Source organism: Onychostoma macrolepis, chromosome 07 (assembly GCF_012432095.1).
Source record: "Onychostoma macrolepis isolate SWU-2019 chromosome 07, ASM1243209v1, whole genome shotgun sequence".
NCBI classification, from domain to species: Eukaryota; Metazoa; Chordata; class Actinopteri; order Cypriniformes; family Cyprinidae; genus Onychostoma; species Onychostoma macrolepis.
The window spans coordinates 47,088,254-47,160,342 of NC_081161.1; the positions used below are offsets into that span (position 1 = coordinate 47,088,254).

General features: G+C 39.5%; 3 protein-coding genes and 1 long non-coding RNA gene across 6 annotated transcripts; 1 reads left to right on the forward strand and 3 right to left on the reverse strand.

Annotated features, from left to right (window-relative positions):
• Window positions 1–11,107: 11,107 nt before the first annotated feature.
• On the reverse strand, window positions 11,108–28,681 carry LOC131543999 (macrophage mannose receptor 1-like). Its single transcript, XM_058781864.1, has 4 exons — window positions 26,692–28,681; window positions 26,244–26,615; window positions 22,654–23,102; window positions 11,108–12,684 (listed from the first exon to the last, which is right to left on the reverse strand). Exons 1-4 carry the CDS (start codon window positions 26,726–26,728, stop codon window positions 12,529–12,531), a joined length of 1,014 nt encoding a protein of 337 aa, XP_058637847.1. The 5' UTR covers window positions 26,729–28,681; the 3' UTR covers window positions 11,108–12,528.
• Window positions 28,682–28,848: 167 nt separating this feature from the next.
• LOC131544000 (macrophage mannose receptor 1-like) lies at window positions 28,849–40,277 on the reverse strand. 3 transcript variants are annotated; one of them, XM_058781867.1, is made up of 5 exons: window positions 40,036–40,277; window positions 37,379–37,759; window positions 33,526–33,771; window positions 32,277–32,365; window positions 28,849–29,177 (listed from the first exon to the last, which is right to left on the reverse strand). In XM_058781867.1, the coding sequence occupies exons 1-5, from the start codon at window positions 40,070–40,072 to the stop codon at window positions 29,055–29,057; spliced, it is 876 nt and encodes a 291-aa protein (XP_058637850.1). In that variant the 5' UTR covers window positions 40,073–40,277; the 3' UTR covers window positions 28,849–29,054. The 3 variants fall into 3 exon arrangements, with proteins under 3 accessions (XP_058637850.1, XP_058637849.1, XP_058637851.1); XM_058781866.1 differs by having other exon boundaries at window positions 28,852–29,177; window positions 33,526–33,876; window positions 40,036–40,275; XM_058781868.1 differs by lacking the exon at window positions 40,036–40,277 and adding an exon at window positions 39,302–39,457 and having other exon boundaries at window positions 28,856–29,177; window positions 33,526–33,876.
• A 10,380-nt stretch (window positions 40,278–50,657) lies between these two features.
• LOC131544004 (uncharacterized) lies at window positions 50,658–52,308 on the reverse strand. Its single transcript, XR_009272013.1, has 4 exons — window positions 52,139–52,308; window positions 51,772–51,856; window positions 51,445–51,507; window positions 50,658–50,941 (listed from the first exon to the last, which is right to left on the reverse strand). It is a non-coding gene; the product is annotated as an uncharacterized LOC131544004 (long non-coding RNA).
• Window positions 52,309–53,339: 1,031 nt separating this feature from the next.
• LOC131544002 (hepatic lectin-like) lies at window positions 53,340–57,161 on the forward strand. The gene is made up of 3 exons (XM_058781870.1): window positions 53,340–53,850; window positions 56,638–56,726; window positions 56,970–57,161. The coding sequence occupies exons 1-3, from the start codon at window positions 53,571–53,573 to the stop codon at window positions 57,087–57,089; spliced, it is 489 nt and encodes a 162-aa protein (XP_058637853.1). The 5' UTR covers window positions 53,340–53,570; the 3' UTR covers window positions 57,090–57,161.
• The last annotated feature ends 14,928 nt before the right edge of the window (window positions 57,162–72,089 follow it).

Genomic DNA, 72,089 nt, shown 5'->3' on the forward strand with positions numbered 1-72,089 from the left:
CATCATGCAAAAATCCCTGCTGACTCATTCAGTGATGGAGGCTAGATAAACACTGTGTTCAGGAATGTTACTTAAAGTAGAATGTTACATTTTTCTGTTGCTCATTCTAAAATCATAAACAAATGATGTTACATTGTTAGTTTTTATGGAATGTTGCTTCCTGAAACTTTTCTCCAGATTGGAAGCTCTTCTGAGTGTTTGGATTGGAGGTGTTTTTGGAAGGGTTGGATATCTGTATCTGCAAAATCCATTATTGATCAACCTCTAGTAAAAAATAAAAATAAAAAAATAAAAAAATTCCTGTTTCCACTAACTGGAGAAAAAACGGAAAAAAAACAAAAACTGTTTGACATCTAGGCTACTGACTTTTTGCTAAAATCTACTGTAACAATAACAGCAGAAGAGTTAATCAGCTGCAGATATTTATTCTTGAAATTTGGTGAATATTTCTCATTTAGGGTCATGTATGTGCATGCAAAGTGTTTTGGAAAGGCTGTAGAAAATTGTGTTGTGTTGGGATCCTACAGACTCCCCCACATTGGTTTTCATGCAATTTGGCAAAAATCAACACTTTGAAAAACACTAAAGAGACAGGTTAAAAGCGGAAAACCTTTATTGTAGCTTGTCAAACACTAAAATATGAAATCCATGAGAACTTTTAAAATGGAAGACTCAAAGGATACTCAATTTAGATTTGTCTTCTGAATCAATGAAAATTCACTAGCTAGATGAATTTCAGAGTCACAATATTTTTGGTTTCATAGATCTCAGTTAATTGATTGTAATTGTTTGGTGTCTGAATTAACAATTCTAAAATATAATTGATCCATGGACTTACTCATTAGTTAAGCAAATCATTGTTCTTTTAATTGCAGTATATGCCATTATGTAACTGAACCTGTTGTGAAATTTCTCCTTTTTTGTAGAGTGATCACATAAGGGGATTTATATATGTAATTTGGGGTTCTTTAAAAGTTAGAATGCTTTATTTTCCTTGTATGCTTTTATTTCTCCCCTATGTATTTCTGTGTTGGAGCCTTAATCTGTGATGGGGAGAGGTGATGACGGGAGATGACGTGAGGCAGTCCGGAAGTAAGGGCGGTTACACGGGAATAGAGGGAGGGAGGAGGATATAATAAGGAAAAAAGCACGTGTGGAAAAAAGTTCGGTGGTGGCGCATTTGATGATTGAAAATTCCTTCCGACTCTTCTGGAATGGCGAGGGGTTCTGCTGTCTCGGTGTGGAATATATATTTCGCTTGGATTTCTCGCCGTGGAGGACTTTGAACAGTTGGACAAAAATATATTTTATGCACGCCACGCTCTGGATTGTTGACACATACACAAACAACTAAAATACACAACTACGATTTTCAAAGGATATTGTTTGTATTTGAAGGGGGTTAATGTTGTTTGGCTGTGTTATTGAAATGTTACCTTGTAAATACACTGTGTGCTTAATGATGTTGCTTGGTTGGTGTTGGTTATTTATACAGGTGCTGGTCATATAATTAGAATATCATCAAAAAGTTGATTTATTTCACTTAATCCATTCAAAAAGTGAAACTTGTATATTATATTCATTCATTACACACAGACTGATATATTTCAAATGTTTATTTCTTTTAATTTTGATGATTAGAGCTTACAGCTCATGAAAGTCAAAAATCAGTATCTCAAAATATTAGAATATTACTTAAGACCAATACAAAGAAAGGATTTTTAGAAATCTTGGCCAACTGAAAAGTATGAAAATGAAAAGTATGAGCATGTACAGCACTCAATACTTAGTTGGGGCTCCTTTTGCCTGAATTACTGCAGCAATGCGGCGTGGCATGGAGTCGATCAGTCTGTGGCACTGCTCAGGTGTTATGAGAGCCCAGGTTGCTCTGATAGTGGCCTTCAGCTCTTCTGCATTGTTGGGTCTGGTGTCTCTCATCTTCATCTTGACAATACCCCACAGATTCTCTATGGGGTTCAGGTCAGGCGAGTTTGCTGGCCAATCAAGCACAGTAACACTATGGTCATTGAACCAGCTTTTGGTACCTTTGGCAGTGTGGGCAGGTGCCAAGTCCTGCTGGAAAATGAAATCAGCATCTCCATAAAGCTTGTCAACAGAAGGAAGCATGAAGTGCTCTAAAATTTCCTGGTAGATGGCTGCGTTGACTGTGGACTTCAGAAAACACAGTGGACCAACACCAGCAGATGACATGGCAGCCAAAATCATCACAGACTGTGGAAACTTCACACTGGACTTCAAGCAACATGGATTCTGTGCCTCTCCACTCTTCCTTCAGACTCTGGGACCTTGATTTCCAAATGAAATGTAAAATTTACTTTCATCTGAAAAGAGGACTTTGGACCACTGAGCAACAGTCAGTTCTTTTTCTCCACAGCCCAGTTAAGACGCTTCTGACGTTGTCTCTGGTTCAGAAGTGGCTTGGTAGCCCTTTTCCTGAAGACGTCTGAGCGTGGTGACTCTTGATGCACTGACTCCAGCTTCAGTTCTCTCCTTGTGAAGCTCTCCCAAGTGTTTGAATAGGCTTTGCTTGAATGTATTCTCAAGCTTGCGGTCATCCCTGTTGCTTGTGCACCTTTTCCTACCCAAATTCTTCCTTCCAGTCAACTTTGCATTTAATATGCTTTGATATAGCACTCTGTAAATAGCTACACCTTTCAGTAATGACCTTCTGTGACTTACACTCTTTGTGGAGGGCGTCAATGTTCGTCTTCTGGATCATTGCCAAGTCAGCAGTCTTCCCCATTATTGTGGTTTCAAAGAACAAGAGATACCCTGAATTTATACTGTAGGGATGGTCATTTATTCAAACTCAAATGTAAATATTCTAATATTTTGAGATACTGATTTTTGACTTTCATGAGCTGTAAGCTCTAATCATCAAAATTAAAAGAAATAAACATTTGAAATATATCAGTCTGTGTGTAATGAATAAATATAATGAATGGAATTAGTGAAATAAATCAACTTTTTGATGATATTCTAATTATATGACCAACACCTGTAGGTATGGCTTGAGTGAGACTGATGTTCCCTTTTGTTTAGTGTACCTCAGCTATAATATTTAGTCGAGTGTTACAACATGTTTGTACTCATGTTACACTTTTACATCCAGTTCTGCATTATTTTTAACAGAATGCACTGAAAAAAAAGTGTTCTATTCAAAATGAATAGAAATCTAATGCATTGCCAAATAATGTAGAGGTCATGTGTGCTTTGTGCTTTTGAGCACCAGATGGCAGCACTATAATTTACTTGCTGAATTATTGGTCATTTTTATATAAACTAAAGAGATCTAAATGAGATAATTCAGGCTATTATTATTAGACAGTATGCTGGTGTTTTTAATTGTTTGACTGCAAAAGAATCAAGATTAAAGTTTTTTTTAGTTTTTGTATATATATATATATATATATATATATATATAAGTTTATAGCGTTTTATTTGTCGTTTACAGGATGCAAAGAGCAGTGAACTGTAAGAATCATGATAAGCATCTTAGATATGAATAAATAAAATAAATAGTAGGTTAAAAATGTCCAATAAAATGCAGTAAAATAATTGGAAATGAAAACAGTAAGGCAGCCAGTATTCAAACATACAGAGAAAAATAAACTGACCTATTTGTCAGTGTTTTTATTTTTATTTAAGTACATTTAGAAAAAAAATATTATAGCAACTTTAGCAACTTTCACTCAAAAAAGCATTTGTAATTTATTAGAGCAATATTTTCTGTACTTCAGTTCAAGTACACTTTACAATGATTTTTCTAAGTTAAAACAGAATTATTAGAGTACATAATTAGAAAAAAATGATTATTAGAGTACATTATTAGAAAATGTCTTGCCATTTGTTTGAAATTATTTATGAAACTTACTGGACATTTTTACTGGAGTGAAATTGGTTCTACCATTGGTTCTGTTTTTTATTTTTATTTATTTATGTGTGTACACTGTTAAAAGTGATTTTTTTCAAAGATATGAGTAAAACAAAGATTATTGGAGTATGTTTTACAGGAAACGTATGTAATCCTGATTCCCTAAAGGAGGGAACGGAGACATTACATTGACACTGACATATTGGGTCTCACTTGGGAGCCCCAGTCACCTCAGAGTAGGGCTGGGCAGCATGAAGTAAAAAGTGTCTATCATTAGTGATTTTGCAGTATGCAAATATATCTGTGTAGCACAGTAGAAGTTATATACATCTAAGAGTGATAAAGAAACATAGGCTATATGTATGGAAAAAAATAAAGAGTGCTTGATGTTAAATAGAGTTATTGAGCCAATATGCAGTGAATAACACAGACAAAGTGCAATCTCACAGCATGTGATCATGAATTTGGGACGTGCATGATGTTTAACAAAGTTATTTGATGCAATCAGCTGTTAAAAAGAACTCAATGCGGGGGTCATGCACTGACACACACTAGAAGCTTGCGCACAGAAAGTGCCTCTCTCAAACAGCATGCTATCAATAATTCTGATCTCTTTTGCGTCTTATTGCACTTGAATGGTCAAATACACACAATTATGTCATCATATGGAATATTCACGTAAACATACTCAGTTACAGTATGTGTTCAATAAACTTAAACAGTTGGGTGAAAACGTCTCAGGTTACCCATGTAACCATGGTTCCCTGAGAAGGGGAACGAGACACTGCGTCCCCTAAACGACACTTTGGGGAACGCCCTCTGCGGGACCTGTGTCTGAAGTGAATGTGGAACACGACAATGAACTTGACATTGGCCTGTGATGTGTTACTGGTGCGACCATGAGGACAAAAGGGCACCTGTAGAACACGTCATCAGCTTCTTGTCTGAAGGAGACGTGCACAGGAATGTGTGAGACGTGTGTCTCGTTCCCCTTCTCAGGGAACCATGGTTACATGGGTAACCTGAGACGTTCCCTATCGAATGGAAACTCGCACTGCGTCCCCTAGAGGACACTTTGGGGAACGAATACCCATGCTGCCATGCTGAAGGAACGAGGAACGATTCAGCAGGCACAAGCCAGGAACTCTAAGAAGTTCTCATCCCCAGAAATACACCAGCAACAACCAACACACTGTAAGGGTCAGAGTTGAAGCGGGCCAGCTTTTCTATCCACGACCTTAAGTGCAATGAGAGGGCCTTATTGCACAACAGTGCTAGGAGTTGGGAACGCGAGAGGCGATGCTACCCCTCCTCCCAACCGTAGTATCTCGAGGGTTACAGCAGGAGCAGGACGCGAGTCGTGGAATAGCCCACTATCTCTGCATACCTCTCATCTCTGAGTGCAAACGGAGGGAAACCTTTCCCCGCCACGATATCATACGGTACATTAAAAGAAGTGGGAATGCAAAAGCGATACTGCCCATCTACTTTAAACCATATAATATTGTGAGGATCAAAGCCGCGGAAGTGGGACACGAGCCGCGGAATAGCCCACCATCTCTGCATACCTCTCACATCAGTGCATATCGCACGGTAAAATACAAGAAGTGGGGACGCGAGAAGCGATACTGCCCATCTACTTTAAACCATATAATATTGTGAGGATCAAAGCCGAGGAAGTGGGACGCGAACCACGGAATAGCCCCCTGCAACACTGCCCATCTTTTCAACACATCTTACAATCTTGTCCAGTAAGAAGGCAACCTGCCTCATCCTGTTCATGACGTAAGAAGTGGGACACAACAAGGATTCTGCCCAACTTTCTAAACCCATAACGCAATTCGTATAACAGAGAGAAAAATAACTGAGGAAGTGGGACGCGATTCGCGGAATAGCCCACGTTCCTCAGCACATCTCATAACCTAACACCGATACAACGGGAAGCTGCCGTTGTACTGTGAAAACTACAAATTGAAATTAGTGACTGATTCCTACTACAGGATGAAAAATAGAGTAAAATAAGAAAATAAGTATTCAACTAAGGCTAGGACTAAGGGGCTTTATTAACAAAAGGTTTTTCTTTTTTTAACAGTAAATAAACACAGCCCTGGACTCAGGGCTTTGTCTTACCTTTCTTGGCATCAATAACGTCCCTGAGGTCCTGTCTCTGCCTTACGTGAGGTTACTGCCTAGTGCCCCGACCCCTCGGGGGTGGGGCTCTTGCAGCTACACTCGCCTTCTGATTCTGCCGCCAGCTGGGCCCGGCGGCTGGCTCAGCTTCAGGTGGTTGCCCGGAAGGACGCCGCCTACGGTGAGGGATGTATTGCTCAAACGCCGCTGACTTAACCTTCGCCTCCCTGAACTTACAGACCACTGTCTCGACAGCAGCTCCGAAAAGCCCGGCAGGCGAAACTGGGGCATCAAGGAGAAAAGACCTGTCCTTCTCCTTTAGCCCCGACAGGTTAAGCCATAAATGCCTCTCCGTGACAACGAGTGCCGCAAGGGAGCGGCTGATGGCGCGAGCCACTTGCTTGGTCACACGGAGGGCAAGGTCACATGAGCGGCGGAGCTCCTCGATTTCAACAGGAGCCACACCCCCTGCCGCATTAGCGTCCCTTAGCAGATCCGCCTGGTAAGCCTGCAATACCGAGATAGTATGCAGGGTACCGCCCGCCTGCCCAGCCGCCACTTATGCCTTGCCGACGAGCCTAGATGTAAACTGGCAAGGCTTTGAAGGCAAAGTAAGGGACTCCTCCATCCGAGGCATCTTCGTTTACCCGCTGTCTTCCAACCCCTTCACATTAGCGTAGTTGGACTTGCTAAGGGGAAAGACGCGGGCATAAAAGGGATTCCTCCATGACCTCAACAGCTTGCTGTGAAGCTCAGGGAGGAATGGAAGGCTCGGGGGGGCAGAGCGTTTATGACCCGCTAGGAAGCGCTCATCCAGATGGCTAGTAGACGCACGTTCCTGCACCTCCGCTGACCAGTCCAGGGTTAGCCTGGCAGTTGCGCGGGCCATGACGTCCAGGAGTTGCCCATACGTGGTGACGAGGATTGGCTGGTTTGTGATGTAGCGTCTGCCTCGACTCCTGTCACATCTATCTCCTCGGAGCTAGACCAGCCGAGTAACATGCTCTCTGCCGGATCGGAAGAAACAGGGGACCGGGCTTCCAGATTCAGTTCGAGAGCAACAGAGCTGGCGACCGTAGATTGGGATAGGGAGAGACCTGTCCCAAGCTCATCGGCCAAATCTAACTGTGAGCCCCATGAGTGCAGACGGCGCTCTGCCTCGGCAGCAGCGGGTCCAGCACCACGAGGCGCAGACGCTTGGTTTCCGTCCTCTGTAAACAGAACCAAGTGGGAGCGCAGCTGTTTCACTGTGAAACGATCACAGCGAGCACAGCCGGCCCCCTCGAGAGCTGACCGTGCATGCTGTGCCCCCAGGCACACTACACAAAGCTCATGTGAGTCGCTAGGTGTGATGTAGCTTTCACACGGTGGGACACATCTTTTAAAACTGCGCTCACTCATCACTTTTTTTTTGTTGTTTTTTTTAAAGTTCTTTTTCACACAAGCACACACAAACAAACAGCTCCTGAAGACAAGAAGCTGATGACGTGTTCTACAGGTGCACTTTTATACTCATGGTCGCACCAGTAACACGTCATAGGCCAATGTCAAGTTCATTGTTGTGTTCCACATGCACTTCAGACACCGGTCCCGCTGAGGGCGTTCCCCAAAGTGTCCTCTAGGGGGCGTAGTGCGAGTTCCCATTCTATAGGGAACTGGATGTGTTTCAGTATATTGGATCCAGACTGTGTGATTCCAGCAATCTTATTAGATCATTATAAATCATACTACGCGGCATGGCTCTAATAAACTTGGGAACGACAAGCATGTAGACTGTACGATGATGACACCTAGTGACTCGTAGGCTACGATGCAAGTTAATAATGAAGAATAAAACGTCATCAACATGCGCTAGTGATAAACAAAGAAGCATGATGAATCACAGTTTGGCAGTTGTACTATTTATGTGCGCTGAAAAAAAGAGGAAGCTGCAAAAGAGGAAGTTTAAAGAGTTTGAGGTAAGCAGTTTTAAGTTTTAGTGCCATGTCGTGTTGATCAACACGCCTTTTCAAACGTTCCACCACCATCATCCCCATCCCAAAGAAATCCAAAATGATAGGGCTAAATGTCTACAGACCTGTGCCTGTAACGTCTGTGGTCATGAAGTCTTTTGAAAAACTGCTGCTGGCCCACCTGAAGGACATTACTGGACCCTTGCTGGATCCTCTTCAGTTTGCCTACAAAGCAAACAGGTCTGTGGACGATGCAGTCAACATTATGTTCTGCTACATCTAGACAGTCCAGGGACTTATGTGAGGATCCTGTTTGTGGACTTCAGCTCGGCCTTTAACACGATCATTCCAAACCTCTTCCTGCCCAAACTAACACAGCTCTCCGTGCCCACCTCCGTCTGTCAGTGGATCACCAACTTCCTGACAGACAGGCAGCAGCAAATGAGGCTGGGCAAATACACATCCAACACCTAATCAACACTGGTGCCCCTCAGGGCTGTGTCCTCTCACCACTGCTCTTCTCCCTCTACACCAATGACTGCACATCTAAAGACCCCTCTGTCAAGCTCCTGAAGTTTGCAGACGACACCACACTGATCGGCCTCATTCAGGACGGTGACGAGTCTGCTTACAGACAGGAGTTTAAGGAGCTGACTTTCTGGTGCTGTCTTAACAACCTGGAGCTCAACATGCTCAAAACAGTGGAGATGATAGTGGACTATAGGAGAAACCCCCCTGCTCTCCCCCCACTCACGATCATGGACAGCACTGTAATGACAGTGGAGTCAGTCAGGTTCCTGGGCACCACAATTTCTCAGGACCTGAAGTGGGTCACTCACATAGATTCCATTGTTAAAAAGGCTCAGCAGAGGTTGTACTTCCTTCTCCAGCTGAGGAAGTTCAACCTGCCACAGGAGCTGCTGAAACAGTTCTACTCCAGTTCTACTCCGCCATCACTGAATCTGTCCTCTGCACTTCAATAACTGTCTGGTTTAGCTCAGCTATCAAATCTGACCTCAGAAGACTACAGAGGGTAGTCCGGACTGCTGAGCGAATCATTGGTACAACCCTCCCTACTCTCGAAGAACTGTACTTATCCAGAGTGAGCAAAAGGGCTGACAAAATCACTTTGGACCCTCACATCCAGCACACTCCCTCTTTGAACTGTTGCTGTCTGGTCGACGCTACAGAGCTCTGAGCACCAGAACGGCCAGGCACAGGAACAGTTTCTTCCCTCAGGCAATCCATCTCATGAACATTTGACAATAATTATGGAACACACACTATTTATACACTTATACACTTATTTATCTAACACACATACTTAGTCTACATTTCAATCTGCACATAATATACCTGCACAAACAGTCTATTGTAATATATCTGTACATACAATTGTCAATTTGTATTTTGTTATTCCTTATTTACTTGTTCTATGTTTTATTCTTTTATTATCTGTGTTTTTGTTCTGTCACTGTCATTATGTTGCACTGTGGAAGCTTCTATCACGAAAACAAATTCCTTGTATGTGCAAACATACCTGGCAATAAAACTCATTCTGATTCTGATTTCAGTATAATATACAGTGGTGGTCAAGATTATTAGAACACTAGTATTTATAACAGCTAAAAATGGTTTCAAGTCAGCTATTTCTATCTTTTGCTGTAGTGTGTCAGTAGGAAATATCAGTTTACATTTCCAAACATTCATTTTGCCATTAATTGTAATAATCGCATAGGATGCTCACAGATCTCTGTGTTGAGCACAAAAATCTCACTGGGTTATTACAATTAATGGCAAAATTAATTTTTGGAAATGTAAACTGATATTTCCTACTGACACAATCCAGCAAAAGATAGAAATAACTGACTTAAAACCATTTTTTTAGCTGTTGAAAATACTAGTGTTCTAATAATTTTGGCCACCATAGATTGACCTCATCAAATATTGATTTAAGAGATTAAATGAAGTAACTGCCAGTTGTCATTCATTCTTGGGTTTAAATCACATAAATCCTTCTGTAATAATCCAGGCTTCATGCAAAGCCTTTCTTTAGCTAATGACATTGATGGATCTCCTTGATCTGAGGCCCATTAGGCAAAAGCTAAAGACATGGAAATCGTCTCTGATCAGATTCATAGATGGATGAGTGTGACAAGCCAAGTAAACTTATTTGATTGATAAACCCACAAATGAATCACCATTAGCACACAAGCAAGACGTGTTAAAAACCATGCAGTTTAGCAGCTTTATGGAGACTAAATGCTCTAAATGAACCGGATAAACTCATCTGTTATGCAGCTGAACTAGCGGCTCTTGTGCCAGATGTGGTTCAGTTTAGGCTTCACTTTCACAATAATACTTGATGTAAATAAGAAGAACTGTGAGAGATTTTTCAGATGAAAAACTGTAATTCAGGTGTCAGAACTTTATTAGCAGTCTCCTGTCAGACAAGAAGTTGACTGAGAAAGCCAGAGAAGATCAGAAGCTGGAAACAAAGTGATGACAAAATGAGCAGAGTTTATTGAATAATCTTAGTTGCATGTTTCAGTGCTCAGACTTCATCTGACCAGCACAAATCCAACAAGTGTTATTATACCACAAACCACAGTAATGGAAAATTACTGTTTCACAACAACATCCTTTAAATGGATCCATTCTCTGATCTCTTACTCGTGAAGACAAATATCCATTGAAACCATACAGTCACAGGACTAAACAAGAATGGAAAAATAATATAAATGATTATTGATGAAATATAAATATATTATTGATGATCAATAAAAGATTGTTTTACTTAATAGATGTAAGCAGTGTTTGAGTGTGACAGGACAAAAAATAAAATAAAATCCCTGATATCTCAAAACATTTAGATATGAACAAATGCCAAACTGAAATAAATCATGTGTTATCCATAATTATTAATATTATTTTCCATTTCTAAAACACCCTAACGTTTATCATTCTCTAAATATTATACACAAAATCTCTAAACATAGGAGCAGTTGCAGGATGAAAATAATAATAATAATAATTATATATATATATATATATATATATATATATATATATATATCCTATTCATTATTGTCTAAATCATTGTCTCTGTTTATCTACCTATTATTTTTAAATGTTAATATTTCAAAATAAATAACACTAAACTACTATTATTATTAATTTACTAAATAAATTATACATTTATAGATTTAAACCAATGTATATATGAGCACTAAATATATCTCAGTTTTCAGTGGAAAAAAATGAGAAGGTAACATTTTAAATGCATTTGACCGTGTACTTTTATACAGGATGATCTTATTCATGTTCATAAGTGTCTGTACAGTATTTAAAGCATTAAATCATTAACAGTGGCAGTGCATTAAAGGGGTGGTTGATTGCGATTTCACTTTTTTAACATTAGTTAATGTGTAATGTTGCTGTTTGGGCATAAACAATATCTGCAAAGTTGTGGCACTGGAAGTTCAATGCAAACGGAGATATCGTCTTTTAAAATTCTGGCATTTTAATGCCTACAAAAACGACTGGTAAGGGACTACAACGAGTTACTTCCCGGGTCCGTTATGTCACGAACCCAGATAAACCCCACCTCCGGTAACACGCAACAAAGGGGGCGGGGCCATGTTGTGCTGCTTTAGAGAAGAGGAAGAGAAAACTAGGGGTGTACGTAAAAATCTATTCATATATGAATCGCGATTCTGTCTTCTAACGATTCTAATGGATTCACAAGTTTCAAAATCATGTTCTAAAGCAGCGGTTCTCAATCCTGTTCCTCGCGTCCCCTGCTCTGCATCTCTCTCTCTCTCTCTCCCCAACAATGAAATGTTCCATTTATACACTTATTTTCAAACAGCTATGACAAGCGTTAAACATGGACGTGCATGCGGTTGCCGTACTGTATTAAAGCTTTAATCAGGATAAAACTGTATATTAAAAGCTAACAGAAGCAGTATCACTTACAAATAACAGCATACCTAAAGTATGAGACAACAACAAACAAAAAACATACCATTAAACGCCGTGCTTGCACAGGTTCTGCGCGATCCTCTTCACTAATATCCTCTGCGTCTCAATTGGGCTCAAACTGATAAGCAATATTGACGACGCCATTGTTTACAATACAACCGGAGCACATGTCGTTGAGCTGAGGGGCGGGACATTTAGATGCGCACTAGAGGCGGTTTAGCTAATCACAACACACTGGACCAGCTAACCAATCTGAGCCCATTGCGTATTTCTGAGGGAGTGGCTTCATAAAACCAGGAAATGATCACCGCGTTTAGAGAAGGGACAGAGAGGTGTGGAATAAATGTAAATTACGTGAAAAATAATGCGTTTTTTAAAAATTAAGCATTAACACATGTTAGACTGCACCCCCTAAAACACAATCAAGCCTAGAAAAAAAACAGTCAACCACCCCTTTAACTGTCTTACATATGTGATGGTGTTAAATATATAAAATCTCATTTATTATAAATTGCTGTACCTTAAAGATTCACAAATGTTTGGACAAGTAATCGTACGTATCAGAGACTAACGTGACACTGGACCAAAATCCTCACAAGCTGTTGCTGTCTCTTGTGTGTTGTCTTTGTTTTCTTGTGTTTTCTGCTGCTGGAAGATCGTCCCGCCAGGTTGGACGCTCCATGTCGTGCTGTATATGTTATGCTCCAAGGTGATCTGCTTCATCTAGAGACCAGATTATATCAGTGATTACTAAACGACCATTCAGACCTCAGTTAACTAAAACTATTAAAGATATTTTTGTTCATCAGTATTATCATCTTGTTTTCCAATGCCAAAATCTGAACATTGTTAAAATCAAGATACATTTAAATCACACAAGAACGGAAGCAAATGTACCTAAATTAAGTGAGATTTTGCTTAATACAAGGACAAAAAAATCTGCTACGGGGTCAGAAAAACAAATCCTAACTCATAGGGAAACCACGTTTATTTTTCAGAGCCCATTGGCAGATTTTTTTCTTCTTCTAGTTTTAAGCAAAAACTCACTTAATTTTGGTACATTTTTCAGAAAACAAGCCTTCTGTCACAATACGCTGCCAGAAGGAACGATGGAGACATGGAATAAACAAAACAGTCTTTAACAGATCCAAAACACAGCGTAAATCCGCACTAGGAACAGGAGATGACACACGTACACAACATGTAGACCCGACAGAGACAGAATGCACAGACCAAGGAAGACCTCCAGTGCGGACCAGACGGAGACAGGAGGGACTTGGAGCATGTGGCGCCAGGTGAAAGGTCTTTACAGGCTGGGGCGGTGAACTTAGCCATGAGGGGATCCATGGGAACACAACGTAATAAAAAAAAAAAAAACACTGTATGATAAACGGAAACAAAACGGAGGGGTGACACGTAATAAAACTGTTTTAGGTCGAGTCGTCTGTCACAATATGCTGCCGGAAGGAACGATGGAGATGTGTAATAAATGAAACAATCTTTAATAGATCCAAAACACAGGGTAAATCCACACTAGGAATGGGAGATGCAGGGCCGTTTCTAGCCATTTTGACGCCCTAGGCAAAATCCCTATTAGCCCCCCTATTATTATATTTGTATATAGGTTATATATTATTTATTTTTCAGACATCAGTTTCTTGTCACATTCAAACTGGTTGTCATAGTAACGACACTAATTCGTGGAAATTCAGCGCATTATGAGTTACACAAATCTGAACGCATTAGGCCTATTTATAAATTGACTGTTAAGATAAAACATTTTGCACAGTTTATTATCTGTGATACCATTATAAGCACTGGATGCCTGTACGGTTCTATGTAACAATCCCTAGTTGCTAAGAAATTGTCATCACACAGAAATGAATTTTATTACATTTGGATTAGGATACATGTTTAGATATTATCATTGGCATATCATCATCTTTGTCTTTATCTGTTTTTTGTTAAATTGTTTTGTTGTTGTTGTGTCAGTTATTGCATTATTATTTCAGTCAAACCTATTAAAACCCTTTGTTACCCCAAACTACATAGGCCTATAATTAAGAATATTATTAAAATATTTTAATTTTTAAATTAAAAAATAATATCTGTAAAATGATGGAGGCGGCAAGAGTGGTGCTGTGATACGTCGACACGCAGCAGCAGTTTGGTAGCGTGTAGCTCAGTGCAGTTTAAAAAAATAAATAAATAAAAAAAATAATCGCTCTCAGTTACTAACGTTCCCCGAAATGAGGGAACGAGACATTGCTATGGGGAAATACATTTTCCTCGAATACTACTGAAGCCTTATTGACAGGGGGGCGTGGTGAGCACACACAGCGGAGCGAGCGGACTTCTTCAGTGGCTCGTCTTCGGCGCTGAGTGCAGCTTTCCTCCTCCGAGAGACAGCATCATGAACAGCTTTGATTCCGGTGCCGGTGGCCTGCCGTTTCTGTCTCTGTCTCTGGCCCTTCGGGCCCTGATGGCGCTTCAGCCACGGCTGTCTTGATCTCACTGTCGGCTCATGTTCGTGCCGAACAGCAGCAGAGGAGGCTTGTGGTCTTCCCGCGCGCTGCGCTGAAAAGGAGCGGGAACGCGCGGGAGATTTCCCACCGGCGCGCTTTGGCAGGAAGTGACTAATGGCCTTCGACTGCTTCTTTTTTGCGACTTCCGTGAACCTATACGGTATAGCCGCGAGTTTCTCCTACTTCTATGTAACTCTGAAGGTGGCACGGTGGATCCTCTGACGGCGTTTCCAACAGAAGTTATTCAACCAGACTCTACTGAGGTGAATCGAGAATGGATATCCAAGCCGAAAAAGGTGAGGAAGAGGGGGAGTCGTGGTGGCGTGCGCCAGAGGTTGAAGAGACAAAGCCATCGTCGCATGCCTCTCCCAACGGTTATGTTGGCTAACGTTCAGTCGTTCCGCAATAAATTGGATGAGTTTCGGGCAAATGTTAAGTTCCTTAAGGAGTATAGCAGTGCATGCCTTCTTGCTTTTACGGAAACATGGCTTAAAGAACAAGATTCTCATTCCGATTTGGAAATTGATGGTTTTGGGGAACCCTTTCACTTGGACAGAGATTCAGCTGTGACGGGTAAATCACTTGGTGGAGGATTATGTCTTTATGTGAACAAAAACTGGTGTAATACGGTGGCCGTTAGGGAGACCTTGTGTACACCTGACATCGAACTTTTATCTGTTTCCCTACGAAACTATTATTGACCAAGAGAATTCCCGCAGCTGTTTGTTACGCTTGTTTATATTCACCCGAAGGCTAATGTTGATACAGCAACTCGAATTGTCGCAAAAACTGTGCAAATACTTTAAAGGATGATGCCGCATGCACCAAATTTCAATATGGGTGATTTTAATCATTGTAAAATGGGGAAGTCCTTGAGTGTTTTTTTATCAGTATGTAACCTGTTTTACACGTTATAAGAAATATCTTTAATTTATGTTATGGATCTGTGAAGGAAGCGTATAAATGGTTTTTGTAGAGCTCCCTTGGGTATATCAGATCACAATATTGTGTACTTGGTTCCGTTATACAAATCGGTCCTAATTAAGAAAACTAAGCCGGAACGCCGTTTAGTTCCAGTGTGGACGGAGGAATCTATTAACTCTCTCCAGGACTGTTTTAGCCGTAGGATGCGTTTATAAATGCTTGTGTTGATTTAGTTGAACTTACAGAGACTGTGTCAGCCTATGTTACTTTCTGTGAGGACCTTATCCCCAAGAAAGGAATTTGCATCCATCCAAACAATAAACCGTGGGTCACCAAATCTGTAAAAAACACAATTATCCAGAGGAACATTTGTTTTAATCAAGGTGACGTTACTCAGTATAAGGTATTACAAAAACAGGTTAAGAAGGAACTTAAATTGGCAAGGCTTAATCACAAGGATAATATGGAGTATATGTTCAGCACTGGAAATTCTCGTTCTGCATGGGAGGGGGTGAAGTCCATGATGAGGATGCATTCTAAGAAATGTAATATTTATTTTGACAGGAAGCTTGATTTTGATCTTGCCAATGATGTGAATGTTTTTTATAATCGTTTTAATGTTCATAATTTTAGTCAGGAATTGACAGCTTTTAAAAATGTTTCCTTTGAGCAAAATAGTGTAAACGTTGATAAGGAAACAGTCTTAAAATTATGGGTTGTTAAAGAGGAAAAGTCTAGGCCCTGATGGTATTGTAGGCCATATTATCAAAAATTGTGCAGAACAATTGGCAGATTTATTTTTATTTTTTTTCATTTTTAGTATGTCACTGCACCTTCATAAGGTCCCTTGTCTCTGGAAAGAATCTATTATTGTACCTGTGCCTAAAAATAATGTACCACAATGTTTAAATGAGTACAGGCCAGTAGTACTTACCTCTCTGATTATGAAAATATTTGAGAGGGTTGTGAAGGATAAGCTTTTGACCATGGTACAGGAACATTTAGATCCATTTCAGTGTGCCTACAGGCCCGGTAGGGGTGTTGATGATGCGATAAGTACTCTATTAAACATGATTTTAGCACATCCTGAGGGTGCAAAAACTTTTGTGCTATTAGTTTTTATTGATTTTTCATCTGCCTTTAATTTTCTCCAGCCTCATATCTTAGCAGAAAGGTTAAATAGGGTTTATAATATTGATTCTGGGCTATGTTGGCTGATGGATTTTTTAACTGATAGGTCTCTGTTGGGTGCTGCCCCTTTAAGAACGTGGTTTCAGTGGGCTCATGGGATGGCGAGATAGGAAAAAAAAAAAAAAAACACTGATAGAGAAAAGTTGTTCATCCATGCTGTTTTCATGTTGAAGCTTGCTGAACTTTTATAACAATTCCAGATTTAAGCTATAACTTAAACTATATATTCCCAGCGTGGTGAGTAATTCTTATGTTGTTTAAGTGTATTGCTATGTAGATCGTTTTTTGCGATAAGCGCCATATCGCCTAAACGGTTAATATTATATGCTGTGTTTGCAGTTTGTGTAGACATATGTTGTTTATTATGTTACTAGTTTAAATATTCGTGCAATATGTTGCATTTAGTTGGTAAACAAAGTTTAAGCAAGTCTGTGACACGAGAGACTGTTCTAGAAATCCGTATATCACATGTGATAATGCTTAATGCAAATGTAATATGTGAAACAAGGACAAAATCAAGTTCCAAGTTAATGTTATCATTTCATGGGTAACAGTCTCAACGTGTGAAAGTAAACGGGGTTCTATCTGATGTACTTTTTTCTTTGACTGGGTCACCACAAGGATTTTATTTGCGCTTTATACTAATGAGTGTCAAACGCAACTAGAGAGGCATCATATCATTAAGTTTGCAGATGATTCAGAGATTGTTTCCCTTTTAAACAGTGAGGATCTTGATCATGGTCCTGTACTGACAGATTGTATTGATTGGTGTAAATTGTTCTTTCTGGATATTAATGTAATTAAAACTAAAGAGATGATTATAGATTTTAGAAATAATCCTACAGTCATCTCTCCTGTGGTTATTAATGATCATGTTGTTGAGGTGTTTGTTTGTTTGTTGCATATGGTTTACTGCTGGCTGTGAAACAAATTGCCCTTCGGGATAATAAATTAAACTTGACTTGACTATAAAAGCCTGATCAGTGACAAAAGTAATCAGAATGCAGCTACTTGTTCTTTTATTACTCATTGACGTGTGAACTTCCCCTTTAAATAACGTGACGCTCTGCCCTATATATATATATATATATATATATATATATATATATATATGGCGCTGCTCCCTTTAAGCGCTGTTGGAAGCAAATTATTATTATTATTATTTTTTTTTTGGAAGCAAATGAATTGATTCAGCATTTCGACACTTCCGTAAAGATGCATTAAATTTGACAAACCGGATTCATAAAGTATGTATTGATCTTGTGAATTAGCGAATATTACTACACCAGTATTTTTTTAATTGGCTGTAAAATTTTTATATGGGAATATTACACGACACACTGAACCTTTAACAATGCAATGGCGCAAAAACGCACACCTTTTAGACCAGTTTCACATGAAACATGATTTCTCGACTGCCACAAATACTGCCTAAACAAAATAGTGATTTTGTGCACTTTATGTACCAATATTTTAAATTGGCCTTTGAACTTGCATGGCAAAAAAAAAGAAAAAAAAAAGCCTTACCTTGCCAAAACACTGACCGAACCCATTGATCTAATGGCATTGTTGAGCGCTCTAAATCCAAATTCAAACTTTGCATGCAACAATCAGAGGCAGCAATTGACAGCGCTCTGATCCAATGGCATACAGGTATCATCAGAATGACAGTACTTTAGTCCAATGATGTTAGGGGATCCAATGGGGGCAGCAATCGTATTTCAGGGTGTCAGTGCCACTCTTGATCACAAGCCTGTTAAAATGTAGTGGTAGTACGTGCGCTCATTGGCGCCCACTACAGGTGATGGCACTCTAGGCGACGGCCTAGCTTGCCTATGCCTAGAAACGGTACTGTTGAGATGACACGCGTACACAACATGCAGACCTGACAGAGACAGAATGCACAGACCAGGACTTAAATACATGACATAATGAGGAAATAAACGAGGGAATCACGAGACACAACTGAGATCAATGAACAGTCAACGAGAGGGAGAAACTGGGTCACACATGGGGAAGGAAAACACACACAAAACAGTCATATTTTAAGTCATGTTTTCCAGATAAATGGATCTTGGTTTAAGGAAGTTTAGATATTTTTAATAGGAAACCAGACATTTTATTTATTTATTTATTACATTTACTGAAATAAATTATATTAAAAAAACTAAAAAAAAAAAAAAACTTATTTCAGTTAGTTGCTAGGGCAGCAATTATATTTTTGTTTACTTTAAGGTGAAGACTTAAACTGAAATTGTTCAGTGCTCATCACCCGCCTAGAGCAGCCTCATCGTTTCCAGATCTTCTGGAATTTAGTGCTGGTTTGAATCAATTTTAATAAAATGAAAACTAAAAGACTTTCAAATCACATGAGCCAATATTTTATTCACAATAGAACACAGATAACATAACATGTTTAAACTGAGAAATGAGCTCATTTCAAATTTGATTCCTGCTACAGGTCTCAAAATAGTTGGGACGGGGGAATGTATTGAGAAAATCACCTTTAAAGTTGTCCACATGAAGTTCTTAGCAATGCATATTACTAATCAAAAATTAAGTTTTGATACATTCACGATAAGAAATTTACAAAATATCTTCGTGGATCATGATCTTTACTTGATATCCTAATGATTTTTTGCATAAAAGAAAAATCGACAATTTTGACCCATACAATGTATTTTTGGCTATTGCTACAAATATACCCCAGCGACTTAAGACTGGTTTTGTGCTCCAGGGTCACATATTGTGAATAAAATATTGGCTTATGTGATTTGAAAGTCTTTTAGTTTTCATTTTATTCAAATTTAAAAAACGTCCCAACATTTCAGGAATTCGGGTGGTAATTCGTTTTTGGTAAATCTTACGGGCAGTCTTTGGTGTCATTAATCTATTATTTGTTCCAGAGCAAATAGTTTTGGCATAATCTCATCATATTTATGTAACTTCAATGCTGTAAATCAGAGCGTTGCCTTTGTACTTTTGACCAAATTGCCTAGCAACATTTATGATGGCTGTTGATGTTTGTTACATATTATTATTATTATTATTATTATTCAACAAAATAATATTTTAAATAAATAATAGCAGTATTTAGCATTAGGAAACGGTGTGTGTTTGTGATGGTGATTTTAGATACATTGTTCCGCCATTAGATGGTGACAAGTGAGTGTTTTCTGAGTCAGCAGTAAAGACATTTAAATTGAAAAAATACTAAAGCACAGTCTTAAACAAGGACGTTATTTTTTTCTGTCAATACCAGCTTGAGCTTGTACGCAGCCAACAAATGCACAGATCACCCTTAAGAGATGAACGGATAGTTTGAGCTGTAAGGGAAACTATGGTTTTTCTTCTCATTGTGGTTAAGTAGCAATGGGTGTGCAGGCAGAAGCACACTGGAACGGCGCTTGAAGAACGCAAAAAGTGATGGCAAAAAGCATAATTTGATGGTGTCCTGAGTTTTTAAACTGGGCTGTTGGACACATCCCAAATGGTGTCTTGACCAGTTAGACATTGTCTTAGAATGGCACATTGTCTTAGCTCGGGGTGTTGCTACGTTTCTCCTCCCAATACATAAATAAATTTGCCACATTTAAGTGCATATATACATGTAAAGGCAGTTTCTGTGCCATTCTGTGAATGTGACGACATGTGAAGACCAAAGATCAAAAGGGTTTAGAAGGAACCTCAGTCTGATTTTTGTCTGCTAGTTGGGGGAAGTGAATCTGAGGAAGTCTTTAGCTCATAATTTCATGGATTTACATGTGATGGTCATGCTGTGCATCTCTTTGACCATTAATCTTGGTTACCTGCCCCAAATTTTACAATCTCCTTCCTGAGTTGGGATTATCAATAAGTGTTCTTTTGTGTTAATGTTGCAAGCTGTTCTGTGAAAGAGTTTGTTGTTTAGACTTGCTTCAGACTGGCTGGCACTAGGATCTGATTTACCAACATCCTGTTGTCTTGGGCCTCTTTGTGGAATTCGGCTCCTCGTGTTTCAACCATGTTCTTGATCGAATCTTAAATTGTCTGATTCGCTCTGATATCCTACAGAGCCTATCGGACATTCAAACTAATGTTTTATTGTGAATATGAGACTGAGCCGAAGAATGAATACTAGATCAGATGCAGGTAATCACGATCGCTCAGTCAATCTCACTCTCATGCATATAATACACTTCTTTTACTACAGTAATACAATTAGCTTTTAATGAAGCAACTCAACGTTCCTTCGTTACTAGTTCTAAAGTGACGTTTTGGAATTAGTAACAGAGGCTTGGGCTCACCTGTTGAACTGTCAACTTTAGATTTGAATCCGTGGCGGAAGGAAGTAGTTCTGCCCAAAAGAGGGGCCACAGCCGTGCCAATATACAGCCATATCTCACATCTATATCTATGTTTATTTATATATGTGTGACGATATACCGGTATTGGCGATAACTGCAATATTTAAAATGAACGGGACTCTTATGATAACACCACATGTAAATACTCCAGCGCCAGTACTTGGTTGACCTCCAGGTGGCAGTATTGCACATTAACCCTGACACCTGTCAAACAAGAAGACGCAGCGCACGCAGCTACTCCGAGGAAAGCCATGTTCAGTTATACAGAGTAAGTTGTGATTATTTTAGTAGTCATAGAATGGGAAATCTTACATTAACCTGTTAACAGAGGTTTTCTGTGTTCATATATATAAGTAAAGGGTGATTATTTTAACAAGTAGCGCATTTTCTTTACTCGTCTTATTTTTGTAGGTTAAAGAGCTTAAAATACGGGTATACAAGTTAACAGGTTAAAGTATCAGTTTAGATGTTAATATGGCAACACTTTACAATAAGGTTCATTAATTAACATTAGTTAATTACATTAGTTAACATGAAATAAGAATGAACAATACTTCTGCAGCATTTATTAATCTTAGTTCATGTTAATTTCAGCATTTACTAATGCATTATTAAAATCACAAGTTGTGTTTGTAAACATTAATGCACTGTGAAGTAACATGAACGACTGTATTTTTATTAACTAACATTAATAAATTGTGTAATGTATTGTTCATTATTCGTTTATGTTAGTTAATATATTAACTAATGTTAACAAATGACATCTTAATGTAAAGTGTTACCATTAATATTTATTCATCATACTGTTGAACTTGACAATATTTTCTCTCTTATTTCATAGGAGCTCCAAAGAAGAAAGAGAAAGAGTCTTGTGCCCTGTGTTTATCAGTATCTTTGTTCGTTGGGTGAAAAAGAAAAACTCAAACAAAGTAAAAAATAATTTGACTGATATCTTCCCCCCACCCCCAAGGTTTCTATAGATGTCGCGATATATCGATATTGTGAATTCTTATGGCCACAATAACCGTGATATGAAAAATCGAATATTGTGACAGCCCTAATATATACGAACAAATGCATTTTTTGCTCACCGGCCACTGTGGCTAGTGTTTTTCCAAATTCACTAGCATTTTCACTGGCCACAATTTTGTTGTTGGGAAATTTCTGTACATTTTATATGACTAAAGTTACTGCATACTAAATTTGCATGCCATTTCCAGGTCGTTTTTTGCGTCTTGTTTTTTTTTTTTTTTTCAGAAGCAGCTGAAGTGGCATTCGTGCATTCACACAGACAGTTTAATGTAGCTGAAATGTATGAAATGCATTTACACTGCAACATTATAATAAATATTAAAAATGCAAAGATAAGCTACTTTTAAATATGAAAGTAAACCACCAGTAGGTGGCAGCAAGTGACTGTCTTAACGAGTGAGTCATTGAGGCATTCATTCAAAAGATTCATTCAGACGGCTGATTCATTCAAGAATGAAGCAAGTGCCTGTCTTTATGAATGGACCACTGAATCATTGATTCAAATGAGTAATTCAAAAACTGTTTCCAATATTGATGATAAATCAGCATATAACATAAAAAGCAAACACTCAACAAAATGAAAAAAAGTAAAATTAAATTAAAACTTAATCTATAAACATAAGAAAACATAAAAATTATAATAGTATATCAATGATCCAGTGTCATCATCTCACCTTCTTCTCTATGGCCTCCATCACTGCGGATTCATCCAGATGTCCGTCTGATTTCAGCGTGAATCTCACACGCTGTGTTTTTGTGTCTTCACGGCAGTAGAAAGGCAGTGGAGTCAAGCAGGTGTTGCCAACCATCAGTCCGTCAGTATCAGCTATCGCACAGCCTTCGTTAGCATCTGTGTTACTGGGCTGACTGTGCTTCCATTTCATCGAGGACCATGACATGTTGGTCTGGTCTGACCAGCGCCACTGCGACAGGTTCTTGCACAGGCCGATCCAGGCCTCCCAGTCGTTCTTTTCAGAAAGCACGTATGCGAGGTGCGCATTCTCTGCGTCATTTTTTATGGTGGCCAGGTCTATTTCGTGTGATCTGCAGTACATTTGAGCATCACTCCAGTTCATGGTCTTTTCAATGTACTTAAACTTGTCCTGAAGTTTGTCCTGTTTTTCTGTAAGGAGTAGATTTGTGGTCAGGACAGAGAAACATGCTTGAAAATTTGAAGTGCCATACAAAATAACTTTAATAGTGTATATGATTCACTACAAGTGTGTTTGTTCATATAAAACAAACTCATTAACTCCAAAAAATAAATAAATAAATAAAAAAGGCCCAGACAAGGTTTTGTTCAGTGTTATTTTAGTTATTTTAGTGTCATTGAAAATATTCTAGTTTTTGTAAATATTTTGAATTGTGTTGGATTTTATTTTCGTATTTTCTGTTTTGCAATTTAAGCAACATTTTATTCATTTTAGACTATTAATTTCACACTAAATTCATTTTAGGTAAAACAAATAATTAATTTTGAGTTTTTATTAAATGCTTATGTAATTGTTGTTCATTTTTATTAATTTGTTCTAGTTACCTTTATTTGACCCTCTAACTCTAGCACTCTCTATTCTAATTCTATTTTCCCTTTTTGTTTTCTTTCTTTATTTTAAAATAAATAATAAATAAAAACACTTGACCCTCTAACACTTGAACTCTATTTGTTTTCTAACTGCTTGTTTTTATTAAAAAAGACCTCTAATATTAGCTTTCTCTACTTCTTTTTCTATTATATATATTTGTTTTATTTTTATTCATACATATATATACAGTGGGTATGGAAAGTATTCAGACCCCCTTAAATTTTTCACTCTTTGTTATATTGCAGCCATTTGCTAAAATCATTTAAGTTCATTTTTTTTCCTCAATGTACACACAGCACCCCATATTGACGGAAAACACAGAATTGTTGACATTTTTGCAGATTTATTAAAGAAAAACTGAAATATCACATGGTCCCAAGTATTCAGACCCTTTGCTGTGACACTCATATATTTAACTCAGGTGCTGTCCATTTCTTCTGATCATCCTTGAGATGGTTCTACACCTTCATTTGAGTCCAGCTGTGTTTGATTATACTGATTGGACTTGATTAGGAAAGCCACACACCTGTCTATATAAGACCTTACAGCTCACAGTGCATGTCAGAGCAAATGAGAATCATGAGGTCAAAGGAACTGCCTGAAGAGCTCAGAGACAGAATTGTGGCAAGGCACAGATCTGGCCAAGGTTACAAAAACATTTCTGCTGCACTTAAGGTTCCTAAGAGCACAGTGGCCTCCATAATCCTTAAATGGAAGACGTTTGGGACGACCAGAACCCTTCCTAGAGCTGGCCGTCCGCCAAACTGAGCTATCGGGGAGAAGAGCCTTGGTGAGAGAGGTAAAGAAGAACCCAAAGATCACTGTGGCTGAGCTCCAGAGATGCAGTCGGGAGATGGGAGAAAGTTGTAGAAAGTCAACCATCACTGCAGCCCTCCACCAGTCGGGGCTTTATGGCAGAGTGGCCCGACAGAAGCCTCTCCTCAGTGCAAGACGCATGAAAGCCCGCATGGAGTTTGCTAAAAAACACCTGAATAAGATTCTCTGGTCTGATGAGACCAAGATAGAACTTTTTGGCCTTAATTCTAAGCGGTATGTGTGGAGAAAACCAGGCACTGCTCATCACCTGTCCAATACAGTCCCAACAGTGAAGCATGGTGGTGGCAGCATCATGCTGTGGGGGTGTTTTTCAGCTGCAGGGACAGGACGACTGGTTGCAATCGAGGGAAAGATGAATGCGGCCAAGTACAGGGATATCCTGGACGAAAACCTTCTATAGAGTGCTCAGGACCTCAGACTGGGCCGAAGGTTTACCTTCCAACAAGACACTGACCCTAAGCACACAGCTAAAATAACGAAGGAGTGGCTTCACAACAACTCCGTGACTGTTCTTGAATGGCCCAGCCAGAGCCCTGACTTAAACCCAATCGAGCATCTCTGGAGAGACCTAAAAATGGCTGTCCACCAACGTTTACCATCCAACCTGACAGAACTGGAGAGGATCTGCAAGGAGGAATGGCAGAGGATCCCCAAATCCAGGTGTGAAAAACTTGTTGCATCTTTCCCAAAAAGACTCATGGCTGTATTAGATGAAAAGGGTGCTTCTACTAAATACTGAGCAAAGGGTCTGAATACTTACGACCGTGTGATATTTCAGTTTTTCTTTTTTAATAAATCTGCAAAAATGTCAACAATTCTATGTTTTTCTGTCAATATGGGGTGCTGTGTGTACATTAATGAGGAAAAAAAATGAACTTAAATGATTTTAGCAAATGGCTGCAATATAACAAAGAGTGAAAAATTTAAGGGGGTCTGAATACTTTCCGTACCCACTGTATATATAAACATTCCTACGTAGCTAACGGAAACATCATAGCACTGCTCTTTTGTTGATTTTGATCACTTCTATTGTCCTCATTTGTAAGTTGCTTTGGATAAAAGCTTCTACTAAATGAAAATAAGAACTAATTTGAAGTTTTTTTTTATTTCAGTTAACATTTATTCATAAATAGTTTTTTTTTATTTTATAATTTTTTTTTAATGTTTTTTTGTTGAGTATAATGACTGTTGGAATGGCCTGATTTAATGCATCCCTCAAATCTTAATTGCAAAAAAAACAAAATCAAAATAAATTGGGGAAAAAAAACTGTTAGAGATGGAAGAAAATCAGTAAGATTTCATTTATAATAATAATAATAATAATAATAATTTCTGAAGTCAAAATTTTGCAAAAGTAGAACTGAAAAAAAAAACTAAAAAAAAAAAAAAGTATTAATTGAAGTACCTAAAAAAATAATTTGTTTTTATTATTATTATTTATTTATCTTGCACTTGCATTTGCATATGGTCTAAAAACTAAATTGTCAAGCATTACATGGATCCTCATATGATAAATTGCTTGCAATGTTCCTCAACTCTAAGTCATTTTGGATAAAAGCTTCTGCTAAAAAACATACAAAAGTCACTAATTCACATTGCTCTTGGTTTACACAACCCTTTTCTCCCTGACATCACAATTCTGAGTGAATTTTGAAGATTTTTTGTGTAGTGAAAAATAAGATGCACAATCATAGATATCACTTTCCATGTCAGGCATTGCTTGGATTTTATTTTTTTTCTCTGATTGTCAGTATTACAATGATAATAGAAAACCAAAGAGATCTATAATCATTAAACCCCTTCCAGATTAAAGTGAAAATAAAAACTGTTGTATAATTTCTTACCAGTTTGGCAAATGAAGTATTTTAGTTCAGTACAGGATGTGTTATGCCAGAGTCCGTCTTTCGTCACAGTCGCACAGGCCTTTTGTGTGCGGTATGTGTCCGGCTCCCCGGATTCCCACTTTGTGTAGTTGATCTTTGTGTTTCGATATGACCAATGCCAAGTGAAGACACTGTAGTAGAAGCCGATCCAGGCAACAGATTGAAAGTTCACAGCGTTTGCCGCCTCCTTTAGTTTGGCTCTGTCTGCATCGCTCTGAACCGTCGCCAGATCCTTATATGTCTCCCTGCAGTACGATTGTGCTTCTTTCCAGGTCTTCGGCTCATTGATCAGGACAAATCGATACTGGTCACCTGAAACCTTCGACAGGATTCCTGCTGCAGGAAAATCAATAGTGAGAAGTTGCTCTAAACCTCTGATCTGACATCAGTTTCTTTCACTGACACTCACCAAGCAGAACAACAAGTTGAATCTTGATCTGCATCATCTTGTCTTCACAGGTTTGTTCACTGAAATAAATGAATGTCAAGAAAATGACACATTGGTTAGTTTTCTGCAGTAATTTTTTTCTATAGTAAAGGTTTTTAAGACACTTTCAGGTATTGTTCATACCTTTCATATGCTGACAGCTTTGCAAAGATTGTTTAATAAGACAAAATTCACAAGTTTTACCAACAAAAATATTTTTTAATGGCCAGGTACTCTGTAAAAAATTATGTCAACGTGTTTTCCGTTACTTTAACTAATCAAATTAATTTAACCAATTTCAGCTTTAAGTTATATGAGCTGACTTGATTTTTTAAGTCTGTTCAATACGAGCTGAAAACACTTGTACAACCAATTTGATTATTTGAAAAATTAAGTATGGTATGTTTTTATGTTGAAGGTGATTTATTTATTTTTTTACAGCCATAGAAATCTCAACAAATCCCAATTTACCTGCTCTGGAGCGAATGAAGCTTGATCTTTTCACCAGTATATCAAGTTTCTTCTCTCAACATACTTAATCTACCCAACTCTTTATACATTATGTTATGCAAAATAATTTGTCTAGTACTGTGCGTAAGATGCTGAAACTGATTTACATTGAAAGGCTCTTCATTCAAATAGCATCACATAGCATGAAAATGTAATTGTTTTTTCACAATTATAAAACACAAATGAATGTCTTCATTAACCTCTATTTAACCAGGAAATCAAAAACTCTTTTGAGATTAAAAATGTATTTTACAAGAGTGTCCTGCATAGGCACACAAAATAAGACACAATAAATGAAAATAACAATTTAAAGGAATAGTTCACACACAAATGATTATTGTGCAAAACGGTCCAAAATAGCTCTAAACAAATATGTGGCTGGATTTTAATGCGAAGAAACAGGAGATGGACTTTTTCAATGGTTTGAAGTTAAAAACATCTTGGATGTTGAGATGTGGGCGTGGCTCTCAACAACGGAGGCGGATCTGAATGATAGCTCGCAGTCGATTGTGGGTGGGGTTTAAAAAACACTAAAAGATTGAAAACACTTTTACCTGAAGCGAAATGACTGAAAAAAACCCTAAACCAATCAAACCTAACCTCCAGGTTACAAGAGCGTTGAACCACTCTATGCTCGTTTAAGATGTTTTTACCAACCCTGTTGAAAAAAAACTAGCATATGCTGGTTAGGTGTGTTTTGAAGCATGGCAGATGGTTTAAGCAGGCCATAAGCTCCTGCTCAGGACCAGTCATAACCATCTTAAACCAGCTCATGAATCATGACCAGCTTAAACCAGCTCAAACCAGCTGCCATGCTTCAAAACTAACCAGCATATGCTGTTTTTTTTTCAACAGGGAAGTGATCAGGGTTGATTTGACTGGTTAATATGGTCAGTCAGATGCTGTAACTACACCATCTGTCAGCTGAAGTCATTTAGAAATTGCTATTCTGATGGAAATTTGTCTTGCAAGTAACCCTAAATGACTTGACTGTGGTTGAAGTGTAATCTCATCCTCTTTAGTCGAATGGTAGATGTGAAAAGACTGTTGCAGTGGACTGAATTAGACTGTGATTCATTGACCTCCAAATACCAGGTTTCATATTAGTTCAATGATTTTTACTGGAAAAAGTGGATTCATATTGGTCATTTTAAATGATCCAGATTATTATTTTTCCCCCCTTATCTTTTCTGATCCTTTGGTGAGCAAGTGATGCTATGCAGTATTTCTCCAAATCTGATGAAGAAACAAACTCGTCTATGTCTTGGATGGCCTGACAGGGAGCACATTTCCAGAAAATGTTTTGGGTGAACTATTGCTTTACTGATGGTAGCACTGGAGATACACAAAGCCTGATGATCATGATTGTGATCTGCGATGATCCATTGTGTACATTAAGGGATTTCATTAAGGTTGTAGAATTTAAGTATTATCAGTGTAAATGGAAAATGTTCCACTAACATGTGACTCAAATAAGTAATGAGTCATTTCAGTCTTTTAATTGAATACACTTTTGTTTAATGCATTGTTATAAAACACACACTGAAAAAAAATGCATTTCCTATTCATTACTGTCTAAATCATGATTTTTTTTAATTTATTTTTTTTATTATTGATGATTATTTATTATTAATGATTTAGTACCTAGAGGAACCCAATATGCTAGACTATTTTTTTTTTTTAATGAATTATACATTATAAGAGTATGTAAAGTATTGAATTAACAATATCAATGCATAAACTGTTAAATATGTCATCATGTCAAAAACAAATTTATCATAAAAACCTCCAGAGATTCATAAACATTTCCTTATTTTTATGAGTTATTATCGATGTCAGTGTTCTTCACATGCTGTTGACGTCTTTTCTGTGTTGTTTGTCTGGTGGAAGATCTTGCCATCGGGTTGAACTCGCCATATTATGTTGTTCATTCCCTGATCTGAGAGGATCTGATTCATCTGGAGACAAGATTTCATTGGTGATTAGAGAATAAGATCAATCTACTGACATTCAGATGTCAGTTAATGAAAGCTAAAACAAGTTAAAATAAATGTTAACTGAATATAAATATATATAAAAAAAATGTTGGCACCCTTGGTAAATATGATCAAAGAAGGCTGTGAAAATTAATCTGCATTGTTAATCCTTTTGATCTTTTATTTAAAAAATTCACAAAAATCTAACCTTTCATTGGATAATAAGAATTTAAAATGGGGGGAAATATCATTATGAAATAAATGTTTTTCTCTAATACACATTGGCCACAATTTACGGCACCCTTTTATTCAATACTTTTTGAAACATCCATTTGCCAATTTAACAGCTCTAAATGTTCTCCTATAATGCCTGATGAGGTTAGAGACACCTGACAAGAGATCAGAGACCATTCCTTCATCCAGAATCACTCCAGACCCTTTAGATTCACAGCTTCTTCTCTTCAGTTCACTCATGTTCTGCAGGGTTCAGGTCAGAGGACTGGAATGGCCAGCAGAAGCTTGGTTTTGTGCTCAGTGACCCATTTTTGTGTTGTTTTTGAGGTTTGTGTTTGGATTATTGTACGGTTGGAAGATAAATAAAGAATAAAGAAAACAAAAGATAACCCCCCCGTTGCAGGTCTAAACAGTGATTGGGAGCGTTGTGGCGGGAAAAAAAAGAAGCCCCTTCACTCTATTGAGCAAATATGAACAAAGTACTCACGAACCGTAACCTTTAAGGTTACTTGGCCTGGGTGATCCGCAAGGAGCCGAAGGAAGCGGAGCCAATGAAAGGATGGATGAAAACGCTTCTCCAACATTGTCAGCAGAATTCAGCGAGCTTCTCGGAAACTGGCATTGACTAGATGACGAAATCCAGTGCTGTCCAAAAGCCCCAACCTCTGATTAATCATCCATTTCTCCGCGATGACCGTGCTCCGTACACAGCAAAGAAGAGTAACTTGACTCACTAAACGCATACATGGTGTGCAATCTCGACAGCTCTCCATACTTCAACTCTTAAAAAGTTAAATTTTAAAAGCAAAATGGGATAAATGGCAAGCTACACTCGACGTGCACATCTCGGCGGATTTTCCCTTCCTTTCTCACTGTCCCCCGATCGTTCAATAAACCAACCCTCTTTCGCCCCAAGTTCAACCCTCCCACCAATCACATTTTCCTCTCAAAAGACAGGCATGTTACAAACAAATCAGGCTTCAAGCAGAGCACAAGTTTATATATCAAGTTAGAGAGACATGCATTGAAGCCATGTTTTCAGCGTGTCCATTTCACACAAACTATGCAAAATCTCTGAACTGTAATTAAAGAAACAAAACCAAAAAAAAATTAATTAACATTTTGAGCCACAATACTGTTCATTTTACCAGAGCTACATGTATATGTATGTGTGTGTGTGTGCGTGTGTAACGGAGGCCAGCTAGTAGGTGCTGTGCAGGTAAACCTCACTCCCCTGATCTCAAGAGACGCACTAGCAACTGTCGCTAGTGGCTGCAGCCTTTAGCCTCTTTGTTGGTGCATCCGCCTCGGAGACGTGCAGCAGGCGAGTGGGACCCGTTACACACACATTATATACATAGCGTTTGAATGCAATCAAGATGTTCGATCAGTTTTTAGGCATCGTAAACTTTCCCTCCTCCCTTGTTGTGACGAAATTACAGATGCATGTCTAACGACCACCTCTGGTTCAAAGGGCGTTATCACCTCTGCTATCCTTTCCAACGCCAGCAGGGACAGTCGTCAACTTTCTCGTTGAACTTCAAAGAGATTCCGGGAGGGAAGGAACGATTCCCCCATCCCCACGAGGAGCCACTATCCATGACCCAGACACACTCAAAAGCCACAATACACATAGGAAAGGACATGGGCTCCATTTATCCACAATCAAACTGTTCCAAAATGTGTCACTGCCTTAATGTTTTCCAAACCCTTGCATGTTAGGTATCAAAATGACTGTCTTCTGATTCTCAGATTAATGGTGTATATTATGTCACCATATCTTGCACCATACTCTTTTTACCATACTTTGACTTAATATTGGACAAATCCTCCAGACCACCATAAACCATGCAAATAAGGTGTTGCGTGAGACAAAGGAACCTCTCCCGCTCAAAATTCTACATTGGTCAATCTGCCAAAGATGGGTGTGACCACGGACCGTTTAAAGACCCTAACCCAAACCCATCACTGCTCAATCCCATTGAGACACACTCTCCAAGACTCATCACCCTTGAATCGGACCTTCTGCCAGTTTTTATCAAGTAACTTTGTCGATTCACTGTGGACTCTCCAATCTTCAGAAGAACCTGACGAAAGCCTCCAGCTCACTCCTACTGAACTCGTCAAGAACCTCTGTTGTCTACCGCATCCGGACTCTTGTTCAGCAGCAAAGCCAAAGCAAGTAACCGTTTCTAACTAGTTAGATGCGTGTCTAAGTTTGGGCCCCTTTGTTAAGGTGATTTTTGATTCTCTGATGATTCTCACTAAGTTGTGGTTAATTGATGTTAAATACTGCCATTCTTTGTTCTTCTTTCCTTACTTTTCTTCATGCTGTATATATGGGTTTTGCTTAGTCTAGTTGTATGTTAGCTGTAGTTTCATTCAGTAAGTTAATGCTAGTACTGTATGAAGTAGGAAAGTTGTTCTTTCTTGGCCAGGAAAATAATCTTTCCTAGAATTGATAAATGATTATACTGTCAGTGGACAAACAGATTAAATCATTGTGATATTTATTCTGCTACAGTTAATTCTAACATCTGATCTAAATATTTATAATTAATTATAACCAGTTATTAATTATAAATATTTCCCTTTTCAGCTAATTTGCCACACACACACACATATATATATATATACATACATACATACATATAAAACCTGAGACTCGCGCTTATGACATCACATCCACATTGGCTGGTCTAGCCTGAATATATGGCAAATATGGCCGTCAAGTGAACAGACTTTTCTTAGAAAGGGACTTATTATACACACACAGATTATTCATTAAAAATATTCATAAAAACTATAATACTGTATTAATGATATTAAAATAACACACAGCGTCACCTTCTTTTCGATGGCCTTCATCACTGCAGATTCGTCCAGATATCCAGATGATTTCACTGCCACTCTCACAAGCTGTTTTTTCACTTCAGCTTTGAGAAACAAACACATGTTAAATTGGAATGAATAAATCACATAAAATGCAGATTCTTGACTGTGCTGCTGAATGAATTTGATCTGCTCACACTTCACTCTCACAAATAAAGCTTCGTTATTCCTGGTGATGGTTAAATGAAGAACCTTTAACATCCACAGAACCACAAAAGGTTATTTTTTAAATGTTCTTCTCGCTAAGAAAACAATGGTCCTGTTCACTTAACCCTTTGGTGCTGTTCGGTCATTTTAGACCGAAAAAAAAAAAAGTTTCGAATTAAAAAAAATAAAAAATAAAAATCGCTGCATCATCGGAATGCTATGAAACTTGGTGGCTTTTATGGCAGTCGCTATGTGACCACAAAAAAAAAAAAAAAAATTGTGGACTTGATTTGGAAAAGCTAAATGGCCGTAAAAAAAAAAAAAAATGTTTTTCATGGTCAAAAATGACTACCATTGGAAATGAATGGGAAATATGCAAAAACATGAAAATACAGAATTTTACAATCTACAAATCATTCAGAATGCAGAAAAAGAGTGCACAGCAATAAAGGGGTGACGCTCTAAAATATCAAATAGACACACTCCGCCAACCCAAATCCAGATCCACAACTTAATAAAAATAAGTCTTTATGCCTAAAAACCACTAGAGAGTTTATATGCCTTTTATATAGTGCTACCTAGGAATCTAGTGGCTAAACCATGTAATTGCAGATGTTTTTCTTTTTTTACTCCGACCAGATGGCACTAATCTGACTTCAAAAATTGGATTTTAAAGATTTTGTCTCTATTTTAACATTAAATACTGCCATAATATCAAAATCTTAGGGGGAAAAAAAGTATTATTTTCAATGAGAAAATATTGATCATAATTATTGCATAAATATTAATTAGTACCATGAAATTCTCTAAAAAAAAGACAAAATTAAAAAGAAAAAAATATTATGGAACAAAAATATATAACATTAATTCAACCAACAAAAAAAAAATACATTTTGGGTGTTCGGTCTGTTTTGAGTGTGACCTACAAATGAACAATACCAGAGGGTTAAAGGTTCTTTGGGGAACCCAAAATGGTTCTTCTGTGGCTTTGGTACATAACCCCCCTCTTGAAGCTTTATCTTTAAGAGTGCATTGGAGGAGAAACACCAGAGCTCACGGGTTTTGCAGTAGAATGCCCGTAGAGTCGAGCAGGCATCGTCGGCCATCTGTCCTTCAGTCCCGGCACATGCACACTCTTCGTTTCCGTTCACATTATTAGGCTGTCCGGACTCCCATGTCAAAGAGGACCACGACACATTGGTCTGGTCTGACCACAGCCACAGGTTCTTGGACAGGCCGATCCAGGCGTCCAAGCCGTTATTTGCAGAAATTATATTTGTGAGGGCCGTGTTCTCAGTGTCATCTGTAACGGAGGCCAGATCTGTGTAGAGCGTTCTGCAGTAAAGCTGAGCTTCACGCCACTTCATGCTCATTTTGATGTATTTGAACTTTGCACTTCCTTTCTCGTCTGAAAGGAGTCAGATGTGGTCAGAATACAAAAATATATTTTGCAAAACATTACTTCTGTAAAAATTATTTTTAAAAGTTGCAATAAAGATTGGAGTACATTTCTCAATTCCTTCTTGGAGAATGACCTGCTTCTATCATCTGATCGTGGTTGTATCTCTTTATTAGTTCTACTGGATCTTAGCGCTGCGTTCGACACAATCGATCACGACATTCTTTTGAATAGACTAGAAAACTTTGTTGGCATTAGTGGAAGTGCCTTAGCATGGTTCAAATCATACTTATCTGACCGCCATCAGTTCGTAGCAGTGAATGAAGAGGTATCATATCGATCACAAGTGCAGTATGGAGTACCTCAAGGCTGTCAGTCCTCTGTCGTGTGTCTTGTGTTTCTCGCCTCTTGTGTCCTTATTTGGTCATGTTCCTGTCCTTGTTAAGTGTGATTATCAGTTAATTCTTGTCCATCTGTGTTTTAGTAATTATCAGTAATTATCCTTGTATTTAGTTCCTGCCTGTTCAGTTAGTTTTCATCTGGTCTACTCGTTACTCCCAGTGTTCCTGTGTGTCAGCCCTGCCTTGTCTGTTTTGGATTCATAAGACAATTATTTTGAAGTTACTCCTCGTCTCCATGTTCCTCGTTCCTTCCTGCTGTGTGCACTGTGACAAAGGCTCAGTACTAGGGCCATTACTTTTCACGCTTTACATGTTACCCTTGGGAGATATTATCAGGAGACATGGTGTTAGCTTTCACTGTTATGCTGATGATACTCAGCTCTATATTTCTTCACGTCCCGGTGAAACACACCAAATTGAGAAACTAACGGAATGCATAGTCGAAATAAAAAACTGGATGACGAGTCATTTTTTACTGCTAAATTCTGAAAAAACAGAGGTGTTAATTATCGGACCTAAAAACCCCACATGTAATAACCTAGAACACTATCTAACACTTGATGGCTGCTCTGTCAATTCTTCTTCATCAGTCAGGAACCTAGGTGTGCTGTTTGATAGCAATCTGTCATTTGACAGCCATGTTTCTAGCATTTTTAAAACTGCTTTTTCATCTTAAAAATATATCTAAATTGAGACTAACACTCTCAATGTCAAATGCAGAAATGTTAATTAATGCATTTATGACCTCAAAGTTAGATTATTGTAATTCTTTATTGAGTGGTTGTTCTGCACACTTAATAAACAAACTACAGTTGGTCCAAAATGCAGCAGCTAGAGTCCTTACTAGAACCAGGAAGTATGACCATATTAGCCCGGTTCTGTCAACACTGCACTGGCTCCCTGTTAAACACTGTATAGATTTTAAAGTCTTGCTAATTACTTATAAAGCCCTGAATGGTTTAGCTCCTCAGTACTTGAGCGAGCTCTTATCACATTATAGTCCTCCACATCCACTGCGTTCTCAAAACTCTGGCCGTTTGATAATACCTAGAATATCAAAATCGACTGCGGGCGGCAGATCCTTTTCCTATTTAGCACCCAAACTCTGGAACAATCTACCTAACACTGTTCGGGAGGCAGACACACTCTGTCAGTTTAAATCTAGATTAAAGACAAATATCTTTAACCTGGCTTACACATAACACACTAATACGCTTCTAATATTCAAATCTGTTAAAGGATTGTTAGGCTGCATTAATTAGGTCAAACAGAACCTGGAACACTCCCCATAACACACAATGTACTCGTTACTTCGTAAGAATAATGGCATCTATGCTAATATTAGTCTGTTTCTTTCTTATTCCGAGGTCACCATAGCCACCCGATCCAGTCCGTATCCAGATCAGATGGTGGATCAGCACCTAGAGATGACCTCTACAGCCCTGAACGTCAGCAGAGCTCAGGACACCCAGATGAGCCCAGAGACAGATCCCCAGTGAAGACCTTGTCACCTAGACGGCCATCAGGACAAGACCACGGGAACCAGATGAGTCCTCTGCACAATCTGACTTTGCTGCAGTTGGAATTGAGCTGCTGGTTCGTCTGGTCAGAGGAGAACTGACCCCCGACTGAGCCTGGTTTCTCCCAAGGTTTTTTCTCCATTCTGTCACTGATGGAGTTTTGGTTACTTGCCGCTGTCGCCTCTGGCTCGCTCAGTTGGAAACACTTAATTTTCCAGCGATTATCATCGTCTTGATTGCACAGATACTATTTAAACTGAACCGAGCTGGATGATGACATCACTGAATTCAATAATGAAATGCCTTTAACTGAAAATTGAGTGTTTAATCTTGCCATTTTACATTATTGACACTCTATTTTCCTATTTTGATATTGTGAAGTTGCTTTGACACAATCTGTATTGTTAAAAGCGCTGTATAAATAAAGGTGACTTGACAATTCAGACTTTGTTTCTCACAATTCTGAGGAAGAAAAGTCTGAATTGTGAGATATAAACTGATTTCTTTGATTTCTTTCTCGTAATTCCAAGATTATATATATATATATATATATATATATATATATATATATATATATTTAAGTCTACAAAAGTAGTAAGACTACAAAATATTATTATTATTATTATTACTATTTCATGTCCACATGATGGGGCTCTTAAAACGAAATGACACCAAAAAGTACATTGTGACATTTTATCTGTTAATGTAGACTTTGTTTTTCTGAATTCTGAGTTAACATCTTGCAATTCTGTTTTTTTTTTTTCTGTTTATGCCACAAAATTAAAAAAAATATATATATATTTAAATAAGGTAACTGCAACTTTTTCTCTCACAATTCTGACTTTTTCGAGTTGTAAACTCACAATTGTGCAACATCTCACAATTCTGATGGTTTTCTCAGAATTGTGAAAAACAAATGGTAAGAAAAAAGGTCACAATTACCTTTATTTTTTTTTTTTTTTTTTAAAGAAACAAGAAACAAGCTTCCATAAACTCCTGATTAATGGCTGAATTAAACAAAGCATCTAATCACCTCAAGCTTTTGTATTAATCGAGCTTGTTTTTTCAGCTTGACACTGTGCAAATATAGTTGGCTCTGATAAAACGTTTCTCAGTTGTAAGATGTTTTGGATAAAAGCATCTGAATGTTTTGTGTGAAGTGACAAGCTACTGATTCACATTGCTGTTAATTTGCATGAACTTTTTGCCTTTTGTCGGCATGAGATTTAGAGATTAACGTAATGAAAAACAGACACAATGATCGATGTCACTTTTCAATATACAGGCCTTGCTTTAAAAAAAACATTTCCTTTGACAATTTTGTTATCACTTGTAGCATAAACAATTGGAAAACTTGCACATAAGATTTTTTTATGAAAACAAGTGTTAATATGTAATGCAGTTTTGCTTCTTGGGTAAAAGAACAAGTATCGTTTAAAAGACGTTTTCAATGGAAAACAAGATTTAAAGAAAGAAAGTTAGGTGTGCGAATATGCGCAATTCATGCGCAAAACAAAGAGATTTGTGAGAGTAAAACCTGAAAGAAAACATCCCAGACATCCAGTTTATAAGTGTTGCATAATTTCTTACCAGTTTGGCAAAAGAAATATTTTTCTAGAAGACAGGTCGCATCGCCCCATCGTTGGTTTCTGTCTACAAACGCACAGGCTTCATCTGTGCGGCCCGAGTCCGGCTGCCAGGATTCCCACTTTGTGTAGCTGATCACCGTGTTTTGATACGACCAACGCCAGGTGAGGACACCATTGTAGAAGCCAATCCAGGCGAAAGATTGAAAGTTCACATCGTTTGCTGCCTCCTTTAGTTTGGCTCTGTCTTCATCGCTCTGAACCGTCGCCAGATCCATGTGTTTCTCCCTGCAGTACGATTGCGCTTCTGTCCAGGTCTTCGGCCCTTCGATCAGAACAAATCGATACGGAACGCCTGAAGTCTTGGACAGGATTCCTGTTAGGGCTAAGCAATATATAAAATACTGTCACAATTTCTTGATCAATATTGTGATTTAAATTTTGATCACAATTTTGACACAATATTTTTTTAGACAAACAAACTTCACATTTATAAACACAATTTCGCCTCTTGGTCTTCTATACTCTTTTATACAGGTAACTCCGTTTAAGAGAGTGCTCTTAATCTCAGCTCCTTACCTGTATAAAAGACACCTGGGAGCCAGAAATCTTGCTGATTGATAGGGGATCAAATACTTATTTCACTTATTAAAATACAAATCAATTTATAACTTTTTTTATGCATTTTTCTGGATTTTTGTTGCTGTTATTCTCTCTCTCACTGTTCAAATAAACCTACCATTAAAATTATAGACCGATCATTTCTTTGTCAGTGGGCAAACGTACAAAATCAGCAGGGGATCAAATAATTTTTTTCCCTCATATAATAAGATCTTACTATACATATGTATCTCTCTATATACAGTATGCGCACACTGTGGAACAAACATTGGTAGATGTAAACATGTTACACTGATAGACATTGTGAACAGACTGTGTGGTCTCGATTACTAATATGGAAACACTGATATAAACTTCTTGTATTTTGTATGTACAATAAGCAGATTCATTGCAACATAAAGGGGAAAAAGTTGAGATAAGGTTAGAAAGCATGAAGTTCAAAAAATTCCAGAATGCAAGTCTATCAGTAAAGTCCAAAGCAAGACGCAACACATAGCAACGTGTTAATGCAATGACATCTCAGATAGTCTGACGGCAGATAAAAGTAAATAGCAGATAAATTACTGTAGAGTGATTCCTTACATAAAGTGCACATCAAATAGGCTAAACATGGAATCTTGAACATGTGTGACGTGTTAGAACAGACCTCATTGTTCTTCTCGCGCGTCACACGCACACATTTGAACATATTTTTAATGGCGGTGAACTGTTGAAAGTGCATACCACTATTGCATGACATCGGCATGGCAGCTGACGAATTACAGGTGGATTGGGTTTAGAAGAGCCAATACAGATTTAAAAAAAAAAATTAATCGGCCCTGATCCTTGAGATTAGCTTGGGACAGCCCTACTTAAAACTGCTTACCTCAAACTCCAACTTCGACTTCTCTTTTCAGCACACAGCTGCCAAACTGTGATTCATCATGCTCTTTTTGTTTAACACTAGCACATGCTGATGACATTTTATTCTTCTATAAGAACTTGCATCGTAACCTACGAGTCACTAGGTGTCATCATCGTACAGTCTGCATACATGTCGTACCCAAATGTATTAGATCCATGTTGCTCAGTGTGATTTCTAATGATCTAATAAGATTGCAGAATCGCACATTCTGTAAAATGCATTGTTAGCCAATTATGGTTGCAAGTTCTGTCTATCAGCATAGTTCAGCGAGTTGAGACCATAGTTCCAACAAATACTCTCAAACATCATCACAAAGATGTGTGGTTGGAACGACAGCTCTCGACCTTTGGTTAGAAGCATAGTTTCTTGTTTGTATGACATGTGGAATTTATAAATCCTTACCTTGAGCAAAATAAGCAAGCTGACATTCAGTACAATCTATATCTTTTATTTCTAATATATACTAATTTCATTGACATCTTTTAGTTCGTCAAGAGAATTAAAGCTCAGTTTTTGTATAGTATGCACATACTCTAGTATGTAAGAAGGAGCCAATGATTGAATCTGGAAATGAAGCAAAATAATTGAGAAAAAAAAAAAGACACTGCACTGCCTTTAATTTGATCTTAAATTGATTAATTAAAGTTATTATTCTACCACCTGAATGACATCATTCGCCAACGTGGTTGAAAGACAAATTTGCGACAATATAGTTTGGGAAAACGATAGCTGATTTCTTTAACGATGCATTGTACTGTGCTAGTTAAGCAGCAGTTTACGTTGTTGTACAGGAAGCACACTCGGTTCTGTTCCTGTGCTAGATTTAGGTGTGCTGCATTCTGATTGGTTCTGCTTGAACTCAGGCTTTCAGTGGTTTAAAAGTTGCACATGCTCACATTGCAATATCATTACAATTTCAATTGATCACGGGAAAATCAATAGTGGTAAGTTGCTCTAAGCATCTAATCTGGGGGCTGTTTCATAAAACAGGTTTACCAAACAAGCCAGGCTTATTTCAGTTAGTCTGACTTATTTTGAACCAAATCAATTGGGCTAACTGAAATAAACCTGGCTTGTTTGGTAAACCTGTTTTATGAAACAGGCCCCTGGCATCAGTTTCTTTCACTGACACTCACCGAGCAAAACAACGAGTTGAATCTTGTCGTGCATCATCTTGTCTTCACAGGTTTGTTCACTGAAAGAAATGACAAGTATACGGCATGTTGGTTAGTTTTCTGCACTGTTTTATAGTCAAGGGTTTTTTAGACACTTCCAGGCATTGTTCATACCTTTCATATGGTGACAGCTTCACATAGATCATTCAATATGGCAAAATTGACCAGTTTTAGCAACAAAAGTATGTTTTAATGGTCAAGTACACTGTAAATGTAGTAAACATGATCGTGTTTTTCCCATTACTCATCAATTTCATTGAACAAAACTTCATTTTCAAGTCATACAAGATTCAACTTGATTTTTAAGTCAGTTTTATATAATTTAAGTTGAAACAACATGTACAGCCAGATTTTTAGGAAAATTACATGAGAATATGAACATCAGGTTTTGTTCATGCCATTCTGAAATGCCTGTTTGTTAAGGTGTGTGTGTGTTTGTAATCTAAATTTGAATTCAACCACTTATATTGATATTATAAAGAAACATTATTGGAGAACTAAAAATACAATGTTGAAATGCAGGGGGAAAAAATGCAAAAAAATAAATTACCTGCTCTGGAGCGCCTGAAGGTTGATCTTCTCACCAGTATATTAACTTCCTTCTCGCAACATACTGTTTACTTTAATTTTCCCATGTACCAAACTCTTTATACATTACGTTATGCAAAACCTTTTGTCTAGTACTTTAAGTACAACACTAAGACTGATTACTGGTTTACATTCTGATTTTGCTGCAGTATGAGGTTCTTATTCAAATAGCATCAGAGAGCATGGCAATAGATCACAAAAGTGATTTTTCACAGCTATAAAACACAAATGAATGTATTTATTAGCCTGTATGTAACCAATATGGACAAAATAAGACACAATACAACAAAATTTAACATGATGGTCAACACAAACAGCAGCAACATTTAGTCATAACATTTGCATTCAAATAAACCATTTAAAATGGTGATCAATATGAATTCACTTTTACCAGTAAAAATCAATGAACTGATATGAAACCTGTGCCGTCAAACAAGATGGAAAGAGTTATAGGTGAAGTTACTCCATGAATCACAATCTAATTCAGTCCATTCCAATAGTTTGTTCTAGGTCCAAAATATTATTCTAGTTGACTAGTAGTTGACTAAATGTGTGATTAGTCGCACGTATATATTAATTTAATTAATCAAATATGTACTGGGGGGTGGGGAACTAAACATAATTAGCCTTAAATATATATAGCCTATTCCGTGCTCAAGTAAATGCATAAAGCTTGCCGTAAAGCACCAGCAAAAGCAATGACTGTGAATGTGTTGGAAAAAACAGCGAAGAGGGGATAATTGAATTATTTATTAATAAACTAGTGTTTTCTGAGTCGGCGTCGGCTGCAAAGATGAAGTGGATGCTAACTCGCCATCTCCGCAGTACAGTGGACGCGCCTTCAAAGAGAAATGCACCTTTCATACAGATTACATAACCAGAGAGTATTTGTTTTCGATTTGAATTGGTTCATTTTAAAGCTTTCTGTAGATATATTTATCATGTCTGTGAGGCAAGTAGCCTGAGTTTAGCCATGCTTGAGTTTTGTGACGTGCTTCCAGTTCATGGAGACAGAGATTGCTAAGAGAAAGCAAATCCTGTTTGTATGTTTTTTAATGTTTATTTTATTTATATTTACAGCTTGCACACTCCACACAAACACTTGGATATGCACCTAATAATGCACATTTATCTAAGGCAACATAAGAGCAAACAGCCGGGTAAAGCTGCTATACTCTATTCTTTGTTCCTCACCCCCAAATATGCACCCCTCATCAACCGTGTGAAGCCATCAGTGAAGACCATCAAGGTGTGGCCTGCGGGGGCAGATTCCACACTCCAGGAAAGGTTTCTACACACAGACTGGAGTATGTTTGCTTCTCAAGCCACCAGTGGCGCTCACACAGACATTGACTCTTACACCTCCTCTGTATTGGATCATATCAATACCACCATTGACAGTGTTACAACCCAGAAACAGATCACCACATATCCAAATCAGAAGCCCTGGATGAACAAGGAAGTGCGTCTCCTGTTGAAGTCACGCAACACTGCCTTCAGATCAGGAGATGCACAAGCCTACAGCACATCCAGAGCAAACCTGAAGAGGGGCATCAAAAAGGCCAAGCACTGCTACAAGCTAAAGATAGAGGGACACTTTTCCAACTCTGACCCTCGACGCATGTGGCAGGGCATTCAGGCCATCAGTGACTACAAACCCACCCACTCCACCCCCGCAGCCACTGATGTCAACTTCCTGAACGAGCTAAATTACTTTTATGCTCGCTTTGAAAGAGACAACAGAGAAACTGCCACCAAGCTCAATCCCTCAGCTGACCACCCACCAATCATACTCTCCTCCACAGATGTCTGCAAGGCACTGAGCCGGATCAGCGCACAAGGCTGCTGGACCAGACAACATCCCTGGTCGTGTTCTCAGGGCATGTGCGGAGCAGCTCGCTGGGGTTTTACAGACATTTTCAACCTGTCTCTTGCCCAAGCAGCCGTACCAACATGCTTTAAATGCACTTCCATTGTGCCAGTGCCAAAACACTCTAGTCCGAGGTGCCCTAATGACTACCGCCCTGTAGCACTCACACCCATCGTCATGAAGTGCTTTGAGCGGCTGGTCCTGGAACACCTAAAAGACTCTCTACCATCCACATTGGACTCACACCAGTTTGCCTACCGTAGCAATAGGAGCACAGAGGACGCAGTTTCCATGGCACTGCACTCTGTGCTCACTCACCTGGACAATAAGAACACTTATGCACGTATGCTGTTTGTTGACTTCAGCTCAGCATTCAACACTGTCATCCCAACCAAGTTAATAGCCAAACTTGGAGACCTGGGCATCAATACCTCAATGTGTAACTGGATTTGGACTTCCTGACCAACAGACCCCAGAATGTTCGATCAGGATTCACCTGCTCCACATCCATCACACTTAACACTGGTGTACCACAGGGCTGTGTGCTAAGCCCGTTTCTCTACTCCCTCTTCACCTCCGACTGCAAGCCTGTGTATGGATCTAATTCCATCGTCAAGTTTGCAGACGACACCACGGTGATTGGCCTCATCAGTAACAACGATGAGACTGCCTATAGGGAGGAGATCCAGCACCTGGCCACATGGTGCACTGAAAATAACCTGCTCCTCAACACCACCAAAACGAAGGAGCTCATCGTGGACTTCAGGAAGGAGTCAAGAGGCACACGACACCATCCACATCAATGGAATGGCTGTTGAGCGTGTCTCCAGTTTCAAGTTCCTGGGGATCCACATCTCGGCGGACATGTTGTGGAAAACCAACACCTCCAGCCTGGTCAAGAAAGCTCACCAGCGCCTCTTCTTTCTGAGGACACTGAGGAAGAATCAGCTCTCCTCAGCTATCCTGGTGAACTTCTATCGCTGCGCAATAGAAAGCATCCTGACCAACTGTGTCACAGTATGGTATGGGAGCTGCTCTGTTGCGGAGCGCAAGGCACTGCAGCGGGTGGTGAAAACTGCCCAGCGCATCACAGGGACTCCACTACCTGCCATCGAACACATCCAGAGGAAACGCTGTCTGCATCGAGCTCGCAGCATCCTTAAGGACTCCTCTCACCCAGCCCACAGACTGTTTTCTCTCCTGCCCTCCGGCAGGCGTTTCAGGTGCCTCCGGACCAGGACCAGCAGACTAAAGAACAGTTTCTTCCCCAGAGCTGTCTCTTTACTGAACTCTAACCCCCGTTGATCCACTTCCTCATATATTATTAACTCTTCTCTCCTACCTCACATCTGCCTTATTTGCACTACTGAATGTAAATTTTTATCACAGTAACAACTGTTTACTTTTGTATCTTGCACTACCATACCTAAATTGGACTATGCTCATTTGCACTGCCGACTGTTGTTACATTATCAATGCTTACATTAATATTTTGCACCGTATGTCTAATTGTAATACGCAATCACTTCCACTGCACTTTTACACCTTGTTTATAGTAACAGTCATCTGTATATATATTATATTGATAGTACATATCACCTGTAAATTCTGCCTATAGTAATAGCCATCTGTATATTTATTCACTATACATATTCACCTGTAAATTCTGTATATTTATTCACTATACATATTCACCTGTAAATTCTGTATATTTATTCACTATACATATTCACTTGTAATTTCTGTATATTTATTCACTATACATATTCACCTGTAAATTCTGTTTATATTAATAACCATCTTTCTATATATATTTATACATATACTCAGTACATATCCTTGTCCTGCACTTATTCAACCATTGTATATACTGCACTTGCTACTATTGCACTTCTGGTTAGACCTAAACTGCATTTCGTTGCCCTGTACCTGTACTTGTGTAATGACAATAAAGTTGAATCTAATCTAATCTAATCTAATCTATACTTACATGTTGCAATGATAAGCCATATTTGAGGTCGATTAATGATAGAAGAAAGTTTGGATATACTGTAATTACGTCAAGGACCAGCCATTAACGATCTGTACATCATGGATTTTTTTCCCCCTGTGACTAACAGAATAATACAATTTTAGTCGAATAAGCCTCTTCTAGTCGACTAACGTTTAGTCAGCTATTAGGGGGCAGCCCTAGTTTGTTCACTACTGCCATTCAACCCAAGAGGATGAGATTACAGATTACACTCCAACCACAGTTGAGTTGTTTTGAGCTGTTTACAAGACAATTTTCCATCATAATAGCAATTTCTAAATGGCTTCAGCTGACAGATGGTGTAGTTATAGCATCTGACTGACCATATTAAGCAGTCAAATGAACCCTGATCACTTGGGGAAAAAAACCCATGGTTTGCTGCTCTCCCAATCTGGACAAATTGGTCTTGGTTTAGATGGCTTTCTCATTCATTTCCCTTCAAGAGAAAGTGTTTTCGATCTTTTAGTGTGTTTAAACCCCACCCACAATTGACTGCAAGCTCTCATTTAGATCCGCCTCCATTGTTGAGAGCCACGCCTACATCTCAGCATCCAATCAAGAACAGATGGATAGAATCAAGTCCCTGACTTGCTTTTTTAATCTGTTACACTTAGATGTTCTTCACAATACGGATACATGAAACTTCTGTTTCAACAACTTTAAGAACAAATGTGGTCTGTTTGGAGGATATTGTCATTAAATCCACAAGCACATTCCCTGATTTTACATGAGAATTGAGGCAGTACATGCACTCACATACATTTATTTGTATGCCTTTTGTACTAATGACACCATTGATGCCATATGTTGAGTTCATATCCACCTCAAACCATCCCATCGACTTTGCATGAGCACTTGAGGCTCATTTCCCTGCACCTTTACATGAGAGAGCAGTTTTATTTGTGTATAATTTATCACCATTATACAAATCAGAGCCTAATGAAGGTGAAGATGACAACATATTTGTTTGATTGAGTCATGTAGACGTCATTGACATGAATCACTTGACTTTGGCAGTAACAATTATAAATTATATTTATAAGATGTTGATGTTTAACTAGTAAATATGTTTGCAGTCTTTATATGGTGAAATTTGAAATATAGCATTGCATCAGTGTCTCAGCAATGGATGCTCTGCAGTGAATGGGTGCCGTCAGAATGAGAGTCCAAACAGCTGATAAAAACATCACAATAATCCACAGCACTCCAGTCCATCAGTTAACATCTGGAGAAGACAAAAGCTGAAACAAATCAATCTTTAAGATGTTTATTATTATTATTATTATTATTTTAACCCAAATATGAGTCCATAATAACGCTTCCTCCAGTGAAAAAGTCCATCTCCTGTTGTCTCACACATCAAAATCCAGCCACATATTTGTTTAGAGCTGCTATGGACTGTTTTTATTTGTACTTCTGTCCTTTCTTTCTGTCCTGATTCAGACCTGATTACTTTTTCACTGGAGATTTTAAGATGGACTAAACTAAGATGGATGGTTGAACTTGAATATAGATATCTTGATGAAATATACAGTCCAGCTCTTGACTAGTTACTCTCTGAAGTTAAGTATTGTGAATCCCAAAGCAGAAGTGTTAGTGAGGCCAGCAGAGGGCGCTCACATTAAAGTCCTGATGCTCTGTGTTTGTTTCTGGGATCAGGGCATGCTGGACTGTCTGTGGTGCAACTTGGCGGCTTCGGATGCACCTGATACATAATGTTCCAGAAGTTCTCAATTGGATTCAGGTCCGGGAAATGTGATGGCCAGTCAATGGCATCAGTGCCTTCGTCATCCAGAACCTTCCAACATACCCTGGCCATATGAAGTTGGGCATTGTCCTGCACTAGGAGGAACCCAGGGCCCACTGCACCAGCGTAAGGTCAGACAGCAGGATTTCATCAGTGTAACAACAGCAGTAAGGGTACCTTTGGCTAGCACACTGAGGTCTGTGCGATCCTCTGAGATATTCCTCCTCAGACCATCAGTGAGCCACCGCCAAAACGGTCATGCTGGATGATGTTGCAGGCAGCATAGCTTTCACCGTGGCATCTCCAGACTCTTTCACATCTGTCACGTGTGCTCAATTTGAACCAGTTCTGGTGTTCTCTGGCAAATGCCAATTGAGCTGCACAGTGCTGGACTAAGCACAGGTCCCACTAAAGGATGTCAGGACCTCATTCCTTGCTCATGGAGTCTGTATCTGACAGTTTGCTCAGAAACAAGTAATTTTGGAGGGCTCTGGCAGTGCTCCTCCTGTTCCTCCTTGCACAAAGGAGCAGATATCGGTCATGCTGCTGGATTGTTGCCTTTCTATGGCCCTGTCCAGCTCTCCTCATGTAACGGCTGGTCTTCTGGTATCTGCTCATGCTCGTGAGATTGGGAGACACACAGACCTCCTTGCCATCCTGAAGAAGCTGGTCTACCTGTGCCGCCTGATTGGGCTGCTGGTTCTGCCTCATGCTACAAGGAGTGAGAAGAGCCCCAACAAAACACAAAACTAGAGACAAATCAGTCAGGACAAGGAGAGCAAGGCTGTCTGTGGCCACCACCTGCAAAACTTTTCCTTCTTTGGGTTTTGTCCTGCTGTTGCCTCTCCTGTGCACCTGATGTCACTTTTATTTGCACCATATTATTATTATGAACAAATATATAAGAAATAAGTAAGAAATTCATTGTTTCATCATACCGTCTTTGAAATCACTAACCATGTATTTGAGACTGTAGTTAACCATGTAGTTAAAAGGCGATTTTATTATTACTTTCAAAAATGTTGGAGATTCACATTTTCATTCACTAGTTCATGCATTATATGATGAACTAGTGAATGAAAATGTGAATATCCCACATTTTAGTCATCATTATTGATGACTGCTGGCAGCATATGATGAGGTTCTGAAGCCATTCAACACAATTCTATTCTACTTCTATGTTTGGACCGGACTGAAGCTTCTCCCAGACATGTGATGGATGATTTCCCATGTAAATCACCCCCTTCTTCCTCTGATTTAGTCTGCCTTTGTGTAAAAGCACATTTGATGTGCATCATTAGCCGAGCAAATCTTCGCGCTATGAATTTCTATTGTCTGCTGTTAATGACTAACGATGATGCTGATTTAAATATACAAAAGAAAATGGGTGTGCATTCACTCCTCAGTCATGCTATATTTCAAATCAAATTTAGACACTTCAATGTATTAGCAGAGGATGAGAGGAGCTCACTAACCTAATCTAACCTCAACAGTGATGGAAGACCGACTGATTCGCATCATTTTGTTTTCAGGTAAGTGTGTTTTATTTGTATAAATATTTTAAAGAATACGAAAAACTTGAAAAATATGTGTTGTGTCTTTTGGCTGTCTATGCCATAAATAACAAAAATACAATAAAGTGCATCTCTGTAGGACCTACATTTTTCACATGTAAATTTGACTCTTCTGTCTCCATTAAGTCACATTTGAATACTTGATAATTGTCTTTGCCTTTATCAAATTAGAGGATAATTTGAAACCAGATTTTTTTCTTATTAACCTGACTCAGTTTCTTCTAAAACAGGCTTTCTCTCAGTCATTCTATGCAACTCACTTGCGTATGTTCTGGTCCGAGAGCGTAAAATTTGGAAAGAGGCTCGAGATTTCTGTCGAAAGCACTACATTGACTTGGCCACTATCCAGACTGATGAAGAGTGGAGCGAATTAAACAAGGCAAGAGCAAAATATGGATCTAAGACTTGGATCGGACTCTATGACGATGTGAACAGCTGGCGCTGGTCTTTTCAAAATGAGTGCCCCACATACGCAAGATGGGATAAGAATCAGCCAGATAATTATGGAGGAGACCAAGATTGTGTAATGCTTCATTCAAATGGATACTGGCATGATGAAGACTGCAATCTTAAATGTGTCACTATTTGTCAAAGTGGTAAGACTCATATACTTTTACACACACTATATGCTTTCATTATTTCCTACAGAGAAATGGTGTATTGAGGATTCGATGTCAAAACTGCTTAAAGCAATTCAATATATAAAAAAAATGTAACCCTGCTGGGGCTAGCTCCAACAGCTAGATGTAAAAAAGTTTGGTGTTAGCCCTACGCTGGGTTAAGCTTTGTGAAGCCTTCCATAAATACTTACACCTGTTCCAACATGCCTGATTCTACACACAATTTAAAATGCATTTATCATCCAGCCTAGTCTTCAAACCGGGTGTATGTCCGGTGTACCCCACTGTTATTTTGGGCTCAAAATACAGGTTAAAGGAAAACGCCACCGTTTTTCCATTATCCAATATGTTTTTCCCTCAACTTAGATGAGTTGATACGTACCTCTCCCGTTTCAGTGCATGCACTCAATCGCTCTAGCACGCGGCGCCACTATGCTAGCGTTTAGCTTAGCACCATTCATTCCTTAGGATCCAAACAGGGATGAATTTAGAAGCCACCAAACACTTCCATGTTTTCCCTATTTAAAGACGGTTACATGAGTAGTTACACGAGTAAGTATGGTGACACAAAATAAAACGTGGCAATTTTCTAAGCGGATAAAATATGATAACTATAATATCTGGCGGAAGAGCACTTCGCAGCACTGCGACCTCGGCGCAGTAATATCATCACTCCTGAAAACTCCCCCTCTCCCTCTCCCTCTAACTTCCGTCAATACAACCAACGTGACCTGCATGCCTGCACTATCAGTAGTAGTTTGAGCAGACTCAGTTTTCAGGAGTGATGATATTACTGGTGATCATATAACTCCTGTTTTGGAGACGTTACACTGGCTCCCTGTTAAATATCGTGTAGATTTTAAAATTTTAATGCTTACATACAAGGCTCGGCATGGTCTTACTCCAGATCTTTTAACGCCCTACTCGCCATCTCGCAATGTACGATCGCCTCAGCATGGTCTCTTAGTTGTTCCTAAAACACAGCTGCGATCTAGGGGGACAGGGCATTCTCAACGTATGCTCCTAAACTGTGGAATTCTCTCCCAGCTGACATTAGGGATGCTAATTCTTTAGCTGTTTTTAAAACTTCTCAAAACATTCTTTTTTAGGAATGTTTTTATTTGATTTAGGTTTCTGTTGTATTTTTGTGATTTATCTCGTTGAATTTATAGTTTATTGTTTTTATTGTTGTGTTTTCCTTTATGTAACTTTTATGTACAGTGCTTTGAGAAAGCAACTTTTAAAGGCGCTATATAAAATAAATGTATTATTATTAAACTATTCATTTATTCTTGAAATTTAGTGAACATTTTTCATTCAGAGTCATTGACGTGCAGGCAAAATTACAACACACAGATGCATTTTGGAAAAGATTTTTCAACTTTGTGTTGGGGTCATATTGACTCATATTGACCCTTACTGGATTCCATGCAATATGGTAAAAATCAACACTTAAAAAAAAAAAAAAAAACACAGAAGAGTCAGAAAATCTCTGATGTAGCTTGTAAAACACTATCATATGAAATACATGAAATGCAATACCCCACATAGCAATTTTTCTCTGGCCCACACAATCAGCTTTTGCTTGGCCCACATACCGCAATGACTTACGGTCCTAGTGTGTACCAGGTCTGGATTCCAGACAAGGGCCATAACTGGCCCAAGTCTCAGCCAAGTTAATTAACCATAACTGGCCCTGAATTGGGCCAGTTCTGGCCCATGTGTGGCCCTTGTCTGGAATCCAGACCAGATCCAGAAGTCATTGCGGTATGTGGGCCAAGCAAAAGCTGATTGTGTGGGCCAGAGAAAAATTGCTATGTGGGCCGGAGCTAGGCCAGAGAAAAATTGCCATGTGGGACCATAGGTCCTGTATGACCATACCTGGCCCTATTCTGGTGCTATACGCTGGACCAGATGGGTTCCACATGTCAGCCTCAACAAAACCATAACCAAGCCACTTGATACACAACCCTCCCAGAGGAATAGTCACAACAACGACAATATTCTGAACAAATATTTAATCATGTTTAATCAAACCAAGTTGAATGAATCTCACACCTAACATACAGCATTATGGTCAGTTCACACTTTCACAAAAACATGCTTATTTGTTTTGCTTGGTCAGTGTGTTCACCCTGTTGGAGTATGGCAGTGTGAATTGGCTTTTAGGTGCTTTGGAAAACAAAACAAAAAACAGTAAAATAAATATATATTTGTTTAATGTTCACGCAACTAACACAAACTTCTTAAATAAGATAGTTTCTCTATTTTTGCAATATTCAAGTGTTCATGTCCCTGAATAATATCTGCATGAACCTAAGTCTGAAGAGTACACATAATATCTAGTAGACAGCAATCCTTGTGAGTGAGAAGTCTGGTGTGGAGGCTGGATCTTGAACGGACTTCTGTCCAAGTTATCCGTCGTCATGAACTGCCCTGAAATACAATTCAAACAAACAATGTAGTGTGAGGCTCTTACATTCACAATGCTCATTTTGGCTTCGGTGGTGAAGTGTGCAGAAAATTCTGCTGGACTGAAATTTAGTCTTTGGTGAACAGTCTTCAAGAGTGCAAATATTATTTTAAGTTTTAAGTATCTTTCAGGCTCGCGTGAGGTTTCCACGAGCAACAAAGTCTGCTTGAACAAAAATTTCACTACATTTAAAGTTTAGAAAATAATATACATACAAACTGCTACAGTTTGAAGTGAGGTGCATTCACAGTACTGGTTCTGTCTTACGGTTATTCATTTTAAAGAACTTTTTTATTATCATCTGTGTCTTTTTTTGAATTATGATTGACCCCTCTGTAGGTTGTTGTGCATGAAGTGTCCTCAGAGCAAAGTTAAACAAGATGGCCTTGTAGGACATACTTGATATTTATTTGATATATTTTTTTGAATATTTGACAAACTTTTGAATGTTTGAGGTTTTACTTACTAGTCAGATGGTTCATGGCGCTTTGGAGATGTTCTTCGACAGGAGATCTGTTCCGCTCCACCTCTGCAGCACAGCCATCAGCATGGAAGAATAGGAACAATATGTCACATAGCCAACAAAATGTAGTATACAATATCAGTATTATTAGAAATAAACAAACTACAGCAGAGGTGAAATGCAATAATAATAATAATAATATACAAAACATACAAAAAATCTTAAGATACCAGAATTCATATTTTTAGGTTTTACAGATGCATGATGATATAGTTGAAATATATTGTGAAAAATTCATATAAAGTTATTTAATAAGATTTCTCAGATCACCTGTGTTTCCTGTATCTCTGTCAGCAGCTCTCATTACAAATTTTCTTGTAACTTCCCCTGTTTTAGGTATTTTTTTCTGACGCTCCTGAAATCACAGTACAGTTTATCAATATTTGTTTGCAATGAAAGTTCAAAACGTGTTTGAAATAGTTTCAGCCCATTAGTTCATGTAAGTGACATCACCGATTGACCCCCACAGTGCAGACTTTTAGGTTAAATTAATTAGCTTATAGTGACTTCCATTTATCTATTGACAAAGTATCAGCAAAACATTTACAAAACTATCAAAGCCGCTCATCTACACATAAAAGGTGCTTAAAAACTCAGACGTTCATTAATAAGAGCTCAAATCTATAAGTTATCTTACCTCTAATTGTTAGCCTCTGATGCTAACGGTTGTGATGCCAACGGTCTTTTTGAAGACACTAAACCACTCCTGTAAAGTAAAGATTCAACAGAAACGTGTCAGTTACATGTAAGAAAGTGCCAGGAACGGTTATATGTATTATTTGTGTAACTTTAGGGACTAAACTTGCCTGAAAGCAGTGGAAACAGCAGAGAGAGAGGATCTCGCTACTTGCCAGCTGAGTGAGTTGACGCCCTGTTACCATGGTAACCTCCTCAGTTCCAGTTTAAATGCGATCTGAATGCTCAACGCGCGCGCTCATTGGCCGTCCACACGAACGCGGTTATTTTCAAAACAGCAGCTTTTTCTACCGAACATTTTGAAAACTCCTGCCAGGGTGAAGATTTAAAAAAAAAAACTCCGGTTGCAGTGTTATGGTGTAGACAGCAAAACCGGAGTTTTTGGCTTGTGACGTCAGAGCCTGCGCTGTTATCTCCGCCTACTGGAAACTTTTCCAGGCTTCTGATTGGCCAACATGGCCTAAAACACATCAACGTTAGGTATTTACATAAATAGTACATAAGTCAAATAAAATGTCCTGAAACTTCATCATGTATTGTTTAGTAGGCCTACATCAAACTGTAAATTGAATGAGAATATGAAAGCAGTTGTATATAAATAAAACAACAGGATATACTGTTCTATAATATAACATATAATATCATATGAGGCATGAATATAGTTTCACATGTAAACACAATTAAACACACAATATGAGCTTTATGTTATGCATTTTAAAAATATATTTTCAAAATGTATTTCAATATATTTAACAGTGTTTCACATATATGTGAATATATTACCTTTCTGTATGGGAAAACATTGGGATTTTAGTCAAAAATATTTGAAATTTTAAATGTGGGTCAAGATCGGCAATACTTATGTGGCCCACATATCTATATTTGACATCTGGCCCATGTCTTGTGTGCCGTCTTAAACCCGGTACCACCTCTGCCAAACCCAGGCCATGTTTGGCCCACATGCTATATGCCAGTGCCGGATGAATGTCAGCTGTGCCAGATGCATGCCAAATCTGGGCCAAATTTGTTTGCTGACTGGGACTTGGTTTACTCAAAATTGAGACTTGTCTTCTGATTTATTCAGAAATTGAACAGAAAACAATGTGGGTAAATTTAAGATGTTGTACCCAGTACCCAGAACACAAAGGAGAGTTAGAAAGTACATGCTATTTATTGTACAAATAGTGTTATGTAGTATTATTACATATACTATACCATAAACTGCATATACAAATGCTATATACTGTTTGTACTAAAGGTAAATCTCTAAGCAATGGTGAATGGAGTTAAAAGGGGGAAAAGTTTTTTCCAACAAAGTTAATCGGTTATTCTGATGTTTCTCAGATCAAGGGCCGGTACTAGTTACTGATCCAATGATGTCCTGGAAACAAGCCCAGAGTTTCTGTAGAGAAAACTTCACAGACTTATACACGGTCAAGACCGAGAGTGAGAATCAACTGCTAAACATGATGATCAAAAATGATAGTTGTGCCTGGATCGGTCTGTACAGAGACTCATGGAAGTGGTCTGATCAGACAAAAAAACAACCAGATAATTTGTCTTTCAATGAAATCTGCACTGCTGTCGATAAGGATGGTCGGATTACTGATGAGCTCTGCTCAGAGAAGTTTTTCTTTGTTTGCAAAAGTCCATGTAAGTATTTTCATTTTAGAGAATTTTGTGTTTGTTTCTGGGTTATAATTTTAAGTCAGCTAAAACACCATCAGCCTTTAAATAGATGGACCTCTATATAATATAATTAGTCGATAGGTTTGTTTGTTATTGCTCGTCACTGTTAAAAAAATAATAATAATGATAATAATAAAAAAATCCACCTACTTCAATGTAAAAAACTTAAGTTGCTGCCTTCAATTTTTAAGTATAATCTAATTGGAAGTACAAATTGTTTCAACTTAAATTATATTAAACTGACTTTAAAAATCGAGTTGAATCTCATATAGTTAAAAAAATAAAGTTGAAATTAAATTATCAAATAAATTTAACCAAAGTATTGGAAAACATATGTTGACTTACTGTACTTACAGTTCAGGATTTGAATAACACTATGCATTACAGTTTAGCATGTCCATCGTGCAGACATGAATGATTCTTCAAACTATGTGTCTTGTTGAGTTTTGCACTGGCAAACAACACTCATTTTCTTCAGAAAGTACAAGCCTTGCTAAAGCCACTGGGAAAATATTGACTAAGAGGTATCACCATACTATACCCAGTATATTAAGCACAGTACATCAATACAAGTTTTCTGAAATGTTATAATTACACTGAACAAAATTATAAACGCAACACTTGTTTTTGACCCCATTTTTCATGAGCTGAACTCAAAGATCTAAGACTTTTTCTATGTACACAAAAGGCCTATTTCTCTCAAATATTGTTCACAAATCTGTCTAAATCTGTGTTAGTGAGCGCTTCTCCTTTGCTGAGATACTCCATCCATCTCACAGGTGTGGCATATCAAGATGCTGATTAGACAGCATGATTATTGCACAGGTGTGCCTTAGGCTGGCCACAATAAAAGGCCACTCTAAAATGTACAGTTTTATCACACAGCACAACGCCACAGATGTTGCAGGTTTTGAGGGAACATGCAATTGGCATGCTGACTGCAGGAATGTCCACCAGAGCTGTTGCCCGTGAATTGAATGTTCATTTCTCTACCATAAGCCGTCTCCAAAGGCGTTTCAGAGAATTTGGCAGTACATCCAACCGGCCTCACAACCACAGACCACTTGTAACCACACCAGCCCTGGACCTCCACATCCAGCATCTTCACCTCCAAGATCGTCTGAGACCAGTCACCCGGACAGCTGCTGCAACAATCGGTTTGCATAACCAAAGAATTTCTGCACAAACTGTCAGAAACCGTCTCAGGGAAGCTCATCTGCATGCTCATCGTCGTCATCGGGGTCTCGACCTGACTGCAGTTCGTCATCGTGACCGTCTTGAGTGGGCAAATGCTCCTATTCGATGCCGTCTGTCACTTTGGAGAGGTGTTCTCTTCACGGATGAATCCTGGTTTTCACTGTACAGGGCAGATGGCAGACAGCGCGTATGGCGTCGTGTGGGTGAGCGGTTTGCTGATGTCAGCGTTGTGGATCGAGTGGCCCATGGTGGCGGTGGGGTTATGGTATGGGTAGGCATATGTTATGGACAATGAACACAGGTGCATTTTATTGATGGCATTTTGAATGCACAGAGATACCGTGACGAGATCCTGAGGCCCATTGTTGTGCCATTCATCCACGACCATCACCTCATGTTGCAGCATGATAATGCACGGCCCCATGTTGCAAGGATCTGTACACAATTCCTGGAAGCTGAAAACATCCCAGTTCTTGCATGGCCAGCATACTCACCGAACATGTCACCCATTGAGCATGTTTGGGATGCTCTGGATCGGCGTATACGACAGCGTGTTCCAGTTCCTGCCAATATCCAGCAACTTCGTACAGCCATTGAAGAGGAGTGGACCAACATTCCACAGGCCACAATCAACAACCTGATCAACTCTATGCGAAGGAGATGTGTTGCACTGCGTGAGGCAAATGGTGGTCACACCAGATACTGACTGGTTTTTGGACCCCCCCAATACAGTAAAACTGCACATTTTAGAGTGGCCTTTTATTGTGGCCAGCCTAAGGCACACCTGTGCAATAATCATGCTGTCTAATCAGCATCTTGATATGCCACACCTGTGAGGTGGATGGAGTATCTCGGCAAAGGAGAAGTGCTCACTAACACAGATTTAGACAGATTTATGAACAATATTTGAGAAAAATAGGCCTTTTGTGTACATAGAAAAAGTCTTAGATCTTTGAGTTCAGCTCATGAAAAATGGGGGCAAAAACAAGTGTTGCGTTTATAATTTTGTTCAGTGTACATACGCAAATAAGGGATTATCTAATCAAATATACATTAGTTTGCATACATTTCCAGAGTATAAATCTGTACATAGACTAAAGCCAGGTTCAAAATTCTTGTTTGGTTTTGACGACATTTTAGAGTTAAAGGTTTTATGCTGGGATTATGGACTTCTCTTTTTATTACTGCATAAATCAGTAAACACTCAACAGGCTGAAAAACAACACATCTTCACCATATTTAAGGAATAAAATGCTATACTGTATATAATCACGCAAATGACATAAACAAAACCCTTAGTAAAAACCTTCATAATATAGAGAGGAATAAAACTGCTACGTTTGGTGTCTGTAAGGGAGAATGAAATGGCTGAAATGGAGATACAAACTCATTTTGAGGGAATAGCTTTAAAAGTATGTATTGTAATTGAAGTGGAGATAAAAACAGCAAAGAAAAACACTGGTTTTCCCTGTAGCGCCTTGCCTAAAGAAGGTTGTCCTGAAGAGGACTATGTCTGATTATTTGCATATTTATGTATTTCATCGCCTGTCACAGTACGAGTAAGGCAACAGATCCTGAGACTGAAGGTGAAAGCAGGTGATCATGTCACTGATCGTGTGACTGCAGATGCTGTGTTGAAGGAGGTGAGCCATATTTATCACCACACCTATAACCTATAGTAGTGTTTCGTTTTCTTGCCACCCCTCATGTCCTGTTGAGACAGGCTTCCAGGTTCTTTGGTGTCTGTATTTGTGAAATAATTTCTAAATTAACCTATGTATTCTGTTCCCTTCTTTGCAATGTTTTTGAATGACCCTGTAGACAGATTAAAGCTTTATAACCTTGTACTCGTACATCAGTTCTGTCTGACGCTGGTCTGTCTTCAGGTCCAGAAGAAACTCAGAGAGCAGGGAATGGCAGCGGATGTGAAGTTCTCATGGCAGGAGCAGCCGAATGGAGCGGTGTTCCAAAAATTTAAAAAACAACATTATAGATCGGGGTGTTGACCGTGTTATTGACACCCCATTGACCCACTTTGGTAAAAACAATGATTAAATATTTGATTAAAGATGATTAAATATTTTCATTGACTAACTAGAACAGAGTAACAGTCTTACATTATACCTGAATTAATCAATGTATTTTATTAACTCATTCGTCTGTTACAATTTTTAATTTGATTCATCATAATTTTAGTTCATTATAGGGTTACACTTTATTTTAAGGTGTACCTTGTTACAGTATAATTATACAAGTACTGAGTAATATTAATTAACTACATGTACTTACTATATGGTTAGGGTTTGCCTAATTATGCCAAATTAGGTTTATTATAGTTATAGTTAAACTACATGTTACATGAAACACACAGACCTATGGAAATAAATTACATTAACTTGTTATTGACTGAATCTTCCCATCTAGGGAAGTTGAATCTGCACACGTTGTAATCTGTATTAACGACAGTGGTTCCAGATCAGTGGGTTCACTGTATAATTACTCATGCTTACGCTGTCCCTTCATGATCCAAACATATCCAGATCCAAACGATGCAATCCAGTGATGATTGAGAGATGAAGAAATAAACGCTCCTCAGAAGATGTGAGATGAAGATCATTCCTCCGCTGAGGAACAGTGAAAGTAAAGCTTCTGGAAACAAACGCTCCTAAAAAGATCCTGATGATCAGATTTGAGACGCACTGATTTTCCAAAAAAAATATTGACGGAGAATCAAGTAAAGCTGGGCTGCTTCAGTCCAGTAAGTGTTCATCTGGAGATATGACTACAGTTATTCTGACGTTTATTTGATAAAAATCAGTCAAGATTTGACAGCAGAAAGACACGTGAAGCAGCAGCTGAAGCTGGACGTTTCTACAGTTACATTAAAATAGCTTTTACTGGATAAAACACTCTAAACTATCAGTCAGCCGACAGAAGAGATGAGGAGATTGAGTGTGAAACATGATTAACAGCAAAATCATGTTGATCATTTAGAGGCCTTTGTGTATCAAATAGGGTTAATGTACTTATGTGCATTTATGTGTTACGTGTCAGACTGGGTTCCTGTTCTGTGTGTGTTTCTCCATGTGCTCCCCATGTGCTCCCCTTGACCAAGGCTGCATACGAAAACTTCCAAGGTAAGAAGGCATCAAGGCACGTCCAAACCCAAAGTTAGCTTCACTTCCTGTCTCCTGAGATGCCTTCATCTGATCGATTTTTGAAGGCAGCACAGATGTATCCTTCGCTGCCTTTGATATCTCACAATCCTGTGCGTTCCATTCCGAGACGGTTGAGCTAAAAAATAAAGATGGCGGCTGGAAGTTTAAATTTTTTTTTTTTTATTCAATGCTTTGAACAATAACACAGAAAGGCATTCATAACTGGGAGATTTACAAATAAAGACTGTGATTACACTCAATTTTTATTCACACTCTACATCATATAACACATTAAATTTAACATACAATAAAATAAAAAAAAAATAAATAAAAACATTGGGGAAGAAAGAAGTTTTCACATTATGAAACCAAAATCCTCTAAGGTATACAAATATCTTGCTTTGGGACTTTTCATCCCTCTTAACGTCTCCAAATATATTATGGTGGCTGGAAGTTGCGTTTGGTGGTTAGGCTGTATGTAAATGTATATTTCTGATTAACTTTTTACACTTTTTGTTAGAGAGACTTTGGACTATGAGGTTCTGATTGGGTAGTTGATGAGTAAACCCCCCTGGGTGCTGGTCAGAGCACCAATAATGAGGAGACAGGTGATCAGTTTTAGACGGTGTATTGGCAGAGAAAGGTAGGGCCACAGATGTACAATAAAAGGTGAAGATAGTCTGCAAAAATAAGTACAATGAAGAAAATGAATAAACTAAATTATATAAACAACAGTAAACATTCACTGTTACACAATGAAGCCAAAGTATTCCCAATTCACATCAGTGATATTTCTCTACAAACATACGGTTAAATGAAGGGAAAGAAGGTCTTTCACAGAGAACTACAAGCCATGAGTGAGAATTTGTCACTATGAACATACAGCTATCATATATGGGTAGTTGTGGTGCATTTGAGCAGCATCTGCATAAACATAACACTCATCACTCATTCGGTAATTTAACAGCCCAATAGAACTACATCGCGTCATTCAAACAGCTTTAAGAAACACTGTAATACATAACACTGATTTACATCCAGATAATGAATGAATAATCACTAGTTAAGTATCATTACCAGGCTGAATAATACAGAACGATCGTTACAGGACATGTCTGGGCAGGTTCGTCTGATACAGACGCATATAACACTGTTCCGATCACTGTTAACGCAAATATAAATAAAATCGGCTTACTTTGCGGTCAGCACCTTGATGTTAAATCTGCAGCAATCACCACGAACCAACTAGAGTAATCATCCTTTCAGCCGGTGGCTCGAACAGATCACACGAACACAGCAAACAACGGCAACTCAATGAACTACGTTGCCCTCTCCCGTAATACTACTACGACTACAGTTTCAAATTAAAAGTCCCTCTTGCAGGAGCCTTTAATACACTTTTGATGTTATTTCTAGTGAGAAATGAGTATTATAGTAATTAAATATTCGTTTAATTATCACCAAAACTCATTCTATTTTGTTGTAGATTGTTAAACCGTTACGCTGCCTCAGAAGCCTGTCCGAAATTAGTTTCGTGAGGTGCCTTCGTGCAAAAACGCTGCCTGCAAAGTCATTGCCTCATAAGGCAGCGAAGCAGCTGCCTAAGTTTTCGGATGTAGCCCCAGTTTCTCCCTTGTTTGATTAAGGTCATTTTATTCAGGTGTGTCTCGTCATTTTCCCTCGTTTAGTCTTGTATTTAAAGTGTAGTCTGTCCCTTGATTCCTTTGTCCGCTGTTAAAGTCATTTTGTCTATCTTTATTTTGTGCTATGTGGGTGTTCCTGCCTGCCCGATGTTACCCCTTGTTTGGATGAATAAAGATTGTTACTCATTACTCTCCTTCATCTCCGCGTTCCTTGCCTCCTCACAGTAGCACCGTGACATTAAGATTGTTACTGACAGTTTTTTTTTAATCATTATGAGCAAGTGTAATGTATAAACCTAACAGAAGTTCATTGTTTCATTTGCCATCTATGAAATAATTGACCAAACACGTATGTTTAGTTAAAAAGTAGAGTTTATTATCACTTTCTAAAATAATACAATGTTTGTGAAAAAGTTGATCAGAGCCCATGACTTAAAATCTGTCTACATTTACTAACTGATTTTCATTCACTAGTTCATCATATAATGCATTATGTGAGCGATTTCGAACCATCTCTGGCTTCAGGGCCTCATCATGTGCTGCCAGCAGTCATCAATAACCATTAAACAGAATTCTATTCTACTTATATATTTGGAGCGTCTCCCAGACACGTAGTGGATGATTTTCCATGTAAATCAATCCCTTCTTACTCGGATTTTGTCTCCATTTGTGTAAAAACACATTTGATGCGCATCATTAGCCGAGCAAATTTTTCACACAAAGAGTTTCTGTAGTCTGCTGTTAATGACTAACGATGATGCTGATTTAAATATGCAAATGAAAATGGGTGTGCATTCAGTCCTCAGTCATGCTATATTTTAAAACATCTTTAGACACTTCAGGTTATTAGCAGAGGACGAGAAGAGCTCACTAACCTCATCTAACCTCAACAGTGATGGAAGACCGACTGATTCACATTGTTTAGTTTTCAGGTGAGTGTGTTTTATTTGTATGAATGTGAACAATAAAATAAAGTACATCTCTGTAGGACCTTCATTTTCACATGTAAATCAGTCTCCATTAAGTCACATCTGAATGCTTGATAATTGTTTTTGCTTTTAGCAAATTAGTGGATCCTTTGAAACAAGTTTTTTTTTAACCCGACTTTCTTCTAAACAGGGTTTCTCTCAGTCATTCTGTGCGACTCACGTAGACTCACTGAGTATGTTCTGATCCGAGAGTATAAAACATGGAACGAGGCTCGAAATTTCTGTCAAAAGAACTACATTGACTTGGCCACTGTCCAGACTAATGAAGAGTGGAGCGAATTAAACAAGTTAAGAGCTAATTACCTGTCTGACACTTGGATCGGACTCTATGATGATGTGAACAGCTGGCGCTGGTCTTTTCGAGATGAACGCCTCACATACACGAGATGGGATAAGGATCAGCCAAATAATTATGGAGGAGACCAAGATTGTGCAATGCTTCATCCAAATGGATACTAGCGCGACAAAGGCTGCAATCTTAAATGTGTCATTATTTGTCAAAGTGGTAAGACTCGTATACTCGTTTACACACATGGTATATTTTCATGAATTCCTTTAAAGAAATAGTTTATTGTTGAGTTGATATCAAAAATAGGTAAACCAATTCAATATATAGAAAAGATACCCATCCTGTTGTCTTGGGATCAGTCTGACCCAAACTTAATTTTCAAACTACTCGAAATACTGGTTAAACTCATTATATTTTGAAATTTGGTGAATATTTATATTTAGGGTCATGAATGTGCATGCAAAGTTTCAACACAAAGATGTGTTTTGGAAAGGCTGTACAAAAACTGGAACAACTTTTGTGCTGGTACTGTCTAGTTGAGTTTCACAGTCAGCAAATGTGCCAAATTTATCATCTCAATTACTACACTGTTGCATGACTTTGAAAAAAAAAGGAGTTTGAGAAAAAAAACAAGATTAAAATGATATATTATTTATGTTTACTGTTAGTTTTTTGCACTGCTTGTAGTTATTTGCATCTCACTTCAATTAGTCATAACACAATATATAGGTAATTTTAAACAAACATTTCCCCCAACACATCAGAAATAACACTGCAAAAAATGTCTTTCTTACTTATATTTTTAGTCTTGTTTCCAGCCAAAATGTCTAAAAATTCTTAAATCAAGAAAGATTTTCTAGAGAAGTAAAAATTATTGTCTTGTTTTCAGAAAAAACATGTCAAAATTAAGTGAGTTTTTGCTTGAAACAAGCAAAATAATCTGCCAGTGGGGTAAGAAATATAATCTTGTTTTCTGTTTGACATAAGATTATTTTTCTTACCCCATTAGCAGATTATTTAGCTTGCTTCAAGCAAAAACTCACTTAATTTTGACGTTTTTTCTGAAAACAAGACAATAATTTTTACTTTTCTAGAAAATCCGTCTTGATTTAAGAATTTTTAGATATTTTGGCTGGAAACCAGTCTAAAAATATAAGTAAGAAAAGCATTTTTTGCAGTGAACACAATAAAAATAGATTGGAATGATTACATTTTGCATATATTTTATATTTTTATTCTCTGAAAAGCTACAATAGAGCTTTTCTGTTTTTACCTGAATCTTCATACTGCCCATTTTTGTCAAATACAACAAAAACCAATGTGAGTCAATTTGACCCCAAACACTAAAGTTGTACCCTGTGTCCTGTTTTTGAACACAACAGGAGTGCTAAAAAGCCTTTGCCAACCAAGTTAATCGTAGTTATTCTGATGTTTCTCAGATCAAGGGCCAGTACTAATTACTGATGAAGAGATGTCCTGGAAACAAGCTCAGCGTTTCTGTAGAGAAAACTTCTTAGACTTGTACACGGTCAAGACCGAGAGTGAGAATCAACTGCTAAGGATGATGAACCAAAATGATTCCAGTTGTATCTGGATCGGTCTGTACAGAGACTCATGGAAGTGGTCCGATCAGACCAACACAAGCTCTTCTCTGCGATGGGCTGTAGGACAGCCGGATAATTTGTTTGGCAGTGAAATCTGTGCTGCTGTCGATGAGGATGGTCGGATTGCTGATGAGCTCTGCTCAAGAAGGTTTTTCTTCTTTTGCAAAAGTCCATGTAAGTGTTTTTATTTTAGAACACTTTGTGGTTGTTTCTGAGTTCCAATTTTAAACCATTTCAGAATTTGAATAACACTAAGTATTATGGTTTAGCATGTACATCGTCCAGTCACCTATATTTATGTAATGCTTTTCACAATATAGATTGTGTCAAAGCAGCTTTACAGTATTAAACAAGAAAATAGTATGTAAATAATGCAAAAGGACAATAGTAAACACACAATTTTCAGTTAAAGGCAGTTCATAATGGATTCATTAATGTCATCAGTTCAAATAGTATCTGTGCAATCAAGTCGATAATATTGCCGGAAATTGAGTGTAGTGTAAAGAATAGTGTAAAAGTTAGGGAGTTAATTGGTTAGCTGACATTCAGGAGCAGGGCCATGCCCCAAACGATCACCTGACTTCCCGAAACCTCCATATATCGGGCCGCCTCATCTTTCCCTCTTTCTCTCGAACGACAGATGGGCTGCGTCCGAAATCGCGTACTAGATTTGAATTCGAACCGCACTACTCGACCGTTAAAAAAGTACGTTCTATATAGTATGAATGAGGGCAGTATGAATGGAATTCAGACGTACTACATCCGCCATATTGATGTTGTTACGTGTCATGCGTCTTCACAACAGCGTGAAAATTTAAAGAGCCCACTTTACTGCGCGAACATCGTTAATGATTTAAATTCTTACCGCTAACCGTCTATTTAAAGAAAGCAGCATTAACAAGCTGATGTACTACGTGATGTTTTATTAACAAGTTTCGGGAGGAGCACGCGCAGATAATTAACGCAGCCACTTCATCATCAGCAATCACACCATCTATCCAATCAGCTCAGGAGAGAACCCCTATAAATAATCAAAGCAGTCTTACCTCCATCAGTTCTAGTCTTTCAGCATTCGGTTCGCTCCTTTGCCATTATATCACAGACCCAATTTTTTCCCATCCAAACGACGTGACCTAGACTCAAGATTTTCGGATCCTCTGCAGCAAATCTGCCAGCCCCAGGATCACTCCTCCTCCACCAGTCATCGCCGCCGAGCCCCCAGGCTCCATCGCGGCCGCCGCTCTGCTCGACCAGCCACAAGAATCCCCCGACACCGAGGTTTAACCTCGCCTCCACTGCCTAACTTCCATCTTCCCCAGCATCCTCGTATCATTCGGCTGCGCCAATAAATTCCTCCGATCGGAAGTGGTGAGTATTTAATCCAGAGGCAAACGCTGATGAATTCCGACGCTCCGTTCTCGCATAGAACAAACAAACGGGTTTGTACGATCTATTCGTCACCCCACAAATCAGCCAACCTCACTCCTAAATCCACTCCAGCCGCCAAGGCGACCAATAGATTGAGCAAGCCCCGAACTCGTCTCGCTTGACACCATCATTTTACCGCACAAAACCCGGCTCTCCGCGGCCGGGTCGCAGAAACAGGCCTTCAACGAGCCTGGGCCGCACCCACTTCTTACCGCAGCAAAGCCTCACTCGCTTCCCGCTTCGGCTCAGCCTTCACCGCGGCTCTTCCGGCCGCAGCGCCGCATGCAGCTGGGCCCCTAACTTCTGTTTCTAGACGCAAGCGCGAGGCTGCCTCCGCTAGCGGCACAGGCCACCAGTCTTGCCAAACAATGTTCAAGGTAAAAATCGCTAAAGGATATGTCATTTGTTGTTTCACAGTTAAATGACGCCGCGACATCATCGGATGTTAATGTCATTACGTAATCATGACGCAAGTGCTTAGAATACACACTGAATTAGCTCTTATTTTCACCAGCATTTTACCCGTACTTAATTCACTCATTCCATTTTGATAAATGGATAAGTCAGATAATCAACAGTGAAACTTCTCTTCCACTGTTGATCTTAACCAGAAAACAAAATTTTTAATTTGTACTTATGATTGTTCATTACTGTTGGTCCACTGAGATTAATTAAGGCGTACCATAAATAAACAATCATTGAACAAGTGCAACCTGCAACTTAATTCATATGAAGTGCATATGCTAGGCACCTCCCTCAGTGTCTAACATTACCAGCTGATGTGCCGCTTAGCTGGCTAGCTGTTTCAATGTTTTCCTTTTGTGGGGTTAAGAGGAAAACGCATGCCTTTTACCATTTTTATCACTTTTAAGGGTTCCAAATAATTCTTAAAATGGCTACATTTGTTGCTAGTTGCTTTGAAAGCAAGTTGCTAGGGTAGTCTGAGAAATTGTTAAATCCAGCAACACAATTGGTAAGTTGGCAATGCTGCGGACTACCCGGACATTTCAGCATGTCCCGCCAAAGTTACAAACCACTCCCTCTTTTTCCGTAGCTGACAGCTGCAGAAGCAAGCATGTAGCTGCCTTCGCTTGCAGACCCATCTCAAACATTCCTTCTACTCCCCCTAACCCTTTCCTTTTCAGCAGCCTCCAGATCCTGTAGCAGGTACTAACGCGAGGCCGCCTCTGCTTGCAGTGCAGGCTGCACAGGCTTTACAGCTTTTCTCTCCGAATGCCACAAACCCCTGTGTCACGCAGCTACAGCAGCTGAAGCAAGCGCAAAAATGCCTCCGCTTGTAACACAGGCCCTCACATGTCTTTTTGTCTCTTCCTCCTGTTAAGGGGCGGTCACACTGCTCTTTTCGCTCCTTTGACTTCCATCCACACGAATGCGTCAGACCGGAACGCAAGCCTGTGCGAAAAGTTTTCGCATTTCGCTGCGTTCCAAAGTTCAAGCTTGGTGCACTCTGCCCTGCGAATTCGCATCACGTGACACCGTGAGACGGCAGATTGATACATAACAGCATGATCTCCTTTTAATTCAGAAAGAACATGAATTTTAAACTGCAGCGCTGCAGGAAAGTGGAGTAGATTGCATGTTTTTACATTTTAGATGTATTACAATTTGTTATATGCTGCGCAGTGTCTTTTCTTTAAAACCTAAATTCAGCGTGACGTCATATCTTGACCAAAACTATTTCGCACGATCAAAGTCTAGTGTGACCGCGGCTTTACTCCTAACCCCTTTCCTTTCAGTTGCCTCCAGCCCCTATAGCAGACGCTAGCGTGAGGCTGCGTCCGCTAGTGGTACAGACCACAGGCTCTTCAGGATGTAACAAACTCCACTCCCTTCCCATGAATGAGCCACAGCAGCCGAAGCAATGACCTCCAGATTCCATAGCAGACGCTAGAGTAAGGCTGACTCCGCTAGCGGCGAAGACCTATCCATATCAAAGAAGCTCACCGAACCCTCATCAGCAGACCCCTTCAACGCCAGTCCATCCCTGTTCACTCGACCCTCGGACCCGCCATAGCCATCCTCTCTAACACCACCAAATCCACTCATAGCGGCTCATCTCCACTTCAACCATCCCAGCAACACCCCACTCCCGCAAGAGACTTATCTGATTTTTCTCCACTGCCGCAGCAGTACTCGATTCCGCAGAAGCCTTCTCTCTTCAGATGCCGTAGCAGTGACCGCTCCCACAGAAGCCACCTCCTCTTTTCAGGTACCGTAGCAGTAACTGCTCCCACAGGAGCTTGCATCCGTATTTCCTGCTTCCGCAGAAGCCTTCTCTTTTCAGATGCCGTAGCAGTGATCGCTCCCGCAGGAGCTTGCATCTGTATTTCCCTACTGCTGTAGCAGTGACCGCTCCCACAGAAGCCTCCTCTTTTCAGATACTGTAGCCGTGACCACTTCCACAGAAGCCTCCTCTTTTCAGATGCCTCAGCAGTGATTGCTCCGCAGGAGCCTTCGGATATTTCTCCACTGCCGCAGCAGTGTCTGCTCTTACTGGAGCCCTATCTGTGTTTACCCACTGCCTCAGCAGTGACGGCTCCCGCAGTAGTGACCATTTCCACAGAAGCCGCCTCCTCTTTTCAGGTACCGTAGTAGTAACTGCTCCCGCAGGAGCTTGCATCTGCATTTCCCTACTGCCGTAGCAGAGCACGCTTCCTCAGTAGCCTCCTTCTCTTTTCAGATGCCGTAGCAGTGTCTGCTCCCGCTGGAGCCCTATCTGTTTTTACCCACTGCCACAGCAGTGACTGCTCCCACAGAAGCCTTCTCTTTTCAGATGCCGTAGCAGCGACCGCTTCCTCAGAAGCCTCTTTCTCTTTCCAGATGCCATAGCAGTGACCGCTTCCTCAGAAGCCTCCTTCTCTTCTCAGATGCCGTAGCAGTGATCGCTCCCGCAGGAGCCTTTTCTATATTCCTCCACTGCCGCAGCAGTGTCTGCTCCCACAGAAGCCTTCTCTTTTCAGATACCGTAGCCGTGACCATTTCCACAGAAGCCTCCTTCTCTTTCCAGGTACCATAGCAGTAACTGTTCCCGCAGGAGCTTGCACCTGCATTTCCCTACTGCCGTAGCAGAGCACACTTCCTCAGAAGCCTCCTTCTCTTTTCAGATGCCGTAGCAGTGACCGCTTCCACAGAAGCCTCCTTCTCTTTTCAGATGCCATAGCAGTGATTGCTCCCGCAGGAGCCTCCTCTTTTCAAATGCCATAGCAGTGACCATTTCCACAGAAGCCTCCTTCTCTTTCCAGAGGCCGTAACAGTGCCCTGCTCATTTCATACTGCCGCTGAAGTGCCCGCTTCCGCAGAAGCTACATTCTCTTTCAGATGCCGTAGCAGCGCCGTCTCAATAGAAGCCACATTCTCTTTTCAGATTCCACAGAAATTCTCACTCCCGCAGGAGCCTGTATCTCTACCGCCCACTCATCTCTATTTTCCCACTGCCGCAGCAGTGCCCGCTTCCGCAGAAGCCTCATTCTCTTTTCAGATGTCGCAGCAGTGCCCGCTTCCGCAGAAGCCTCATTCTCTTTTCAGATGTCGCAGCAGTGCCCGCTTCCGCAGAAGCCACATTCTCTTTCAGATGTTGCAGCAGTGCCCGTCTCAATAGAAGCCACATTCTCTTTTCAGATGTTGCAGCAGTGCCCGCTTCCGCAGAAGCCACATTCTCTTTCAGACGCCGTAGCAGTGCCCGTCTCAATAGAAGCCACATTCTCTTTTCAGATGTTGCAGCAGTGCCCGCTTCCGCAGAAGCCAAATTCTCTTTCAGACGCCGTAGCAGTGCCCGTCTCAATAGAAGCCACATTCTCTTTTCAGATGTTGCAGCAGTGCCCGTCTCAATAGAAGCCACATTCCCTTTTCAGATGTTGCAGCAGTGCCCGCTTCCGCAGAAGCCACATTCTCTTTTCAGATGCCGCAGCAGTGTCCGCTCCCGCAGTAGCTAAACTCTCTTCTCTAAAGGCCACAGCAGTGCCGTTACTCCAAGCGACGTCCAGCACCCCACCAACATTAAGCTCTGCCGATTTTGGGGGGTATCAACACACCTCTTTGGCTGCTGTCCCGTGCTTATTGCATCTTTGGGGGGAACGCTCTGGGTCCGGGCTAAATGCAGAGCTCGGACCCCTCTCTCCGTACAGGGGGAGTACCCTGGGCTCGGGGCAAGTACCGAGCTCGAGCCCTCTCCTGGACAGCATGCCAACACGCATAAACCTTTACTCAGTTTATTATATGTAAGTGTGAACTCGTGAAGTGATGTTTTATTAACAAGTTTCGGAGGAGCACGCGCAGATAATTAACGCAGCCACTTCATCATCAGCAATCACACCATCTATCCAATCAGCTCAAGAGAGAACCCCTATAAATAATCAAAGCAGTCTTACCTCCATCAGTTCTAGTCTTTCAGCATCCCTCCACCACCCCGACTCCTCACCTTCAGCCTGTTCCTACCCCAGCATGGGGGGAACGCTCTGGGTCCGGGCTAAATGCAGAGCTCGGACCCCTCTCTCCGTACAGGGGGAGTACCCTGGGCTCGGGGGCAAGTACCGAGCTCGGAGCCCTCTCCCTGGACAGCACGCCAAATACGCATAAACCTTTACTCAGTTTATTATATGTAAGTTTGAACTCGTGAAATTGAGGTTAACGTAACTCCATCTGATCGGTAATGATTAGAGATCTTTTTACACCCAATTCACACAATCGTTTCATCTGTTTGTTAAACCCTCAACAAGTCAGTCATTTACTTGGATGATGTTAAACAAGTACAAGTTAACCACAATGAACATCAACAACGTTTTTTCCTGAGGTACTTGCACTTGAAGACAGAAGCGTTGCGGCTTTCTGCCATTTTTTCGAATATTACCCCGCCTCTCCCACGGCCTCATGGGATAGTAAAGTGTCCATCGTTAGCCTACTACAGAATTCAGGCGAAAGCACTAGATCATCCGGGTACTTCTCGCCTACTTTTTTTTGAATATTATGAATTCGGACATACTACTCGCTTCGCATACTGTTTTTCGCATACTATATAGTAGGGAAGTATGCAATTTCGGACGCACCCATAGACTCGCTTGGTCCGGACGGCGTTCCGTTCCATTCGATTCAATGCCACCGGCGCTGCTTGAGGAGTGCCTCTCATCATCCCGAGTGCTCGCGTTCAGTCACGCACGTTCCTGGGCTCGTGAGCGTTCACTCCCAGGCTCGTCTCGAGAGGACTCTGAGCCGTTCCCACGCTCCGTCCTCTCTGCCAGCAAGATCTACGAACCAAGATCATCATTTGCATAGCAGAGGCGGAGACGGAATCCTCTCGAGCCGCTCCTCCGGCACTCAACTCCAGATAGCACTCCCGTAGCACGTCTTCCAGAGTCAATGTCAACATCAGACACTAAACCACGGCTCTCCTTCAACGCGCACTTAAATCCAAAGGTATCCAATTAAATCGTACAGATAACAAGTGAAATTATTCTAACTATATTCAGTATCAATCAAAGCTTCTATCAAACTTCGAGCCTTCAAGACTTCCGGCAACTCCTAGCCAGTCAATCTCCGTCACACGTGACGTCATAAGGAATTACCCTCCTCAGCCTCAGACAGCAGCTCCCCCTAGCGGCAGGCAAGCCGTATTTCCACCCGCACTCGCTCATTCGATATCTCCCAAATGATCTCAACCTTCTCTTTTCCATGCTCACAGTTTGCTGGGAAAAAATAAAAAATAAAAATACACTCTCATCCTATAATCTAGCACAAACATCCTTCATCCCAACATCCATTCTTCCTCAGCCGTTTACAGCAATACGGCTCTAAAGCAGCTTTACAGAAATTAAAGTTTCTACAATATTTAGTAGTAGCTTACTAGTGGTGACGGTCAAGTTGATGTACATATGACAGAGATGTATGGTAAAATAATTAAACCTGTATCCTGTTTTCTGAATAACATTGAGAATATCACTATATATTGTTGCAACTCCGCCTCCACGACCAATCTGACGGGCTCATGTCCCTCCTCTCCCTCTCCTCTACATCTACATCCTGCATACAGCAACAAATTTGATCAAAACCCTACTCACAATCATCCTTTCATCCCAACATCCATTCTTCCAACCTTCCTTCAGCCGTTTACAGCAATATGGCTCTTGTGTTTTCTAATCTATTTCCAACTGGTCTATTCATCAGGGAGGCAGGATGGCACACAACAACCTCAATCATCTGGGCTGCCCCCTGTCTAACTGCAGGCTCCTTCACACCTGCTTGTTCTGTGACAGAGCCCACGTGAAACTCCTGCCCTCATAACCCTACGACACCAGCAGACTGACTTGCAAAGCACCTCTGCACTCCTATCAAGAACCTGATAGAGTTGACAGACTACTAGCAGAAGAGGTAAAAAACAGATTCACAAAAGGTCCCTCCAACAAACCCTTTTCCGTCATGCATATCAGCCCCATGTATAACTTATCAACTTATCAACTTATCTTCTCCCCACGGCACCCACATTCCAACCATTAACATTATCATCCCAGCCCCAGAATACTCTATGCAATACACTACTGTCAACCATGCCATCAACGTCATTCACTTAGCAGGCCACGGAGCTTGGCTCACCAAAGCAGATACCACTAATGCCTTCAAGTCTCACCTAACCATCAAGAATTCGGAGAGTCTTCTGGGAAAGCGCCTATTACTTCACTGTAAGCCACATTCGATCGCAGAAGCAGCCCTAGGATTCTAGAATCTCTTCCGAAGCCACAATGGATCCTTGCCAACAACCACAGACTCCTTTACGTCCTTCACCTCCTCGACGACTTCTAATCGTTGCACCTTTATCTGCATCACCATAATTAGGATTTTCAAACTAATCTATGTTTTCACTGAACTCAGCATTCCATTATCAGAGCAGAAACCTCAGGGCCTTGTACTTAAATAGTTGTACAAAGCGTCAAGTACAAGGACCTCCAGGCCACCTTAACAAGGCCATCCGGATAATTCCTCAAGGGAAATCCTTCCCGTCAGACATTCTGTCAAAAGCAGGAACCATCACTTCTCCTACAACAGAGTCACATTATATAAGCATGCAATAGAATTGCGCCTCCGGCAAAACACCTCTCATCATGGAACGACATTTCTTTTCCATAATGACTACATCGCTCATCCCGGCTACATCCAACTATACACTGATGCAACACCCTCAGTAGGCTTCAGCGGTTAATATGGTGGGCACTGGGTTGTTTCTGAACGGCCTTCGGAGTTCAGTTCCCTCAATCCACAGTCAAGAGCAGTCTCCACAGCATTATGAAATATATCCCATAGACACAGCAGCCATCCTTTGGGGGTACGAATGGTCCGAATCTACTCATCTGCTCGGACTATACAGCAGTAGTTGAAACTATAAACAAGGGAGATCATGTTCGGCAGTTATGCAATTCATGCACAGGCTCACTTAATTTCCGCTCAACAACAATTCCTCTTCCGAGCAACAATATATGATCGAGACAGTACCCCCACTCTGAGTCTCTCTGAACCATCAATTCTAGATGCCCTGATCAACCTGACCATTATCCTATTCCCTCTACCCCTTCATCCTCCTCTACAGTACTCTTCCCCAACACTCTGTTCAACTAACTATTTCATAGCTCGTTTGTGGCGTGGTCCTAGTTAGTGAACTAATAGATATCACCAAACTTTACCAATCACAGTGCATTAACATAATGTTTTTGCATTAAGTTTTCTGAAATGTTATGTTTAAATAGGCAGTTTGAGGCATTACCTAATTAAATATCCACTAGTTTGCATACATTTCAAGAAATTAAATCTGAACACTGGATAAAGTCAGGTTCAAAATTCTTGTTTGATTTTATTGACATATTACAGTGAAATGCTCAAGCGTAGCTCAGGCA

What these genes read in the sequence shown, in the direction of transcription:
- LOC131543999 (XM_058781864.1), bottom strand. Translation starts at nt 26,728, where the DNA reads ATGATGCAGATCAAGATTCAACTTGTTGTTCTGCTTG. An exon ending in TCAACTTGTTGTTCTGCTTG is followed by an intron (nt 26,616 to 26,691) that starts GTGAGTGTCAGT and finishes TTCCTGCAGCAG; the next exon opens with GAATCCTGTCGAAGGTTTCA. An exon ending in TGGAGGCCATAGAGAAGAAG is followed by an intron (nt 12,685 to 22,653) that starts GTGAGATGATGA and finishes TCTGGTCTCTAG; the next exon opens with ATGAAGCAGATCACCTTGGA.
- LOC131544000 (XM_058781866.1), bottom strand. Translation starts at nt 40,072, where the DNA reads ATGATGCACGACAAGATTCAACTCGTTGTTTTGCTCG. An exon ending in GGCATTCTACTGCAAAACCC is followed by an intron (nt 32,366 to 33,525) that starts GTGAGCTCTGGT and finishes TGTTTCTCAAAG; the next exon opens with CTGAAGTGAAAAAACAGCTT. An exon ending in TGAAGGCCATCGAAAAGAAG is followed by an intron (nt 29,178 to 32,276) that starts GTGACGCTGTGT and finishes TCTTGTCTCCAG; the next exon opens with ATGAATCAGATCCTCTCAGA.
- LOC131544002 (XM_058781870.1), top strand. Translation starts at nt 53,571, where the DNA reads ATGATGTCCTGGAAACAAGCCCAGAGTTTCTGTAGAGAAAACTTCACA. An exon ending in CTTTGTTTGCAAAAGTCCAT is followed by an intron (nt 53,851 to 56,637) that starts GTAAGTATTTTC and finishes CGCCTGTCACAG; the next exon opens with TACGAGTAAGGCAACAGATC. An exon ending in CAGATGCTGTGTTGAAGGAG is followed by an intron (nt 56,727 to 56,969) that starts GTGAGCCATATT and finishes GTCTGTCTTCAG; the next exon opens with GTCCAGAAGAAACTCAGAGA.